The following is a 72089-nucleotide window of genomic DNA, read 5'->3' as shown; positions in this document are numbered from 1 at the left end:
AGTGCCAGAGACCTGGCTGCTAGGACCTTCCCCCGGTAGGTCATCCCCCCCCAACAGCATCTAAAACGGTACATTTGTTTTGAAGGAGAATGGCCACGAAGGATCCCTGCACTGTCTGCCCGTTTGTTTTCCTTCCCTGACCGTAACCCAGCTTCTCTTGTCCTGTACCTTGGGTGTGGCTACCTCCCTGTAACTCTTCGGTATTACCCCCTCTGCCTCCCGGATGACCAGAAGTTCATCCAGCTCCAGCTCCAGTTCCCTAACACGATCTCTGAGGAGCTTGAGCTGGATGCACTTTCCGCAGGTATAGTCAGAGGAAACGCCGGTGGTATCCCTCACCACCCACATTCTACAGGAGGAGCATGCAACTGCCCTAGCCTCCATAACCTCCTTACCTTACAGAATATAGCTGCCCTGTGGACCAACTGGAACTCCGCCCTCCGACTCTGCTCCCAGTCAGCTGCACTCTCTGTAAACTCCCGGCTCCCTTCACGCTCTTTGAGGAAATGTAGGAAATGAAATGAAAGGAGCACCTTACTCCCTCCTCACCTAACTCCCTCAGTCACCAAACTCTCACTGTAGCACTCAAATGCACCCAAATTCAGCGCTCTCTCAATCATCAAACTCTCACTATAGCACTCAAATGCACCCAAATCCAGCACTCCCTCAGTCACCAAACTCTCACTACAGCACTCAAATGCACCCAAATTCAGCGCTCTCTCAATCATCAAACTCTCACTATAGCACTCAAATGCACCCAAATCCAGCACTCCCTCAGTCACCATACCCTCACTATAGCACTCAAATGCTCCCAAATTCAGCACTCAGTGCAAACAAAGTCTACACTGTAGCTGGCTCACCTTTATACTGTGATTCTAGCCTCTGAAAACAGGCCTAATCCAATTAACTAATTAACAAGCTCCAGCTGCATATTTGTACTGCAAAAGCTTACAATATATTCAACATCCTGGGGGTTACCATTGACCAGAAACTGAACTGGACTCACCTTAGAAACACTGTGGCTAGAGTAGATCAAAGGCTCGGAACCTTGCGGTGAGTAACTCACCTCCTGACTCCCCAAAGCCTGTCCACTATCAAGGCACAAGTGAGGAATGTGATGAAACATTCCCCATTTAACTGGATGAGTGCGGCTCCAACAACACTCAAGACGCTATCCAGGACAAAGCAGCCCCTTCCACAAACATGCAATCCCTCCACCACCGACACACAGTGGCAGCCGTGTGTACCATCTACCAGATGCACTGCAGGAATTCACCAAGGTTCCTTAGGCAGCACCTTCCAAACCCACAACCACTACCATCTAGAAGGACAAGAGCAGCAGATACCTGGGAACCCCACCGTCTGGAGGTTCCCCTCCAAGTCACTCACCACCCCGACTTGGAAATATACCAGCTTTAATTCACTATCGCTGGTGCAACATCCTCCCTAACAGCAATGTTGGTGTACCTACACCTCAGGGACTGCAGCGGTTCAAGGCAGCGAGTCACCACCACCTTCTGAAGGGCAATTAGGGATGGGCAATACATGCTGGTGTAGCCAGTATAGCCCAGAAATGAATTATTAAAAATGATATAAATAATGGTGACAGTAACTAATAAGAAAAATAGATAATAACGAAGATAATTATTGATGGGCATTGGTGTTGTTGATGATCAGTGCTGGAATTTGAAGTTGATTTATAATGATTCATCACTTTTATAATAATAATCTTTATTACTGTCACAAGTAGGCTTACATTAACACTGCAATGAAGTTACTGTGAAAATCCCCCAGTCGCCATGTTCCGGCGCCTGTTCGGGTACACAGAGGGAGAATTCAGAATGTCCAATTCACCTCACAGCACGTCTTTCGGGACTTGTGGGAGGAAACCCACACAGGCACGGGGAGAACGTGCAGACTCCGCACAGACAGTGACCCAATCTGGGAATCGAACCTAGGACCCTGGTGCTGTGAAGCAACAGTGCTAACCACTGTGCTACCGTGTCACCCATGGTATAAAAAGAATAAATAGACATTATTTATTACTATACTTTGGGCAAGATCCGACGGCCACGACCGCCCGGTGGCCTGAAATTCCCGCCCAAGCTCAATGGACCTTTACATGGTCTGTGCCAACCTGTGGCAGGATTGCCGTGGGCAGGGTGAAAGAATCCAGCCTCTCACACTAGTAGTTAGGCATTCTGATAATCTTCAGCAATCCAGAATAATTCCCGAATCTAGAAATGCCTTGATCCCAAGCCTCCCAGATTTGAAGAGGTTACAGTCTATTGTGTTCTTGGCTAAATTGAAAAATGGTTCTTCTTATTATTAAGGTTGCTGAACCCCCGGCATAGTGAGTTATTGCCAAAAGGGGCAAGATCACGATGGAAGCTAATTTTTCTCTGCTTTTTAAAATGTCTGTATAAATTGATTCATTGTCACGAATAGACGTGTTACTCACTGCCTGTGCCACATATATTGCAGAGTAAATGAATTGCGTATCATGTGCACCCTCTAGTGTCCAGTCAATATTATAAATGATCGAATTTTACAGAAAATTGTTGAAAAATTGATCATGGACAGGAATTAATATGTATAAATGTCCTTACACAAGAGCCCTGTGTGTGTGTCAGCCAGTGCATAACATATTTGGAGAACTTTTTTTAAAATAAATGTTTTTATTCTCCATTTTCGCATTTTCCTCCAAAATTCACACCCCACCCACAAACAGTAAACGATAACAAATACAAAATCAATCCCCTTAACAATAACAACAATCCCATCCTCCCACCACCCCAAACAACGGCCCACCTGTCAATATATGCATCCAATAAAACAAACCCTCCCACGGTGGAAACAAAAAACAAAGAAGAAAAAGAAAAAAGGAGTCCGGGACCGGCCATGGTCCCCATAGAGTCCATTCCCCCCCCCCCCCCCCCCACACTCAACGCCGTCCAACCTCTGAAAGAGTACCGTACACGATACCCAAGAGTTGTAAACCCCCCCCCCCCCTCCTTCCCAACTCCTCCCGTCCACTCCCTCTTGTAAAACTCCTTCCTCCAACCTCGGTTCCTTCCCTTCCAACTTTCCACCCCGGCTAGACCACTCGGACCCTGTTCTGCCAGGCTCCGATGGCCGCAGCCCCTCCCCCCACCTCACTCCCGTTCACTAGCCGGCATAGACCGGCCAGCGTGGAGGCCCCCGCCCGGGTCCCTTTCCCCCTTGCCCGACACTAGGAAAGCCCAAAAATCCCCCTTTTAGCACACAAACCCCGCATATCCACCTACACCCCAAAGAGCCCTCACTTCGAGTGAAAGTCCCATCACTTCCCTTGTCCAGATATATACAACACCGGCTCCTTTAGCCCATACACCCGCACGCAGTGAAACAAACAAACAAAAAAAAAGAAAATAAAGTCATGAGGTTACATCGGCACATGGTCATTTCTCAATTTCTCAGTTCTGCCACAGTCCTTCTGCCTTCGCAAACTCCTCTGCTGCCTCCGCTGTTCCAAAATAAAAGTCCTTGAGCTTGTAAGTCACCCTCAGCTTCGCTGGATATACAATGCCGCACTGCATCTTGCTAATGTACAGTGCCCTCTTCACCCGATTGAAAGCAGCCCGCCTCCTCGCCAGCTCCGCCGTAAAGTCCTGGTGTACACGTATACCAGCTCCAGCCCACTGCATCACCCGCTTCTGCTTGGCCCAGCACAGGACCTTCTCCTTCACACTGTACCTACAGAAGCACAGAGTCACTACCCTTGGCGGCTCACTTGCCTTTGGTACAGGCCTCCACGACCGATGAGCCCAATCCAGTTCATATCGGGAGGGATCCTCCCCCTCCCCCCCGCCAGCATCGCAGAAAAATACCCAATCGGCCTCGGCCCTTCAACTCCTTCAGATAGCCCCACAATCCTCACAATCTGTGGCCTGGACCTGTTTTCCAGGTCTTCCATTTTTCCACGCAGATCCTTATAATCTCCAGCACCTTCCGCATCTCCTTCCCCATTGAGGTAAGTTGATCACCGTGCTGCAATAATGTCTCCTCCACTTCCTTCAGTGCCTCCCCTTGCTCCCGCACCTCCGCCACTGCGCTTGCCACCGCCGTCGTCACCGGGGAAATCGCCTCCTCCACCAGCACACTCAAAACCTCCCTCATCTCCTTCCTCATTGTCTCCATGTATTTTGTAAGCTGCCTTTTGAATTCCTCAGCCATTACCTTAGTTATTTCTTCAACCGTAAGCAATGCGGCCGCCCCTGATGCTCCAGCCTCCATTTTCCTTGGTGACCCCGCGGTGACCTTTCTACTCCCCAACGAAATTTCAGCTGTTTTCACAGCCGTTTTCTTACTGGACCTCGACATATCCCTTCCCTGTGCTTTCTCCTGGCCTTCACCACCTTCGCTGCCCCTAGGACCGGGTGTCAATGCCCGACAATGCCGTTCCCGAACGGGAGCCCTCCGACGCGCGGCTGCCTCCCGCCCGCCGTCACCGGAATTCAGCCGTCACCGCTTCTTCAATGGCCTTGGTGAGATCTTTTCACAGTTGTTCCCTCTGCTGCTAGAATTCAGCTTTCATAAAGGCCCTCAGGTCAGCTTGAGGCCTTTAAGCTCGCCCTTCCCCCACCTGCATGCTGGAAGAGGCTTTTGTCTCTGCTGTAGCTTCAGCCAAATCTTTCACTGTTTCTGCGGGTCTGGTAACCAAGAAACATACCATTCCTGGGGGAAAGAACTCCTCCAACATTCACCTATGCCTTTTCATCAAAATTCCACCCCGTATTGCTTAAAAAAGAGCACTTTTCTGTAACCTTGGGCAGGAGCTGCCTTTTGTGTGACCACTTACTCCATGGTGCACACCGGACGCCATATTTGGAGAACTTGTTCTTCAGAGGGAGACATTACAGATGGAAGAGGAGTTCCGTATTCGTAACTGATGCCACAAGCTGTTGTCTCTGGGCTTATAGGGAGATGGGTTGGGCCCAGAGATGCACCCTCTGATGTGTTATGTACCCTGGGATAACACAGGCTGCAACTCGATGCCGCTTTGACCAAAAGATTCTCCAGACTTTGAAGTAAGTTCAATGTGATTTATTGAACCATCAGCACAGTTCTCTGTGAGTTTGACTCTCCTGCTAATCTTGCTATAGTAACTCAGTCTAACTAACCAGTCTGCTCTAAGCCACGTGGTGGGTGTGATGCTTCTGATCTGCCCCTGTCCTCCTCTCTAAGTGTCGCCTGTGGAAAGAGAAAGAGCATGTGTGCCCTATCCTTTTATATGGGTTGTGTAATGCCCCCTTGTGGTAGTGTCACCTCTGGTGTCTTGACTGCCCATTGGTCGTGTCCTATTCTATGTGTTCATTAGCTGTATGTCTGCATGTCATAATGTCTCTGGTGCTCCCTCTAGTGTTCACTTAGTCTTAGTGTATTTACATTAACCCCTTGTGTATTTACAGTGATGCATATCACCACACCCTCCACACACACACACACGCACGGCATTTTCCAGAGTGCGTCATTTTAGGTGGGGGAGTCGAATCTCATTTGGAAACAAGAGAGAAATAATGATGCATTTCCCCCCCCCCCCCCCCCGTCCACAAAATAAAATTGCAATTGCGAGATCGTTTGGTGTGAAAGCTGTAACATATTTTGCCTTTATTAGCCGAGGCAGAGCGTTTAAGAGCAGGGAGGCCATGCTGGAATTGTATAAAATGTTGGTTAGGCCACAGCTAGATTATTGTGCGCAGTTCTGGAATCCACATTATAGGAGGGATGTGATAGCCACTGGAAAGGGAGCAGAGGAGATTTACCAGGATGTTGCCTGGGCTGGAGAGTTTTAGATATGAAGAGAGATTGGATAGACTGGGGTTGTTTTCCAGAGGAGACTGAGGAGGGGAGACATGATTGAGATGTATAAAATTATGAGGAGCATAGATAGAGTCGACAGGAAGAAACGGTTCCCCTTGGTGGAGGGGTCAGTAACCAGGGGGAAGAGATTTAAGGTCAGGGGCAAGAGGTTTAGAGGGGATGTGAGGAAAGCCTTTTTCACCCAGAGGGTGGTGGGAGTCTGGAACTCGCTGCCTGAAAGGGTGGGAGAGGCAGAGACCCTCATAACATTTAAGAAGTATTTAGATGTGCACTTGTGATGTCAAGGCAGTGCGGAGAAATGGGAATAGAATAGTTAGGTGGTTGTTTTTGACTGGCACAGACACAATGGGCCGTAGGACCTTTTCTGTGCTGTAGACCTCTATGACTCTATACTTCTCTCTTTTATAAGTTTAATAATGCCTTGAGATACCTGTGTAGTGGTATCCTTGAAGTGTTTTAGTTTCATGTTTTCATGCAAATCACATAGCCAAGCCCACAGCAGAGATTACAGCAGCGGTGAAATATTATTATTTGTCCCTTGTCATTAAATAAAATGTTTGTCATTATAATTACTCAGTGAAACTAGGTCATGGACAGCCTGATCAGTGAACTGTGATTTCAGAACCGACTGAAGACTGAAGGATCTTTTCTCATCTTTCAAAACACTCCCTTAAATCATTTACATCTGCTTAAATTATGCTGCTTTGTTTAGAAAAGCCAAAGGTTAAACAAATGCAACGGGAAAGTTATGGAGGAACTTTCATTTATATTATTCATTCAAAAGATGTGGGCGTCGTTGGCTCCGCCAGTATTTGTTACCCATCGCTAATTGCCCTTTTGAAGGTGTTGTGACGAATGCAGGATTTTAGATATATTGGATTATTAGCATTTGGAAATTTAAGGGTTAAAAGCCTGGGTTACAGTGTGTAGAGTGTTGTGTCATGTTTTTAAAAAAATCTTGTTTTGCAAGACCAGGAGCCAGAGGTTAAATTGACCATCTTAAAAGACTGGGCTAATGTACTTGTGTTTGACTAGGGGGAGTCCCTGGAGAGTTACTTTGTTTTCAGCTTGAGACAATGATAGCATTGCTGGGTGGAGCTAAAGGTATTCAGACCTTTATGAGTTGAGTTCTGATCTGGTTAATGCTTAGCTCCCAAGTATGGGTCGGGATTCTCCCACCCCGCAGCAGAGTATCCAAGCCGTCGTAAACACCGTGACTGGAGCGGTTCACGCCGCTCCAGCTGCCGATCCCGGCGGAAACCGGGCGCCGCGAGATCCGGGTATGTGCAGTGGCACCGGCGCCAACGCGCACATGTGCTGTGGCCTCCTTCAACGCACTGGCCCCGACGCAACATGCCGCAGGGATACAGGGGTCGGCGCGGAAGAAAAGAGGCCGGCGGGCCCTGATCGCAGGCCAGGCCACATCGGCCCCCCCCCCCCCCCCCCCCCGGGGTCAGAGCTCCCTCCCCCCCTCCCCCAAACGCCGCCACCCGACCCTTCCACACAGAGTTCCCGCCGGCTGCGGGCAGGTGTGGATGTTGCCAGCGGGACTCAGCGTTTTCACAACGGCCGCTCGGCCCGTCTTGGGCAGGGAATCGGCGGTTGGCCGCGTTGAGTGACCTGTGAACGGCGCTGCGCCAAACACACCTCATCGGGCCGGCATGGCCCGGTCGCGGGGATTCTCCGGCCCAACCCCGGGCTGAGAGAATCCCGCCCAAGGTCTTTCGCTTTCACAGTAGGACAGTTATAAAAATATTAATAGTATTTTTAAAGTGCAGACTTGTCGGAGGACAAGGAAAAAGCTGAAACAAACCATCTGTTCTGGAAAGGAAGTATTAATCTGTGTCATTGGGATGGGGGATAGACTGAGAGCTGTATGCTTTTCAATTCTTGTCATTTAATGGGGAATAGAGATAGTAATTAAGGGTATTTCATTTACTGTATTTAGTAGTATTGTTTAAGAGGGGTGTCATGGTGGTACAGTGGTTATTACTGCTGGTTCGATCCTGGCCACGGGTCTCTGTCCGTGTGGAGTGTGGGACATTAGCAATAAACCGCTTCCCCCACCCCCAACTTCTCAGAGTATGTCCATTAGGGTAAGTTCTCCCTTAACTATAATAGTTGTCACAGGGTACACCAACAACAGGGTTGTTGATTAAGCGATCAATGTCTATCAATTGTTGAACAACAGATTCTGACATGGTGGAGGGAGGCCAACTACAGTGGGAAGAGCTTTGAAAACCAGAAGTCCAAAGTTGCCTATTCCTCTCAAGTATGTTACTCTTTTGCACATAGTCTCCTCCAAATTACATAACATTATTATGCTACGATCCTAGACCCAGACCACAACAGTTGCTAGGGGACCGGACAGAAACCCCAATATTTTATTGTAATTTAGCCAGACTGTGAGTAAAGGATCCCCCGCTGCAGGAGTGATTTCACACAGAATAAGGGTGGTTTATTGCCACAAACTTTATTACTAAAACAGTATTACTAACTGTAACATCATCAAGACAATGGCCAACGTTCTCGGTTCCTGAGACGGTGTTGATGCCGGTGCAGGATTTGTGGACTTTCACGACAGCAAAACTGGTGCCGCACGTGGACTGATTCAGTGACTGTGGAGGGGTTAGCACCGGTTATAAATATGGCAGTCAATATGGTCGCCTTCCTTGATCCTAATTATGTTTGCTCTAGAGTCGCCAGGTATCTCTCGATACCGCCACAAGGTTCAAACCCGAATACTGATCAAAGAGCCAATGCACCAGTTAGTTAGTTCAAAGTCAATACTATTTATTTACACACACAGTAATATCTACTCATGCACAAAATACTACAAACTAAACTATCTCTAACGCTAACGCCTATACTTAACTTCGGGTGCCCACTCAGTCAGAGGAACAATGGCCATTGTTCGGATCTGAGGTTGTTGGCTTCGAAGAGGTGACAGGAGAACAGCTAAGGTCGTCCGTCTGATGGCGAGCGTTTGCCTTGGACTTACTGCTTCTGGTGCAGCTGGTGGACGGGTCTCTCCGCTTCGAGAGCCGAGTCCAAGAGAGCGATTCTCTCTGGGGGCCTTCTTCTTATACCCAAAGGGGCTTCGCGTGCTTTTGGGCGGGCCTTGAACTTGGCCCCAATTCATTGGGCCGTATCTTGATCACTTGTATTGATCTTGACCAATAAAGCGGCAGGTGCCCTGATGGCTGGGTGTGTTTTAGGTGGCCGTTGGCCTGGCTTTGTTTGTGTCTTTCTGGCGCCGGGATGTCTGCTGTAGTATCTGTTACTTGAACGTCATTCCTTTGTTCCCGGAGATGGGCCATCAATATGTTAATTGACCTACAGTTTCAGTCTCGTCTGGGACTTGCCTTCTCAATACGCATACAGGCTCTGTGCCTGTTTGCTTTCCTAACATTGTCCATATTTCCCTACAGTCATTGCGATCATCCATTTTGTATTCTGGAAGTGGCCATCCCAGCTGGCTACACCACGTGGAACACAATCCATTCCAATGGGAAACAGTGCGGGATTCGCCGCGTTCATGATTGACACTCGGGGGGGCTTGACAAGCTGCAGCCGCACATACACATTACACTCCCCATACATAATAATAATAATAATAACTTAGTGTAACGAGTAGGCTTCAATTAAGTTACTGTGAAAAGCCCCTAGTCGCCACATTCTGGCGCCTGTTCGGGGAGGCCGGTGGAATTGAACCCACGCTGCTGGCATTGTTCTGCATTACAAGCCACTCGTTTAGCCCACTGTGCTAAACCAGCCCCTAAATATACATTAATCCCAGCTAACAAGACGGCACTGGTTGTGCTGGACCGCGCCCATAGAGCTGTTTTGTGTCTGTCCACCCCCAACCCCACAGCCCACCTCCTGGCCACACCCCGCTACGCCCCCTGGCCCTGGCAGAAGCCCCCCCCCCCGGCCAGCGGCACAACTGTCAGCAAACTATATTAATGTTGGACACTTTCCGTACAAGTGAACCACGCTATCAAGAACTCGGCCCCTCGGAGGCAGAGCATCATGGAGGGCCCGGAGAACACTGAGTCAGGCCCAGTAATGATATGCAAATGGTGTTTACTCTATGTGCCAGACTGCATTGACGCCGCTGTTGAGGTGGCATCAAATCGCGCCACTGCGATTTTAGCATCAGAACCCATTCTCCGCAGAATCGCGTTTGCCAGAGAATGCGGCCCAACAGCTTTCAATTTTGTGGGCAGCACGGTAGCATGGTGGTTAGCATAAATGCTTCACAGCTCCAGGGTCCCAGGTTCGATTCCCGGCTGGGTCACTGTCTGTGCGGAGTCTGCACGTCCTCCCCGTGTGTGCGTGGGTTTCCTCCGGGTGCTCCAGTTTCCTCCCACAGTCCAAAGATGTGCGGGTTAGGTGGATTGGCCATGCTAAATTGCCCGTAGTGTCCTAAAAAGTAAGGTTAAGGGGGGGTTGTTGAGTTACGGGTATAGGGTGGATACGTGGGTTTGAGTAGGGTGATCATGGCTCGGCACAACATCGAGGGCCGAAGGGCCTGTTCTGTGCTGTACTGTTCTATGTTCTATGTTCTAATTACTATTAGCAAAATAATTTGTGTGTTTGGCTCCTTGGCATTTGGGTAGAGCAATAATAATGAGCTCAGATGCATTCAGGTACTGGGATTAATAAATGGATGCAAAGTATTTGCTTCCTGTCTGTTTTTCAGTGTCTCTGTGCACAAAGAAACAAGGAATTGCACTCCACGATGATCAATTGCTTCACAGAGTACAATGGCAGAATTTCAGGGTGAATTTGAAGGTCATCGATGATCCTAAGGTTCTGGTTTGACTTATGAAGATTATCAACAGCTAGCCCTGAGTAACCGTCACTCAGTGAATGACCTGTATCGTGCCAGTTATAAACCCAATCGGGTGTTTATTAAGTCCCCTCTCGGTTAGAAATATCCAGTATGAGAAGCAATTCCTATCCAATAATTGAAATGGATGTATGTATGTAATGGAATCTGTACGGGTCGTGGTAAAAAACACCAAGGGGCAAAAAACATTCCTCAGGGTGGTATAGAGACCACCAAACTGCAGTGGGATTTTTGGGAATAGCATTAGGCAGAAAATCAGAGATGTATGTGAGAAAGGAACACCTGTGATTATGTATTACTTTAATCTGCACATAGGGGCGGCACTGTTGCCTCACGCTGCTGAGGTCCCAGGTTCGATTCCGGCCCTGGTCACTGCCCCTGTGGAGTTTGCACATTCTCCCTGTGTCTGCGTGGATTTCACCCCCACAACCCAAAGATGTGCAGGGTAGGTGGATTGGCCACGCTAAATTGCCCCTTAATTGGAAAAAAATAATTGGGCACTCTATAAATTTACTTTTAAAACTTTTAAAAAAAAACTTTAATCTGCATATAGATTGGGTGAGTCAAATTTGCCACGGTACAAGTGAGAAGGAATTTTTGGAGTGTATACAGGATGGTTTTCTGGACCAATATGTTGAGGAACCAACAAGTGAACAGGCCATCGTAGACTGGGTGCTGTGCAATGAGAAAGGATTAGTTGGCAATCGAGTTGTGAGAGACCCTTTGGGGATGAGTGACCATAATATGATAGAATTCTTTATCAAGGCGGATGGTGAGGTAGTTAATTCTGAGACCAGGGTCCTGAACCTCAACACAGGCAACTATGATGGTATGAGGCATGGGTTGGCTATGATGGACTGGGAAACATAACTAAAAGGAAGGACAGGCAATGGCAAACATTCAAGGAACTAATAGGTGAACTCCAAAAGTTGTTTATTCCTATTTGGCGCAAGAGTAGAAAGGGAACTGTGGCCAAAACATGGTTTACAAAGGAAATTAGAGAGAGTATTAGATTCAAAGAACAAACATAGAAATTAGCAAGAACAAGCAATAGACCTGAGGATTGGTAACAGTTTAAAATTCAGTAAAGGCAAATCAAAGTCAGATTAAGACAGGAAAAATGCAATATGAAAATGAGCTGAGAAACATAAAAACTGACTGAAAAGTTTCTATAGGTATGTTAAGAGAAAAAGATGGATAACAACTAATCTTACAGTCTGTGGTAGTATGACTAGGGGTATTACGGTACCTGGGAGTGTGAGCTGCCATTGGTGCAGAGGACTCGCTGCCCATTGGCCCAGGTATCGTGTGCCTCTTATCCCTGTTGGCTAAGAGGAAGGTAGCTCCGCCTACAAGGCGGGGTATAAGAACCCGTGTTCCCCGGCAGCCAGCCATTTTCCTATACGTCTGCTGCCGGGCTCACTTCTTGCTAATTAAAGCCTTTTGTTCGGACTTCACCTACGTTTCATGTCCATTGATTGTGTATCACAGTCAGAAACTGTGGATTTCATAACGGGAAACAAAGAAATGGTTGAGGAACTAAATTCGTATTCACCAAGGAGGACATGAATAATGTGTTGGATGTTCCGAGAAACACAAGTTTTAGCAAGGAGCTGAGGGAAATTAGCATTAGTAAAGAAATGGTTTTGGGGAAATTAATGGGATTGAAGGTGGATAAATCTCCAGGACCTGATAATCTTCATCCCAGAGTACTTAAGGAAGTGGCCCTGGAAATTGTAGATCCATTGGTGGTTATTTTCCAAAATTCCTTAGACTCTGGAATGGTTCCTATAGATTGGAGGGTAGCTAATATAATCCCACTATTCAAAAAGGGAGGTAGAGAAAAAACAGGGAACTATAGACCAGTGAACCTAATGTTGGTAGTAGGAAAGTGCTGGAGTCCATTATCAAGGATTACATTGCACACCATTTGGTAAGCGGTGGTGTAATCAGACAGAGTAAGCATGGATTTGCGAAAAGGAAATCATGCTTGACAAATCTACTGGAATTCTTTGAATGTAACTAGTGGAGACCTGGTGGATGTGTTTTATTTAGACTTTTCAAAGGCTTTCGACATGGTCTCACATAGCAGATTACTATGTAAAGTTAAAGTACATGGGATTGCGGGTAGTGTATTGACATGGATAGAAAGCTGGTTAGCAGACAGAAAGCAAAATGTTGGAATAAATTGATCTTTTTTCCAATTGGCAGGCAGTGACTACTGGGGTACCACAGGGATCTGTGCTAAGACCCCAACTGTTCACATTATATATTAATGATCTGGACAAGGGAACTAAATGTATTATCTCCAAATATGCACAAGCTGCAAAGTCGGATGGGTGAGCTGTGAGGAGGATGCAGAGATGCTTCAGTGTGATTTGATCAGGCTGAGTGAGTGGGCAGATGCAGAATAATTTGTATAAATGTGAGATTATCCACTTCGGTAGCAAAAATAGGAAGACAGATTATTATTTGAATGGGTGTAAATTGAGAGAGGTATTACTCAGCGAGACCTTGGTGTCGTTGTGCATCAGTCACTGAAAGTAAGTGCGTAGGTACAGCAGGCAGTAAAGAAGGCAAAAAGTAAAGTTGGCCTTCATAGCGAGAGGATTTGAGTATAAGAATAGGGATGTTTTATCACAATTGTATAGGGTGCTGGTGAGGCCACACCTGGGGAACTGTGTGCAGTTTGTGTTGCCTTTCCTGAGGAAGGATGTTCCTGCTATTTAGGGAGTGCAGCGAAGGTTTACCAGGCTGATTCCTGGGATGGTGGGACTGTCATATGAGGAGAGACTAAGTCGGTTTGGATCATATTCATTGGGGTTTAGAAGAGTGAGAGGGGATCTCACAGAAACTTATAAAATTCTAACAGGATTAGACAGGGTAGATTCAGAAAGAATGTTCCCGATGGTGGGGGGAGTCCAGAACTGGGGGTCATAGTTTGGGGATAAGGAGCAAATCTTTGAGGCAGCACGGTGGTGCAGTGGTTAGCACTGCAGCTTCACAGCGGCAAGGTCCCAGGTTCGATCCTGGCTCTGGGTCACTGTCCATGTGGTGTTTGCACATTCTCTCTGTGTTTGCGTGGGTTTCACCCCCCCCCCCCCCCCAACCCAAAGATGTGCGGGTTAGGTGGTTTGACCATGCTACATGACCCCATAATTGGAAAAAATGAATTGGGCATTCTAATTTTTTTTTAAAAAGGTATACCTTTTAGGATTGTGGTGAGGAGAAATGTCTTCACGCAGATAGTGCTGAATCTGTAGAATTCACTACCACAGGAAGGAATTAAGGCCAAAATGATGTGTAATTTCAAGAAGGAATTAGATATAGCTCTTAGGGCTAAAGGGAGCGTGTGGGGGGGGGGGGGGGGGGGGGGGGGAGGGGGGGAGGGGGGGAGGCGGGATCAGGGTATTGAACTTGATGATCAGCCAAGATTGTAATGAATGGTGGAGCAGGCTCGAAGGGCCATAGGGTCTCCTCCTGCTTCAATTCTCTATGTATGTTTCTCAGGGGCACAGTAGCACAGTGGTTAGCGCAGTTGCTTCACAGCCCCATGTTCCCGGGTTCGATTCCTGGCTCGGGTCACTGTCTGTGCGGAGTCTGCACGTTCGCCCCGTGTCTGCGTGGGTTTCCTCTGGGTGCTCCCGGTTTCCTCCCACAAGTCCCGAAAAACGTGCTGTTAGATGAATTGGACATTCTGAATTCTCCCTCAGTGTACCCGAACAGGCGCCAGAATGTGGCAACTCGAGGCTTTTCACAGTAACCTCATTGCAGTGTTAATGTAAGCCTACTTGCGACATTACTGAAGAGTATTATTATTATTATTATGTGTGTGTTGTGCTGCTGACACGCCATCGGGCCCATTGAGGAGAATCTCGTCACACGGTGAACCCATGGCTCCAGACAGTCACAAAAACGGATTAGGGTATTTACAGAAGTTGATAGCTGCTCCTAATCAAGGACAAAGTGCGTCTGCCAAGTTGCAGAAAGAAGCAACCATGCTGCCAGCTGGATTAACAGCTTCTGGTATGTCCGTGCACAGGCTGGAATAGCTTGATTAATATCACTCACATGAGAACTGCTGCTTGGACCAGAGAGCTACGGCAATCCTGAAACACTAAACCATGAAAGCCTCTGGCCCCTGTCCCTTAACCACGCACCTTTGGACAGGTTTCCTCAGCATCTGATAGCTTTGGTATTACTCATAAGAAAAGAGTACCTAGAATCAAAATTGAAGTCACCATCGCTTCAGCCCTGAGAATTGTATTCTACACGTAAGGAGTTGTGGTTTAACCTGCACAAATCTAGACAGCTTTGTGTGGCTTGTCATATGAAGGTAGTAAGAGAAATTGCATGGTAGCACAGTGGTTAGCACTGTTGCTTCACAGCTTCAGGGTCCAAGGTTCGATTCCCAACTTGGGTCGCTGCCTGTGCGGAGTCTGCACATTCTCCCTGTGTCTGCGTGGGTTTCCTCCGGGTGCTCCGGTTTCCTCCCAAAAGACGTGCTTGTTAGGTGAATTGGACCTTCTGAATTCCCCCTCTGTGTACCCGAACAGGCGCCGGAATGTGGCGACTGTGGGCTTTTCACAGTAACTTCATTGCAGTGTTAATGTAAGCCTACTTGTGATAATAAGGATTATTATTATTATAAACTGGCTGTCTGTGATGAGGTATTTCCATTTGATAGCATCTGATCAACCTTGAAACATTTGAATACTTAGCGAAGTCAGGAAGGTTTTGTGGGAATGTAGAGAATTTACAGTGCAGAAGGAGGCCATTCGACCTACTGAGTCTGCACCGACCCTTGTAAAGAGCACCCTACTTAGCCCACGCCTCCACCGTATTCCCGTAACCCCACCTAACCTTTGGACACTAAGGGGTAATTCACCATGGCCAATCCATCTAACCTGCACATCTTTGGACTGTGGGAGGAAAACGGAGCACCCGGAGGGAACCCACGCAGACACGAGGAGAACGAGCAGACTCCGCACAGACAGTCACCCGAGGCTGGAATTCAACTTGGACCCTGGAGCTGTGAGGCAGCAGTGCTAACCACTGTGCCACCTCGCCGCCCATGTTTGAGACATATATGCATCTACTGTATACTTCATAACATTGTGATCTCTTCTTTTCAAAGTTTAGAATCTTACTGATCTTAGGAGTAAATTATAAATACTAATCTCTCACCTGTAATAGGGAAAAAAGGGGAGGGGGACAAAAGAAAGATCTGCAGGCAGGTATTTGACATTTTTGGTAGTCCTGTGCTAAAGATGCAATCATGATGTGGAGATGCCGGCGTTGGACTGGGGTGAGCACAGTAAGAAGTCTTACAACACCAGTTTAAAGTCCAACAGGTTTGTTTCAAACACGAGCTTTCGGAGCGCAGCTCCTTCCTCAGGTGAATGGCCCTGAGAGAGTACGCCCCATCGCGTATCCTCTACCTGCGGCCACTGCCAGAGACCCAATCAGAGAACCAAGATGCAATCATCAGCTGATACAAACCAGCCTCTGGTGCATCCACTCCAGTCAGCTTTAAATTCTACAACGCACACATTATGTGCCGTGTTACATCATGATCTTGTCAACAACTACCAAATTACAAATCCATTTGGCATTGTTAAAAATACCAACAATACGTGGAAGTCCTCTGGGTTTGGCATGAGCTGGCTACACTCTGGACCACTGCAGTGAAGGTTTTCACAGTGAGGATTTTGGGTATAGTTAAGGGGATCTTGCTAGATTGAAATGTGGACTGGTTTGTGTCCTTGGTGACTCCGTAAGGACTGTGGCTGATGGTAAGACTTTGGGAGAAATTTGTGTTTCAAGTTCCAATAAAGAGTGGATCGAATTCAACGTTATGTTTGACAGATTGAGTTTCAGGAGTAGACAGGGTATATTTAAATGCTATGTTATATTGGTGTGTGATTAGTCATTCAGCAATGTAATAATATAAACGGGCGCCACTTTGTCCAAGCAGAAAACCGTTGAAGGAAATTTGCTTTAAAGTTAAAGGAGCCAAACTCCTTTATTCCTCACCTGAAGGAGTCGAGAACTTCTATCCTGTTGGACTCTGAGCTTATCAAAGAACAGTTCAAAGAGGTTTCAGTGAGTGAGCTGCTTACTGGCTGCTGAATGAGACAAAGAGACTCTATCCATACCTAAAACAGACTTTTACCTTGTGCAGCAGAATATAGGGGACAGAAGATGTAACGTAGAACAGCATGGTGTGAATTGTTCTCACTTCCTTCCCACTAAGGAGTGACCTCCTTATCTCAAGTATGCAAGTTTTTTCTTAAACAGGACAGAAAATGTGCAAGTGAGTTATTTGTGTCTTTATGGGTTATCTGGGGCTGGATTCTCCGTTTCAGGGACTATGTCCCCACGTCGTCGTAAAAACTTTGGCCTTTCACGCCAGAAAAACTGGCGCCAAAAGGCCCCATATTCATAACCCTGCAGGGGGCTCACAGCTTTAGCTGCAGATACAGGCCCCCGCTCTACCCGGTCAGAGGCCGTGCAGGCGCACGGCGGTGGCCTCCAGCGACCGTGCTGTGCTCCATGGAGGACTCGGACTGCGGAGCTGGATTCCAAAATAGTGCCTCCGATCGGCCGCGTGCCCGACCCGTCCGCCCACCCAAAAATAACCCGGTCCCGTATGAGGGCCCCCCCCCCCCGCCCTCCGATCAGCTCGGCCCCGACCACGTGACTGAATCCGCAGCCGCCACGCGAGTATCCTAAACGACAGGACCATGTTAGACCCACGCCAGTTGGGGGGCGGGTCTCTGGCAGTGGCTGCAGGTAGAGGATACGCGGTGGGGGGTACTCTCTGAGTACGCCGCTTTTCAGGAGCTGGAGAATAGCAGAACCGGCGCCAGTCCTGATTCCAATAACGGAAATGGATTCTCCGCCCTGGCGTCGGACGCGGTTTTGGCGTCGGGGTGCGGAGAATCCAGCTCCTGAAATTCCAACGTCAGGTAGTCACCTGAAACTCACAATTTACCTTTTTTTGTTTACAACTACTTACTCACCTGCTTCATATTTCATACGCCACTGAGTGGCTGCTTCCAGTTCGACACTGGGCTGACGTCGAGGTGCAACTTGTTTTGTTGAAATGTCAGAAGATGAGCAATGACACTAAATGAAATTGGCTTTGAACAGATTCTGCTCCACCCTCCATGATGGGATCGGAGGCACCTTTGCCTTTCAAGGATGCAGAGTGAGGGCGCCATGTTAGCCTTTCCATGCCATTCTTGCATGCAATACAAGGCTTTGGGATAAAAATACTGTAAGTGCTCGCCATGGCAGCATCTTGCTAAATAGCTACGGCCAAAATTATATCCAAAGGAAGTTGCTCTGATGACCATCAGTGCAATGTTTGTGATGCGGTTATTTTTTTAAAATTTAGAGTCCCCAATTATATTTTCCAATTAAGGGGGAACTTGGTGTGGCCAACCCACCTACCCAGCACATCTTTGGGTTGTGGGGGTGAAACCCACGCAGACACCGGGAGAATGTGCAAACTCCACACGGACAGCGACCCAGGGCCGGGATCGAACCTGGGACCTCGGCGCCATAGGCAGCAGTGCTAAACAGTGCACCACTGTGCCACCCTATGGGATGCGGGTTATAACAAGCACTGTGCCTTGTAGTCCTGATGGATCACAATCCACGTAAAGAGATGGCCCTCATTCTGTGAAAAAAACTATGGAAGACATTTGCAAGGCCAAATTTGGAGATGCGCTGCCAACACTCTGCAACCATCTTCCCAACACGCCCTGCTTGACCCTCCTGTTTGACAACTCATACTAAGTAGCCGTGTCGTGCACAGAGTGTCTTATTTTCTTACTTATCTTTGAAGATATTGGGCACAATTCTCCAAAATAATTTCTAAGCGTGGTCTCCGGTGGGAAACGAGGCGCGATCAGCACGATCCAGATTGTGATCCACCCGCACTTAGAATTTTTTTTTGAAGCCGGAGTGATTCGCTCCAAGGGACCTGATGACGCCAGCAAGTCTGAATGAATCCTCAGAAATCGGGATGCTAAACTCAGAATAAAACTTTAGCACCTCAACCCCTATCGCTGGCCTCGGTGGCTCATTGATGAGATCTCGAGGCTTGTGTGCTTAAACATAAATACTTTTATTGCTAGGCTTTAACTATTTACTGTTCCAAGTATGGCCATTGTGGTAAACCACTGTTGCACCTATATTAGGTGATGTATGGTAGGACCTGTACTACAGGTAAGACGGTAGACCCTGCCTGCTGGCTCCGCCCAGTAGGCGGAGTACAAATATGTGTGTCCTCACTGCAGCAGCCATTTCGCCAGCTGCTGTGGGAGGCCACACATCTTAGAGCAATAAAGCCTCAGTTGTATCCAACTCTCGTCTTTGTGCAATTGATCGTGCATCAATTTATTGTTCTAAGATTTTCAGAAGATGGACCGGATCGCCTGCAGCTGGATCCACAATCAAGCGACGCCAGAAAGGACTTTCAGCACTGGCTAGCTTGTTTCGCGGCGTACATCAACTCGGCGCCAAGCCCTGTTCCGGAGGCTCAGAAAATACTGTACTCGAGGTTGAGCTCCAACGTCTTTCCGCTGATCCAGGACGCGCCAAACTACGCCAAAGTCATGATGCTACTTAAAGAAAATTACGCCCAGAAGACGAACACGCTCTTCGCCAGGCACGTGCTCGCCACTCGCTCTCTACTCCCCGGTGAGTCCATAGAAGACTTCTGGTGGGCCCTAATCCCACTAGTCCGGGACTGTGACTGTCAGGCCGTTACGGCCACTGAACTTTCTAACCTCCTTATGAGGGACGCTTATGTTACGGGGATTGGGTCAGACCTCATACTCCAGAGACTTTTAGAAAGGGCCACGCTCGATCTCACAGAGACAAAGAAGCTAGCGCTCTCTATGATGGTCGCCTCACGCAATGTTCAGGCCTACACCCCCAGCCGCGCGGCCCACCCCTCCTACGCATCGTGGACCCCACAGACGGCCAACCCAGCGGGGGCCTTACCCAGCCAATATGCCTGCGCCACGCGCCAGCCAGCGAACCCCGGGGGTCCCCAATGTTACTTTTGCGGCCCGCAGTAACACCCCCGCCAACGCTGCCTGGCCCGCTGCCCATTGTAAGGCTTGCGGTAAGAAGGGGCACTTCGCCGCAATGTGCCAGGCCCGCGCAGTCGCCGCTATCACCCCTCACCCCTCGTTTACAGACAATGGGCACCGCCATCTTCACCTCCCCCTCAGACCACGCGCGGCCAGTGGGCGCCACCATCTTCTCCCCCTCCGACTAAGCACGGCCAGTGGGCGCCGCCATCTTCTCCCCCTCAGACCAAGCGTGGTCAGTGGGCGTCACCATCTTCCCCTCCGCGCGACACGTGCGGCCCATGGGCGCCGCCATCTTTTTCAACCCCCACCACGTGCGGCCCATGGGCGCCGCCATTTTGTCCTCCCCAAGACCTTCAGGTGCCGCCATCTTGTCTCCCCCATGGCACATGGGCACCACCAGCATTCCAGGACCTGTGCCCCCCGGGCACCCCATCATCCGACACCAGCGACGACCAACCACGACTCGCCTCAGTGGCCATCGACCAGTCTCGTCCGCACAACTTGGCCACCGCATCAACCAGTGTTAAGATCGACAGACACGTGACTTCTTGCCTGCTAGACTCCGCGAGCACCGAAAGCTTCATCCACAAGATATGGTAAGGTGCTGCTCCCTCGCGGTACACCCCGCCAACCAAAGAATCTCCCTGGCCTCCGGATCCCATTCCGTGGCGATTCGGGGGTACTGTACGGTCACACTCACGGTCCAGGGCGTAGAATTCAGCGGCTTCCGCCTCTACGTCCTCCCTAATCTCTGTGCTGCTCTACTACTTGGCCTGGACTTCCAGTGTAACTTCCAGAGCCTAACCCTGAAATTCGGCGGGCCCTACCACCCCTCACTGTGTGCGGCTTCGCGACCCTAAAGGTCGATCCACCTTCCCTCTTCGCAAACCTAACCCCGGATTGCAAACCCGTCGCCACCAGGAGCAGACGGTACAGCACCCAGGACAGGACCTTCATCAGGTCCGAGGTCCAGCAGCTGCTTCAGGAAGGCATCACCGAGGCCAGAAACAGTCCCTGGAGAGCCCAAGTGGTAGTAGTTAAAACTGGGGAGAAACACAGAATGGTCGTGGACTACAGCCAGACCATCAATCGGTACATGCAGCTCGATGTGTACCCCGTCCCTCGCATGTCTGATATGGTCAATCAGATTGCACAGTACCAGGTCTTCTCAACGGTAGACCTCAATTCTGCCTACCACCAGCTCCCCATCCGTAAAGCGGACCGTCCATACATGGCCTTTGAGGCAGACGGCCGCCTCTATCACTTCCTCAGGGTTCCCTTCGGCGTCACCAACGTGGTCTTGGTCTTCCAAAGGGAGATGGACTGAATGGTCGACCGGTACGGTTTGCGGGCCACCTTTCCGTACCTAGACAATGTCACCATCTGCGGCCACGATCAGCAGGACCGATGCCAACCTTGTCAAATTTCTCCACACCGCCACTCTCCTCAACCTCACCTACAACAAGGAGAAGTGCGTGCTTAGTACGAACCGCTTAGCCATCTTCGGCTACGTGGTCCAGAACAGAGTTCAGGGGCCCGATCCCGACTGCATGTGCCCCCTCATGGAGCTCCCCCTTCCCCACTGCCCCACGGCCCTCAAACGCTGCCTGGCGTTCTTTTCATACTACGCCCAGTTGGTCCTAAACTATGCGGACAAGGCCCACCCACTCATACAGTCCACCCATTTTCCCCTGACGGCCGAGGCTCAACAGGCCTTCGCCCGTACCAGAGCCGATATCGCCAAGGCCGGGATGCACGCATGTAGACGAGACTCTGCCCTTTCAAGTGGAATGCGACGCATCAGGCGTCGCCCTAGCCGCCATCCTCAATCAGGCAGGCAGACCCGTGGCATTCTTATTCTGCTCCCTTCATGCCTCAGAAATTCGGCACTCATCTGTCGAAAAGGAGGCCCAAGCTATCGTTGAAGCTGTGCGGCACTGGAGACATTACCTGGCCGGCAGGAGATTCACTCTCCTCACTGACCAACGGTCGATAGCCTTCATGTTCAATAACACACAGCGGGGCAAGATCAAGAATGATAAGATCTTGAGGTGGAGGATCGAGCTCTCCACCTACAATTACGAGATTTTGTATCGCCCCGGCAAGCTCAACAAGCCCCCAGATTCCCTATCTCGAGGTACATGTGCCAGCGCACAAGTAGACCGACTCCAGGCCCTGCACGACAGCCTTTGTCACCCAGGAGTCACACGGTTGTACCATTTCATAAAGGCCCGCAATCTGCCCTACTCCGTCGAGGAAGTACGGACAATCACCAGGGACTGCCAGGTCTGTGCGGAGTGCAAGCCGCACTTCTACCAGCCGGACCACACGCGCCTGGTGAAGACCTCCCGCCCCTTTGAACGCCACAGCGTGGATTTCAAAGGGCCCCTCCCCTCCACCGACCGTAACACGTATTTTCTCAGTGTAGTCAATGAGTACTCCAGATTCCCCTTCGCCATCCCATGCCCCGACATGACGTCTGCCACCGTCATCAAAGCCTCAACACAATCTTCGCTCTGTTCGGTTTACCCGCCTCATCCACAGTGACAGGGGATCCTCATCCATGAGCGATGAGCTGCGTCAAGGGTATCGCCTCCAGCAGAACGACAAGCTACAACCCCTGGGGAAACGGGCAGGTAGAGAGGGAGAACGGGACGGTTTGGAGGGCCGTCCAGCTGGCCCTACGGTCCAGAAACCTCCCAGCCTCCCGCTGGCAGGAGGCCCTCCCTGATGCACTACACTCCATTCGGTCTCCACTGTGCACTGCCACTAACAACACACCCCATGAACGTCTCTTTGCCTTCCCCAGGAAGTCCACATCCGGGGTGTCGCTCCCGACTTGGCTCGCAGCTCCAGGACCAGTCCTGCTCCGTAGGCAAGTCCAACTCCACAAGGCGGACCTGTTGGTGGAGAGGGTGCAGTTGCTCTATGTAAACTCCCAGTATGCCTAGTGGCGTACCCCGACGGCCATCAGGATACTGTCTCCCTCAGGGACCTGGCACCAGCAGGTGCCCCACACGCACACCCCTCCGGCCCGGCGCCACCCTCCCATCCCCCGGTGCTCCCAGCAGAAACACCCACAGGACCATCCGTCCTCCCCCTGCCCATGCCCGAGGATGAAGAGGATTTCGGCACGCTCCTGGAGTCACCGAAGACCAGACCAGCATCGGCATCGCCGCCACCACTGCGTCGCTCCCAGCGGCACATCAAGGCCCTGGACCGGTTAAATCTCTAACTGGTCCACTGGACTTCAAAAGACATTTTCTTTCTCACAAAAACTGGATATGTAAAATTCAATTGTTGTGTATAATTCTCGACCACCCCCGCCGGACTCAATTTTAACAGGGGGTGAATGTGGTCAACCACTGTTGCACCTATATTAGGTGATGTACGGTTGTCCCTGCCTGCTGGCTCCGCCCAGTAGGCGGAGTATAAATATGTGTGTCCTCCGTGCAGCAGCCATTTCGCCAGCTGCTGTGGGAGGCCACACATCTTAGAGCAATGAAGCCTCAGTTGTATCCAACTCTCGTCTTTGTGCAATTGATCGTGCATCAGCCATGCATGCTGTTGCTTCCATCATCAGGGCTAGCCGCTTTCTGAGTGTTGTTCTGGACTGCTCTCTGACCATGTGACTACATACATCATACTGTGGGTGGTGCCACTCTCCAGTCCCAAGTCAACCCTTGCTCTTACGAACATCATGCATTATCATGCACGCAGACATCACAAACTGCAGTAGAGTTTGCAAATAAAAATAAATTATTAGGAATGGTTAGCGTGCTAATTTTCCTTCCCCATTTGTAATTTAATTCATGACTGGGTGTGGAATATAGAGAAGAATATTGAAGGAGAACATTGCAGGACTGCCCAGTTAACGGAAGGATCGCCAGACAGCTTTGATGATGGGCTTGCGTTCCTCACCACCAGGATGGAAGGGTCAAGATAGCTACTGGAGCCACAGCTGAATATATTTATTCCAGCAAAATGACAGCTGAAAGACAAACCCTGCAAGAATATTATTGAAGGGCAAGTTCCACATGAGGTCACATGGTGAAAAGGAAACCGATAGTCATGGGAGAGGACACTTGAGGAGAAATTCAGATGTGTGTAACGAGACTGTGATGTTTCGTTTTTGGTATTGCAATACCCAAAGGGTCCACCTGGTGTAAGTAAGGTAATGTCGCCATAGTCCCAGATGATCATAGGCTGTGTTTCCCTTTGAGGGGGACAGCTGACTGGTGGTGATTAAACCTGAGGATCACCATACCTCCAGCAAGGTTCAGAAGGCGAGGCCTTCATAAATAACCTCAGCCGGTACAGGATTTGAACCAGCGCTGTTGGCCTCGTTCTGCATCACGAAGCAGCCGTCCAGCCAACTGAGTTAAACCAGTCACCTGGTGTAACACCTGGAGGGTATCCAAATCTGAGTGGGCAGCGAATCGAAGGCACTCTTTTTGTGTGACTTCTCTTCACTCCAAGATTAATATGGGCAGCACGGTAGCACAGTGGTTAGCACCGTTGCTTCACAGCGCCAGGGACCCAGGTTCGATTCCCAGCTTGGGTCACTGTGTGTGCGGAGTCTGCACGTTCTCCCTGTATCTGTGTGGGTTTCCTCCGGGTGCTCCGGTTTCCTCCCACAAGCCCCGAAAGACGTGCTGTTAGATCATTTGGACATTCTGAATTCTCCCTCTGTGTACCCGAACAGTGTGGTGACTAGGGGCTTTTCACAGTAACTTCATTGCAGTGTTAATGTAAGCCTACTTGTAACAATAAAGACTATTAAAGGCGAACCAGAAAACTCGCACTTAATTCAACTTCACTATTAACAAATAACTTCTCTCTTTTCAATTAGCTATATTCCTGCAGAGCGCTGTGACCTTCATTGCGAACCTTGTCAGCTTCCAGTTTAAGTCCGGCTCGCCCCCACCTCTGAGAAATAGAAACATGGAAATCTCTCCTTTGTGTCGCATCCTCCTCGGCTTACGATGCAGCTATTAAATTGCACGGGATCGCTGGCTGTTTCGAAGGGAAAGCCAATCAGAGTGAAGGAGAAAAGAACAGAAACAAAGGGGACTGAGTGGAACAGGAAGCAAAACATTGTCGGCAATTCTGGCTTGTTATCCGAGACTAAGGAGACGGTAACGTTATCCCTGTACACAAAGGACAAGGCAGTGACCAGCAGATACTCACAGCATGTTTAGGTTCGGAGGCTTTGCTGTAGAAATGCTTAACAGGGGTTCGGGGGAGGAATGGATGTCATATCTTAAACTTGCTCTGCATAATTAGTCCTTTGATTATCGGCAACCGGAGATACTTGATTTAGAAAAATATGATATCTGTGCATTACTGTATAACTCAATATTACTTTGTATGAGCGACGAGGCACTTGCTCGTAATTTAATTCAATGAACAATACTTACTTCATTCAATGTGGAAGTAGGATTTTAATTTTGATAGAATGTCAACACAATGGTACCAATATAGAAAACAACAGCTTTACAAACCATTTATAAAGGGGAAATTTTAAGCGGAAATTGGAAAACATAGTTACTGTAATTACATCAGCGTTGATGCTAACATCTGTCCTGTGCTCTGGACATGATCCTCTGACTGCTGCACAGGGAACATCAATGGAGACATCTCACCAACCACGACAAAACTCAACTGTAGCCACTCCACCGAAGCTAATTTGCAATAACAAAATTCTAGTCAAGGGCAGGATGTTTGTGCATTTCATGTTCTAAGTGATCATTGGTGTGCACCGCTGCCTGACGGGACTGCAACCCCAGAGCCCTGACACCAGCGGCTGTGTGAACAGTTTGCTTGTCCATTCCCAGGACTGTAGAAATGTTAAATACGGATCGGCTGTCCGGTAAGCGTTTGAGAGGCACAAATGAGCCAGTCCCAATAGTCAGTGGACACAAGTACAAAACTGACCTTGTACATGTCGAAAAGGATAGGGAGAATATGGAAAATGCAAATGGTGGGCCCAGTTCTAACTCTGTGTGAGCGAATGAGTTTTCAGTGAGTTATAATTGGGCTCCATGGGTCGGAGAATCCCCGGTGGGAGGCGCAAATCCCACCTCGCTGCCCCGATGCCGGCTGCTGTATTCTCTGGCGGGGGTGGGATCGACGTCACGCCGGTTGGGGGCCATTGACAGCGGCCCCCCCCCAGTGATTCTCCGGGCCCCGATGGGCCGAGCAGCCATCCATTTTTGGCCAGTCCCGCCGGCGTGAATCACTCAACTCACGCACCGGCGGGACCTGGCAGGTGAGTATGCGTGGGCGGTCCTCGGTGGGGGAACCAACCCCGGGGGGGCCCCCACGGTGGCCTGGCCCGCGTTCAGAGCCCACCAATCTGCGGACGGGCTTGTGCCGCGGAGGCACTTCTTCCTTCCACGCCTGGCCCCTGTAGGGCTCCGCCATATTGCCTGGGGGCCAGCGCAGAGAAGAGATCCCTCCGCGCATGCGTGAGAATACACCGGCCGGCCCGTGCATGCATGGATTCATGCGGGCCGTTCCCCGCGGGCTGGAGAGGCACCAACCCCTCCGCCATCCACCTGGCCCCCTAGAAAGGTGAGAATTCTTCACCTTGGGGGGCCGTTGACACCGGAGTCGTTGCCGCTGGGTTTCCCGCTGGCGTGGGGACTTTGTCCCCAGAAGGGAGATCCCAGCCCCATGTGTTTGGTGGCATAAGAAATGATCCTGAGATTGGAACTGAATTATAATTCCACCTCATCGTGGTGATTTAACCTGAGGGTCACCACACCTCAGACGAGGGGCAAGGTTGGGAAGGCGGGGCCTTTGTGGATAACCTCAGCCGGTACAGGAATTGAACCTGTGCTGCTGGCTTTGCTCTGCATCACGAACCAGCTGTCCAGCCAACTGAGCTAAACCAGCCCCCGCGTCATGTACAGCAGTGGAAGATGGTGTAGTTAAGTTGGACCATCGATTGATGAACAAGGCAAGTCGGTTAGGATTATATTCGCTGGAGATCAGAAGAATGAGAAGGGGTCTCATAGAAACCTATAAAATTCCATCAGGACTAGACAAGATACGGCGCTGAAGATCCGGGTTCGATCCTGGCCCCGGGTCACTGTCCGTGTTGAGTTTGCACATGAGGGCACTAGGTGTAGCTCAGTCCCTCTGAGTCAGAAAGTTGTTGATTCAAGACCAGGTTCAGAGACTTAATCACAAAACCAAGCCTGACAGTGGGTCTCACACCCACAGCCCAAAGATGTGTAGGGTAGGTGGATTGGCCATGCTAAATTGCCCCTTAATTGGGGAAAAAAATAATTGGGTACTCTAAATTTATTTTTAAAAAATGAACACCCCCTTATTCTGCGATTATGCCCTCTGGTCCTACACTCTCTCATGAGAGGAAACATCCTCCCCACATCTACCCTGTCTAGCCTCCCAAGAATCTTGGGCAGGATTCCTCGTCCCTCAAACCCTTTTCCTGGTGCAGCGCGCCCCTATCGGCAGCGGGATCCTCCATCCCGGAAGCCAGCCAATGGGGTTTCAAGTTGTGGTCACCCCCACGCCGTCGGGGAATCATGGGGGGGGGGGGGTGGTGAGTGCGCTGCCGGAGAAGCGGCGGATCCCACCGACAGAGAATCCCACCCATTATGTTTCAATCATACCACCTCTCATTCTTAGGTTAGGTGGATTGGCCATGCTAAATTGCCCCTAGTGTCCAAAGGGGTTAAAGGGTTGGGTGGGGTTGCTGGGTTATGGGTATGGGGCAAAGGTGTGGGGCTTAACTGGGGTGCTGTTTCCATGGGCCGGCGCAGACTCGATGGGCCGAGTGGCCTCCTTCTGCACTGTAAATTCTATATCTATGTCTTCTGAACTCCAAGGAGTACAGACCCAACGTGTTTAATCTTTCCGCATATAGCAGTCCATCCATACCCGGGATCATCTTCGTAAACCTCCTCTGTACTGCCTCCAGTGGTAACATATCTTCCCTTTAATAAGGGGCCCAAAACCTTGCACAGTATTCTAAATGTTACTGGAGAGAACTCTCCTGCTCTTCTTCAAAATAGCACCATGAACATAATAACACACAAGCAAGTGCAGTCAGTTCTCATTCACTGGAGAGGCTAGGCAGGCTCTGCTGCAGTACTGCAATCTCTTAGTACTGTGCTTGACTGCCAGTCTTGATTTTGTGATTAAGTCTCTGAACCTGGTCTTGAATGAACAACATTATGACTCAGAGGGCCTGAGCTACACATGGCGCCCTCATCCAGTGACAACCCACAGGTGTACAAGGAGAAAACACAACAGGACCGCTAGTCCGTCAGCAGATTCTGCAGCAAGCGCACACTGGCTAACACATCCGCCTCCTTTCCTGTTGAAAAACTATCAAACGAAGAGAAATATAATTCTAAGAAATCTGAAGTGGAGTCCTACAAAAATGTACGAGCCTGGGATTGAAGACACAATTGGGGCGCTCCCACCTCCTGTGAGCTTCCTGAAATGAGGCACTGAAGGTTAATTACTCGACAGACCTGTTTCTCGTTGGACACGGGGCTGAGAACGTGTTGACGTTAGGAAATCTCAGCGGCTGCCTGACAGGCTACTCTTCCTAAATTGATTGGAGCTCTGATGCGATGTAACCTGAGGAAGGAGCAGTGCTCCGAAAGCTAGTGATTCGAAACAAACCTGTTGGACTTTAACCTGGTGCTGTAAGACTTCTTACTGATTGGAGCTCTGTTATTGAATTATGGATAAGGAGGGGCCTTGCTTAGATCTGGGTGTATGGTTAAAAAGGACCCTCTGTGCAGATGCATGTCGGTTGGAATTTCATGCATGGACTTTCTGAAGATTTGAGTGGATCTAAAAGGAACTTGTGCAAAGTTGTTTATGGCGGTTTCTTTATTCTCAGAAGTTTTCAGTATATATATATATCGTCCTGTTGCTGTAGTCACGAAGCACACTTTGCAGTACTTTGGGGCTGGTCCACCACAGTAATATGAGGTGATGCAGGACATTGTCTGCATTGCGAGCCTCTACATCATGGGGCTAAAATAAATAGACGTCAAATTTAAAAAAAAGCCACTATACTTTCCAGAAATGCGCATTCTATTTTTTATTTTAATCTCGAGAGTCAGCTTCTAAATGTCAAAAGCCAACATGCATGACATCACTGGATGCATTAAAAGCTAAACCTATTGGCCACCAAGTTTATGCACCAATATAATGACTGCGTTAAAGGTGTTTTATTGAATATTCTCTTTGGATTTTGTGTGTGTCAGCACTACTTTACCCAGGCTCCAAAAATAAAGGGAGCACTGACAGACTTGAGGCTGAAAATCTAGAAGCTCGGTTATTTTTAGTGCATCAATTGCTCACCCACGTGTTGGTTTAAGTTGATTAGAATGTTCCACCAGGCGACTATCGACTGGACGTGGTCAGTTGTTCTCCTCGGCCTGCTGACTGGGATAGCCTCCCCGGCTCCAATATCAACCAAAGCCAGGGGGAGCTTGGAAGGGAGATGGGACACTCTCCTCTCCAGGTCCCTGTATCCGATCTCCGGGAGGAGCTTAGACCGCGGCTGGGACAGGGAATATGTCACTGGAATCAAGAGAGTGAGGAGGCTTTATTGCAATGTTGGCATCGGCTTTCACCTCCAAATCACGGCTGATGGGCACATTAATGGAGCACACACTGAGAACCAGTACAGTAGGTAGTTCTGCTGCTATTTTTGCACTCTCGTCCAATTGCTGCTAACCAAACTGAATTCTTTGCAACTTTGTTTGACCAGCATCGATAGGCAAGTGATTGCACGGGAGTTGATAAATTGTACCGTCTGCAGGATTAAAATGAACATGATCTCCTTTTTGTTTCCCCTACCTGGAAAGCGATAGAAAGTTACCCCCAAACCATGCAAGAATCCTATCTCGATTGAGTCTTTCAACAAGCAGTCAATTCTTGGAATATGCTACTTAAAGAGTTTAACAACCTGTTTAAGTGGGCATTACTGCAACACAGTTGCCTCGTTGCTCGATCATGCCACCTGAATGCCCCAGATCCTTGGGCAGTGTATGCAAACCTTTTTGCTTTTGAGATGTTGGAAGGTTAAATGTATTCCAGTACCTGCTGGAGGTCTGTGCAAACATATATTAGAAATTGAACAAGAGTAGTCGTAGACACATTTGTAATGTTGAACATTATAAAGAGTGTAACCTGCAGAATCAGAATGCTTGTTAACTTGTAACTGTGGAGCATGCGACCCAATTGATACACAGGCCTTAACTGGTTAAATGCATGTTGTGGATACTGTAAAAATAGAGAGCGGGTGGCGTTCCCCTTCTCGTTTCCGGGTAGAACTGTTATTCTTGCATTCCGGGAGAATAATTCCACATCCGTGATTTTTAAAAAATCATTCGTGCATCTTGCAAAGGAAGGCAATTAATGAATGGAAATTGAAGAACTTTGGACAGCGAGGGGGCTGAGTTTCCAATATTGTGCCTTGGCTGAAGTACAAGATCACGTCAGCTGATGAAAGGAATCAGGAACAGTTTATTTGTGCTGCATTGCAGGCACTTTTTTATTTAGACCACCTCCTTCTCCTAACCCCCCAGCTCCCCATGCCCCAAGATGCTTCGGTAAAATTAGATTACATGTGCCACATCATGACAGTAAATCAGGTTACAATTTGCTTGTGTTTGTACGGAGGGGGTGCTGTTTTATAAATACCTGTACCTCTCTTTTCTCTAGACAGTGAGGGAGAATAGTTCGACTTCTGTTAGGAATTGTGCATTTTATTTTCATGTTTCACCAGCAATGGGTTAATGCAGGTTCCTTTTATTGAAGCATTGAGATCTTCTGAAGTAATGTTGGAATCTGGTATCTGTAGCATTTCAACAATTTTTAAGCTGGGTTGTTTTCTTAAAATACACCAGGAATTAATTCTGCTCTCTCCCGCTTTGTATTTTTTTGGTGTGGATGAAATGTTGACAGTCTCACAGAATGCAAGAATACAGACACCGTAAAAGGTTTAAACAAATTGCTGCTGGTGATGATTTAATTTAACTTTTGACATCTTGCCTGCTAAATACTGAACATGAAAGCTGGACACTTGCTTATTTATGATCTCTGCGTGAATATATTTGTGCTCAATCCTAGGAATACAAAATCAGATGTTGCTTTAAAGTAGCATCAATCCTTTTGCATGTGTTCTGTAACACTGTGGTCATGCTACTGGACATGTGTTCTGTAACATGGTGGTCATGCTACTGGACATGTGTTCTGTAACATGGTGGTCATGCTACTGGACATGTGTTCTGTAACATGGTGGTCATGCTACTGGACATGTATTCTGTAACATGGTGGTCATGCTACTGGACATGTGTTCTGTAACACTGGTCATGCTACTGGACATGTGTTCTGTAACATGGTGGTCATGCTACTGGACATGTATTCTGTAACATGGTGGTCATGCTACTGGACATGTGTTCTGTAACACTGGTCATGCTACTGGACATGTGTTCTGTAACACTGGTCATGCTACTGGACATGTGTTCTGTAACACTGGTCATGCTACTGGACATGTGTTCTGTAACACTGGTCATGCTACTGGACATGTGTTCTGTAACACTGGTCATGCTACTGGACATGTGTTCTGTAACACTGGTCATGCTACTGGACATGTGTTCTGTAACACTGGTCATGCTACTGGACATGTGTTCTGTAACACTGGTCATGCTACTGGACATGTGTTCTGTAACACTGTGGTCATGCTACTGGACATGTGTTCTGTAACACTGTGGTCATGCTACTGGACATGTGTTCTGTAACACTGTGGTCATGCTACTGGACATGTGTTCTGTAACACTGTGGTCATGCTACTGGACATGTGTTCTGTAACACTGGTCATGCTACTGGACATGTGTTCTGTAACACTGGTCATGCTACTGGACATGTGTTCTGTAACACTGTGGTCATGCTACTGGACATGTGTTCTGTAACACTGGTCATGCTACTGGATATGTGTTCTGTAACACTGGTCATGCTACTGGACATGTGTTCTGTAACACTGTGGTCATGCTACTGGACATGTGTTCTGTGACACTGTGGTCATGCTACTGGACATGTGTTCTGTGACACTGTAGTCATGCTACTGGACATGTGTTCTGTGACACTGTGGTCATGCTACTGGACATGTGTTCTGTGACACTGTGGTCCTGCTACTGGACATGTGTTGGTCCACCCACCCACATTGACACCACCACCAAGAAAGCACAACAGCGCCTATACAGTACTTCCTCCGGAAACTAAGGAAATGTGGCATGTCCACATTAACCCTTGCCAACTTTTACAAATGCACCATAGAAAACATCCTATCGGGCTGCATCACAGCCTGGTATGGCAACTGCTCGGCCCAGGACCGCAAGAAACTTCAGAGTCGTGAACACCGCCTAGTCCATCACAGGAACCTGCCTCCCATCCATTTACTCCATCTACACCTCCCCACTGCCTGGGGAAAGTGGGCAGCATAATCAAAGACCCCCTCCAACCCAGCTTACTCACTCTTCCAACTTCTTCCATCGGGCAGGAGATACAGAAGTCTGAGAACACGCACGAACAGACTCAAAAACAGTTTCTTCCCCGCTGTTACCAGACTCCTAAATGACCCTCTTATGGACTGACCTCATTAACACTACACCCTGTATGCTTCATTCGATGCCAGTGCTTATGTAGTTAAATTGCATACCTTGTGTTGCCCTATTATGTAATTTCTTTTATTCCCTTTTCTTTCCATGTACTGAATGATCTGTTGAGCTGCTCGCAGAAAAATACTTTTCACTGTACCTCAATACACGTGACAATAAACAAATCCAATCCAAATAATTACAGGTGTGGGGTTATGAATTCTGCGGTGAGGAACTCAATTCTTTACTCTCCAAAGCTTGTTAACCATCTACAGGACAAAGTCAGGAGTGTGGTGGAATACTCCAAGAACACTCCAGAAGCTTCACAATATCATGGTCCAAGAAGCTTGCTTTCACCCCAGTCACTTCCTCCACCACTGCCACACGGTGGCAGCTGTGCATATCATCTACAAGATGCCCTGCAGCAACTCACCAAGGCAGGAGATGCATCTGTGGCCTCCACCACCTGGAACAACTAGGGTGGCTGATGCATGGGAACACCAACCAACACATACACATTCCCGTCAGAGTCGCACATCATCCTGACTTGAAACTATATCACTGTTCCTTCACTGTTGTGGGGTCAAAATCCTGAAACTCCCTCAAGAGCACTGTGGATGTACCTACACCCCTTGGACTGTAGATTCTCTGGTCAATATCCTAAACAGTGATTGTTTCCCCAATGGGGCAAGTTTGGGGACTGGAAACCTTCCAGACTCCTGTTTGCCACCCCAAAGCAGCCCCAGGTATCTCAGCCTTGATCGTTATCCAGTTGGTGATTGCAGGCCTGGGTATGATGTCAAATAGCTCACCAAACTCACGATTAAAGCTCACTCGTGAAAAAGCTTTTTTTTGGTTCAAGGGATGTGGGCGTCGCTGCCGAATATTTACCGTCACCAGGTTTATAAGTTGAAAAACAATTGTTGTTTATAAAAAGGATAATTATGCAGTAAATACAACTGAATAAGAACAGGCAAACCTATTACTCCCTTTAACTGTCCAACCATTTACCCACGCACACACTACGGTGGGGGGGGGGGGGGGGGAAGCGGTGAAAATAATAAGGGCGAAGGTCCAAAGATGATAAGTCTTTGCTTCAAATGGTTGTTCACAGCATGCTTTATTCAGCGTGCTTGTGGATTAAAGTCTCTGGTTTACAGCCTGCAAATAATCTTCCTTGCAGTTTAGCAATATTACACGCAGCTTCTCCTGGAGAGGCTCTTTGCTGCACATCCAACCTTTGGTGAGAATTAGCTGGATGTTTCCATGGATGGTTATCAGATTATGAACCTTTTCCTGCGGAACCTTTTCCTGCGGATCCTTTAATGATTCTTTTGTAAACCGATTCGTCCAGGCTTTCTGCCAGGTCGGAAACACAGTCTTTCTGGAGAAAAACAGAGTGGAAAGATTGTGGGTTTTCCCTCTTAAGCTGCCAAAATGAAACTGAAAGCTCCCTTGGGTCTCTGAACCATTCCAGTGGGATCAAATCCAGTCACCACCTGTTGCCAGGCAGAGCACAGCCTTTTGGGCCAATTCATTGGCCAGCAGCCACATCAATCAAACAGAGTCATCACTTGAGGCCAGTCAATCACCAGTCTAAAACAGCCACAGCCTTCTGGATCCTTGCTGTTTGAATTAAAGTTACAGGCTGCCTTGCCTTAAAGTCACAGGTCCATTAAACATCCATGGATCAAAATGGCAAAACGGCAAAAATAAAAGGTGAGGTAATAAGGGCATGAACAAGAACAAGCAGGAAGGACCCTTACACTGCCATAATTCTTGTTTCCCTCCTCTACACCCTTTCAAAAATCCATATCAAATATATACTGAGCAAAGGCATTCACAGGCCAGTGCTTTCAATTCTTTGATTTGAACACATCAAGAGAATAGTAGCCAGGCAGACATCTCATCGAGGCATTCGGACTGCACCATGGATTACATGCATGAGATTACACAATCTTGTGACCCATTATGTAATGCCCAATGTTGGCTGCAATGGGTTTTACGATGGCCACTGAACACCAAGAAGTTCAATTCAGATTACAGAGAGGTGGAATTAGCAATAATAATGTAATCAATGAATATCTAGAGCAGGCTAATCCAGAGTTGATTATTGGGTAGTAACAGTCACTGGAATGTGGTGTGTAGCGAGCACTGGGGGCCTCCACATTCTGAAGCAAGAGGACAATGTCTGTCTGGAATAACCAGAGAATGCCTGGATTATGTGACCTCGTGCCAATTGCTTGACCTTGCACTCATTCCCAATGGAGGTACCTTTGACTTTGTACCAGAATCAATATTGTCCAGAATTACTATTGTCCAGAATTACTCCCAATGTGTTGGGTGACACATCTTCGTATTGGAGACTCTTGAGATATTATACGGACCGGATGTTTGCACAGATGAAAGTAGAATGTAAAGATTCATCCATCCAAAAGCACATGCCGACATTAGTGTTTTTATTTTGCTTAGCAACACCTATAGAAAATAAAAGCAGGTGCGAAGGACCCGGGTTCAATCCCACCCCAGGTCACTGTCCGTGTGGAGTTTGCACATTCTCCCCCTGTTTGCGTGGGTCTCACCCCCACAACCCAAAGATGTGCAGGGTAGATGGAGTGCCCATGCTAAATTGCCCCTTAATTGGGAAAAAAAGAAGAATTGTGTACTTTAAATTAAAAAAACGAAAACAGGAGTAGGCCATTTACACTTTTGAGTCTGTTCCGCCATTCATTATGATCATGGCTGATCATCCAGTTCAATACCCTAATGCTGCCTACCCCCTGCCCCCCAACATCCCTTTAGCCACGAGAACTATATCTAATTCCTTCTTGAAATCACACAACATTTTGGCCTCGGCTACTTCCTATGGTAGCGAATTCCACAGATTCACCGCTCTGTGGGTGAATCAGTCCTAAAAGGTTTACCCCTTATCCTCAAACAATGACCCCCCCCCCCCCCCCCCCCCCCCCCACACTCCTGGACCGTTGTAGAACCCATCCGACCTTTATTGGAATCAAAGGAATGAAAATCTGGCGTGTTTATTAAAAGACCTGCTGTGCCGGATTGCCACCTAAGTTAAAAATCTTTGTCACACTCTCTCTCTTTCCCTACTGCGCACACATCGCAAATTCTCTGGATTATTTGTTTCCCGCGGAGATATTTGCTCTTGCTCGAAATCTTTATCTGTTCCCTTCACATTCCTTTTCTGCTGGGTTGATTGTGCCTTTTCTCCATTTTTGCTGATATGTCGGGCTGAGGGTCTTTTTTTTTCTACAGAGCTGAAGGCTGGGAAATGTCCACCTTTAAAGTTCTGAGGGCTTGGCAGCCATTAGCTGAGCAGCCAGGCGATAGGCAGCTCTCGCCTGTTGACTTCTTTTTGGACCTTTTTGACCCAAGGAATGGACACTGAACTTGCTTGGATGTGTTTTATGCCTCGCTCTTCTGTATCCTTTGGGTCGTTTCTATCTCGGTGATGGTCTGCCCGGGTTGGGGGGGAGGCCACGTTTCGCTCTGCTATTGTTGACTGGGAAAGCACCGTAGGTGTGGTCACTGCAAACTAGTGCACGGAGCTGGTGGAACACTGGGGAGTAAAGCCATGTGGCAGGGCCCCGCATGCAATGGGATCAGGCTAGCGGCACAAGGAGGGGGCACTTCCTTGGGCGCCAGGACCGGCCCCCATCACAAGCTCCAGACAGGGATATGGGAGGGCAAAGGGCCAAAGCAGGGTAATCAGACGGATCCAGATGAAAGGGTCTCCTTTTCTTGGGGAGGGTGCACACACTCGCGAACATGCTGGTGAACGGGAGTAACATGGGGGGGGGGGGGAGGGGGAGCGGGGGTGCTGCAGTGCGTGAACTGGGAGAGAGCGTCTAGCATCTAGACCGTGGGGGCAGCACGGTAGCATGGTGGTTAGCATAAATGCTTCACAGCTCCAGGGTCCCAGGTTCGATTCCCGGCTGGGTCACTGTCTGTGTGGAGTCTGCACGTCCTCCCCGTGTATGCGTGGGTTTCCTCCCAGGTGCTCCGGTTTCCTCCCACAGTCCAAAGATGTGCGGGTTAGGTGGATTGGCCATGCTAAATTGCCCGTAGTGTAAGGTTAATGGGGGATTGTTGGGTTACGGGTATAGGGTGGATACGTGGGTTTGAGTAGGGTGATCATTGCACGGCACAACATCGAGGGCCGAAGGGCCTGTTCTGTGCTGTACTGTTCTATGTTCTAGATGTGGGAGAGGGGACCCAGAATCAAAGGCGAACCCAGGCATGCAGGGGCAAATATGGCTGAGCCCACAGGGGTGTTCTGTCCACCACTCCTATCAGGGTGTTCACCTGGAATGTGAGGGGACTCAACGGTCCAGTCAGGAGATCTTTGCCCATCTAAAAAGCCTGAGGGTCAATGTAATCTTTCTCCAGGAGATGCGCCTAAGAGCTAAAGACCAGATGAGAGCAGAAGTGCTTCAACACGAGAGCAAGGGGGAGTGTCAATACTGTTCAACAAGAGGGTAGCCTTCATAGCAATCAGCACAGTGGCTGATCCGGGGATGGTACATTATGGTAAGTGGGGACCGGGAAGGGGCTCCGGTGGTATTAGTGAATGTGTATGCCCCAAACTGGGACACTGCCGAACTTATTAAAGAAAAACAATGGCAGAGATCCCTGACCTTGACTCCACCAACTTATTACGGGCGGAGACTTTAATTGTGTATTGGACCCGAAGGCAAATAGGTTTACCCTCAAATCGGAGGTTTGATCAGGAATGGCAAAAGGAACTAACCACCTTCATGGAGGAGGGGGAGGAGAGGGAGGGAGGGGGGATGGGGGATGGGGGGAGGGGGACCAGTACCAGTTGAGGCTCAGCCACCCGAGAGAGGAGTTCTCCTTCTCCCACGGCCATAAAGCCTATTCCTGGATAGACATCTTTGTGGTAGGAAAGTCGGTGCTTCCAGGGGTAGTAGGGGCGGAATACTCCACAATAGTTATCTCGGACCACGTACCCCACTACGTGAGTGTGGGGTTAGAGGCAGGCCGGGCCCAGCAATGCCCCCCCCCCTCATGGAGTTGAAAAGGTGTGGTGTGAAAGGATGACACTAGCCATCGACAGGTACTTAAGCTGCAACCAGGATGGGCAGGCCTTTCCCTCCGCCTTGTGGGAGGCACTGAAGGTGGTGATCGGGGGGGGGGGGGGGGGGGGGGGGGGCAATAATAGCTCACAGGGATTATAGAGACTGGGGGGAGGAGCAGGCCAAGCAGCGGCTGATCGACTCCACTCTGGAAGTGGATCGCCGATACAGATTGAGCATCGGTTATTCGACCGTGTCTGGGATTCACAAATTGTTTGAATTTGGAAATTTGTATAGTTGTGAAACGTCACATACTTGGTGGATCTCGGGTGAACACCATGTTATTTGTTCACTTGGAAACATGATTTTGGCACTGGTACAAAAAGTGGCAATTTCACAACTTCAAATTTCCTATCGGCACTCTGCAGCCCCAACCGTGGAGATGCTGGCGGAGAGGAAACATTGCCAATGGAATGTGACCTCTCAAAGCAGTGAGCTAGCTCCTCCAGACACGGGGACGTTTTTATGAACCCGGGAACAAGGCCATCACCAGCTGAGGAAACGGACAGCCTCACGAGAAACACCGCAGATCAGGGACGGGTGGTCACGGCCCCAGAGGAGATCAACAAAGCCGTCACAACCTTGAAGGTGAAGCAGTTCCTGGATGGGCTGGACATCCCAGCTGTGAGTGAAGCAAAGGGACAGGAATTGGAAGCACAGTTGGGTCTGGAAGACGTCATGGAATGCATCAACTCCATGCAATCCGGGTAGACACCGGGACCTGATGGATTCCCGGTGGACAAAATGTTGGCAGTAACACTGGCCCCCGCGCCTGCGAGAAATATTCAACGATTCACTGTTGAGAGGGGTGGGGGCCCTGCCGCCCACGTTGACACAGGCCTCAATCTCACTGATCCCAAAGAAAGACAATGAGCCAGCGGAGTGTGGGTCGTACAGACCCATCTCACACCTAAACACTGCCGCCAAGGTCCTGGTGAAGTTCTGGCGAGACGACTGGAGGGTTTCTTGCCAGAAGAGCCCACGGAAGATCAGACCGGGTTCGTCAAGGACAGACCGCTGACGGCGAACAGCAGACGCCCGCTGAACGTGGTCATGTCCCCACCCGGGGAGGCGACACTATCTCCGTGGAGGCAGAGGACACCTTTGACCAGGTGAAGTGGAAGAGCATCATTGAGGTACTGGAACGGTTTGGGGGTTTGAGCCAATGTTCACCTCGTGGGTGAACCGCTGTACAGCACTCCCAGGGCAAGCGTACGGACAAACGGCCTCCGCTCGAGCTGCACAAGGACACGAGACCGGGGATGCCGATGGTCCCCACTGCTGTTCACTCTGTCGATTGAGCCACTGGCAATCGCGGTCAGATCGGCAGAGGTATAGAGAGACATTCCGAGAGGAGACGGGGAGCACAGAGTCAGCATGGGTAAGATAATGGAATTCCTGAAGGAGTTCGGAGCCTTCCCGGGATAGAAACTTAACCTGAACAAGAAAGAAATCTTCAGGGGGAGAAGCAGAACCGGGAATTCTGCCGTTCAAAGTGGCTGGATGGGAAAGAACACCAGGGTCCGCAAGACCGTCCTACAGAGAGGGCGATGCTCGGGGGCTTAGCACTGCCAAACCTCCTGTTCTAATACTGGGCAGCGAATGTAGAAAGGGCGTGGGGTTGGTTGGCTGGGGGCAGAATGAGTACAGATGGAAGAGACTCCTGTATCGGGGCGTCCTGGCCACCGCCCCACTCCCAATCCCCCAGCCAAGTACTCGACAAGCTCGGTGGTCGTAGCCACACTCCGAGCCTGGAACCAACTCAGACAGCACTTTAAACTTAAAGACATGTCCGTCTCCACCCCTCTCAGCCCCTATCTGCAGAAACCACAGGGTCATCCCGGCCAAAATGGATGCCACGTATTAAACCTGGAGAAGGGAGGAAGGGGTGTTGAGGGTCAGAAACTTGTATGTTGATGACAAAGTGGCAACACTGGGGCAACTAACGGAGAAGCTCCAGCTCCTGAAAGGAAATGGGCCCCAGTATCTTCAAATACGGCACTTCCTCTGCAAGGAGGCCCCATCGCTGCACCAGCTGCCTGGACAGACACCCTGCTGGACAAACTGTTAGCACAGAACAGATTAGGAGAAGAAAAGTGTGCGGATATATCCGGACAACTCCTGGAGAGGTGAGGGCATCACTGGGCGAAACGCAAGAGATGGGAGGACTAACTGGGCATCAAGATAGGGGAGGACTCTGGAGCAAGATGCTTCACAGGGTTAACTCCCACCTCGTGCAGGTGGCTGAGCCTGACACAGCTGAAGGTGGTACACAGGGCCACACCTGACCAGGACGCGCATGACCGGGTTCTTCCCGGAGGTGAACAGGGTCAAAGGGGCCCAGCAAACCGCCATGTTCTGGTCCTGCCCAAGATTGATCGGTTTCCGGCCTGCCTTCTTCGAGGCCATGTCCGAAGTCATGGGGGTCAGGGAGCAGCCATGCCCAAACGTGGAGGTCTTCAGGGTGTCAGAACAGGCAGAACTCTTCAAGGGGTGGGGTATCGTCCTCCTACTTCACTGCTAGCCCAGCGACAACTCCTGCTCGGATGGAGATCGGCAGCGCCACCCAAGGCCTCAGACTGGCTGGCCGACCTGGCAGAATTCCGGAGGCTCGAGAAAATCAAATTTTCCATCGGAGGTGAGATGGGAGTGTTCCAGTCCAGGAGGAAGCAGACCACCAGCATCTTCAGAGACCTGTCTGTGACCAGCGGCTAGAGGGGACAGGGAGAGCTAGGGGTATGGGGAGGTGGGGGTGGGTGTATGGGAGGAGAGAGAGACTATGAGGGGGTATAGCATCCACACTACTACAATAAAACAAATTGTTTGCACTACATGCAAATCTATACTATAGGCAAATCTGCAGATGACACTAAAGAGGTGGGATAGTAGGTTGCAATGAGGAATTAAGAAAGTTACAAATGTATATTGTGATGATTGAATTTCAGATGGTGGTAAAAGGGTTAAAAACTCGGATTAGTGTGTGTTTGACTGCTGAAATCATGTTTTAAAAGATTCTTAGATTGAAAGAAAAGATTTTGGGAGCCAGAGGTGCAGTTGCCCATCATAAAAAGTTTGGGCTCAAGACAATTTTGTTTTGATTAAGGGGATTCCTTGAGGAGTTGATTCGTTTTCAGCTGGGTGTGGTTATGTCATTGCTGGGTGGAGCTAAGACATCAGGCTTTTTGAGAAAGCATTTTCAGTTCTGTTCTGGGTGAAGCTGGGACTACAAGTTGGGTTATTCTCTCTGCGGTTCAGTTAAAAAGGGATTAACAGTCTTTAAAGTAATGCAGACTTTTCTGAGGACGAAAGAGCTGAAACAAGCCCGTTGAAACCACTTTTTAAAGACACATCCAGAATTTCTGCTTGGGTCTGATAGGAGTGAGATCTTTTCTGTACAGCAAAATCAAGAGATCTCTGTTTCTCAAAGAATATCTCTGGAAAGCAAGTATTCCTCTGTGCCATTGGCATTTAAGAGAGCTGAGATTTATTTTCTTGTTGTTTTAGTGGGAATTAAGCTATTGTATTCACTGTATTGAGGAGTATTGTTTAATGGGTAATTGTCAGCTATTTTCTGGGGTGATGAGAAAGATTTTAATACTGTGTTAGTAATAAAGTTTGTTTTAATACCATATCCCTATTTCCTTGTGCAATCACTCCTTCAGCAAGTGTTTCCTCACCACATTACAAAATTAAAATAAAATATTGGGGCTTCTGTTAAGTATCCTCGCCACTGTTGGGGTCTGGTCTGGGATTGTAATAATAGGTTAGGTGAGTGGGCCAAAATTTGGCAGATGGAGTTTAACATGGATAGGTGTGAGGTTATCCATTTTAGTCGCTAAAATGAAAAGGCAACTTATTATCTGAATGGAGGGAAGCTTCAGAGAGCTTTGATGCAGAGGGACCTGGGTGTCCTTGTGCATGAATCACAGTAAACTAGCATGCAGGTACAGCAGGTAATAAAGAAGGCAAATGGAATTTTGGCCTTTTCTAGCTCAAGGGGAAGAGTATAAAAGTAGGGAAGTGTTACTGCAACATTGGCGAGACTGCACCTGGTGTACTGTACAGTTTTGGTCCCATTAGTTGAGGAGGGATGTAGTTGCAATATAGGCAGTTCAAAGGATGTTCATTAGATTGATTCCTGAGATGAGGGATTTGTCTTCTGAAGAGAGACTGAGCAGTTGAGGCCGATACTCTCTCTCGAGTTTAGAAGAGTGAGAGAAGATGTAATTGAGGTATCTGGGTAGTAACAGACAGACTTCCGGTGGCGTTCGTGAGCGGAGGGGTCGCAGCAAAAAGGCTCCCGCAGGTCCACAAAGTCGGGGCTTTTTCAGGGGGTCCCCATAAAAAAAATTAAAGTCCTGCGAAATTGGGCCCTCGGAAGCGGAGTGATCCAGCGCGCCCCCCCCCCCCCCCCCCCCCCCCCCCAACCCCACGCACAGCAGCAGAGCTCAGGGCAGGACAAGCGGCAGCCCGGACCGAAGTGGAGGCCGAACCTACAGAGCGGAAGGAACGGAGGAGCGACCGATGACCTCCAGCCCCAGCAGGAGAGCGCAGGGTGCAACAAGCAGCGGCCCAGACCAAGCAGCGGGGACTGACCGACCGACCGACCCATCCCCAGTGGTGACCACCATGAGGCAGGAACAAAGGGACTCCTGACAAGGATCTCTCTCACTCTCACTCTCACTCTCACTCTCACACTCTCACTCTCACTCTCACTCTCACTCTCACTCTCACTCTCTCTCTCAAAACTTTTAAAGAGACGCGGGGGGAAAAAAAAGACTCGCCCAAAACAGGAAAAATAAAGTGGTAAAGGAGAGAAGGGAGGGGGAAAGAAAAAGGGAAGAAACAAACAAAAAAAAAAGGGGGGGGAAAGGAAAGAAAAGGAATGGGGGGGAAAAATGCCAGAAGGGAGCCAAAGCAGAGGGAGAAGAGACACCAAAGGCAGACAGGACAATGGGCGAGCCAGTTCAGATGAGCTAATCAGCGCACGAAGCGGCGGAATGGAAGTATCGCCGCATCAAAAAGTGCTGGGCAGACAGGTGCACTCTCCCCCGGGGCCAGGGGGAGCTGGAACTGGAAGGCAGCCTTTACCGAGGCGCTGAGGGAACATCAGCAGGTAAACAAGGCAGAGGCGAAGGCAGACATAGAGGCCGCAGTGCAGGCAGCAATGGCCAAGGCCCTGACTGAGGTGCAGCAGGCCCTGGGCAGAGCAGAGGAGAAACTGGAAGCCCAAGGGGAGAAACTGGAAGCCCAGGAGGCGACCATTAAGGAGCTGGAGAAAGCAGCGACCGACATGAGCAACCGGGTCACGGCCCTGGAGAGGGAGGTGGCGAGACTGGGCGCAACAGGGGAGCCTGAAGGGCAGAGTGGACGACCAGGAAAACCGCTCGAGAAGGCAAAATGTCAGGATAGTGGGCCTGCCAGAGGGGATCGAGGGTAGAAACCCCACGGCTTACGTGGCCGAGATGCTGGGCAACTTCGTGGGGAGGAAACCCTTTCCCAAACCACCAGAAATGGACAGACCACATCGGTCGCTGCGCCCGAAGCCCAAGGCAGGGGAACAACCGAGAGCAGTCATAGCCAAACTGCACCGGTACCGGGATAGGGAAACAATCCTGCGCTGGGCCAGGAAAAATAGAGCCTGCAAATGGGAAGGACACTCCATTAGAATCTACGAGGACATTGGGACAAATCTAGCCAGGAGACGGGCAGAGTTCAATAGAGCGAAAGCAGCTCTTCACAAGAGCAACGTGCGTTTTGGTGTGCTGTACCCAGCGAAACTCTGGGTCACATACCAAGAAAGAGAATACTTCTTTACAGCCCCCGCCGAAGCAAACCAGTTTGTTGAGGGACACGGGCTGGAAAACCAGCGGAGGGTAGAGATGAGGGGCCCCTGGCAAGGGGCAACAACACGCCAACAGGGGGGAGGGGAGGGATGAGGCAACGCCAGGCCCCCCCGCCACGGCGAGCGTACCCTGAACAAAGAACAAACCACTGCCCGAGGGACCGCTTCAGGTGGGAGACCAGGCCCCGGCGCGAGGGAACGAGAGTAGCGGAGAAAGGAGAACAAGCAGGAGGAGTGCAGGGTGGGATAGGGGAAGAGCGGGCAGAAAACCGCAGAGGCCGGGCAGGGGAGAAGCGAGACAGAAACTCCCGAGAGGGGGGCCACCGCACCAACAGGAAAGCTGGCGCCGGGGGCACGCAACAAAGCAGGGCCGCAGCGCGCCCCCAACAGGGGGGGGGGGGACCACTCAACAGAGGCGGGAGAGCAAACGGGGATAGGAACAGGGGAAAGAGGGACAAAGAAGGGGGGGGGAAGGGAGAAAAAAAAAGTAATTGAGGTATCTCTGACTTCTGGTGGTGGCCATGGTGCGAGTGGTCACACACAGGGCAGCTCCTGCTTGAAGGCACAAAAAAGAGCTCTTTTTACCCGAAACTGGGTGGCATTTTGATGGAAAGGCATAGGTGAATGTTGGAGGAGTAGTTTCCCCCGGGAGTGGTATGTTTGCTGGTTGTCAAACCTGGCGGAAAACAGTGAGAGATTTGGGTGAAGAGTTGGAGCTGGCCTGAGCAGCAGCCACTGTTAACATGCAGGAGGGGGAAAGACTGATGCACGCTGAAAGACCCCAGTTGGAATTGATGGCTTTTATCCAGGCGGGTGTCTGGCAGCAGAGGAAAGAAATGCAGGAGGATCACTCAAAGTTAATCGAAGGAGCGGTGGCTCTCCTGAAGAGTTCGATGGAACGGGTGGAGAGTGTTTGGAGGTGCAGGGGTCACAGATTCTGGACCACCGGGATTGTGTGGTGACTGGAGGTGGAGGTGGGGCTCCTGGGGGACCTGTGTAAAATGTTGAAGGCAAATGTGGAGGAGAATACCTCGAAGGCAGAACCTGCGAATAGTGGACCTGCCTGATGGAGTGGAAGGTGTGAGTGCCACGAGGTACGTCTCGAGGATGCTGGCAGGACTGGTGGCGGATAGGGTGCTAGATAAGGTCCCTGAAGTGGACCGAGCGCATCGGTCCCTGAGGTAGAAGCCTAGAGCTGGGGAGCCGCCACGGGCGGTAATCGTGAGACTCCACAAATCTGTGGAGAAGGTTTTGCGATGGGCCAGGAGAAGCGTAGCTGTGAATGGAAGGGAAATAAGGTCCAAATTTATCAGGACATTAGAGCCGAGTTGGCAAAACGGTGGAGGCCAGGATTCAACAAGGCCAAGGGGGTGCTGTACCGGCGACAGATCAGGTTTGGGGTGCTTTACTCGGCAAAATTATGGGTGACGTACGGAGGCCAGGAATATTATTTCAAGACCCCAGAAGCGGCCGAAGACTTCTTCATTAAGGAGAATAAACTGGGGGAGATCTGAGCGGACAATGCTTGGGAAATGGGGATGCTGGCACTATGTAATGGTCAGGATCATGTTTGAAGTGGGGGTAGGGATTGGGAGATTTTCGTCTTTTTTTGGGGGGGGGGGTGTTGCTGTTCAATGTTGGGATTGTAAGGAGTTGTATGGGTGAAAATGTTCGTGGGAATAGATGTTCCAGACCCCCCCTTCTGTTTTGATTTGAAATCGAATGGAGTGGTCATTTTAATGAGCAAAAAAATGGGATTCGTGAGCGCGAAGGAGGTGAGAGATCCAGGTGGGAGATATGTGATTGTGAGTGGGGTATTGGAAGGGGCACCGGTAGAGTTGATAAATGTGTATGCCCCAAATTGGGATGATGTGGGTTTTATGAGGGGTTGCTGGAAGCGACTCCAGATTTGGCCACGTACCAGTTGATCATGGGAGGAGATTTTAACTGTGTCCTGGAGCCGAGGGTGGATAGGTCGAGCCCCAGGTCGATGGGTAGGGTACGAATGGCAAGGAAGGGGGGGGGGGGGTTTAATGGAGAGGATGGGTATGGTGGATCCATGGCGCTTTCAGAACCCAGGGGGAAGGGAGTATTCCTTCTTTTCACACGTCTAAGTTGTCTTCGATGATTGATTACTTTGTAGTGAGTAAGGAGATTTTGGTCAGGGTGGAAGGGGACAGAGTATGCGGGGCTCGAGGGGCTGAATGGACGAATCCTGCTCCGAGTTCTTATGACAAGGAAATCCGAAAAAGGGTTGGTGCAAAATCCAACCTTTGTTTTAAACAGTCATTTGGAAAACCTGAACTGGATTTCGGAATGCAAACGCGAAGGGAAAACATTAATTATTGAACGGCATGGTGACGCAGTGGTTAGCATTGCTGCCTCACAGCACCAAGGGACCCGGGTTTGGTCATGGGCCCAGGTCACTGTGTGTGGAGTTTGCACATTCTCCCCGTGCCTGCGTGGGTCTCGCCCCCATGATCCAAAGGTGGATTGGCCACGCTAAATCGGTCCTTAATTGGAAAACAAAAGAAGTGGGTACTCTGAATCTGTTTTTTTTAAAAAGGAAAACATAATTATTATGAGAGAAGATTTTGAAGCTTGTTTTCAGGAGTGGAGTTTGGAAACTCTCATGTGACAATCATCTAGGGGGATTATGAGGCGAAAACCACAGACATTAACTAAGATTGAATTTGTTTATTGTCACGTGAACTAAGGTACAGTGAAAAGTATTGTTCTGCGTACAGTCCACAGATCATTCTGTACATGAAATGAAAATACGTAGGGCAAACATAAAATAAACAATGTAAATACACAGACACAGGCATCAGGTGAAGCATACAGAGTGTAGTACTACTCAGTAGAGAAGATGTGTGAAGAGATCAGATCAGTCCATAAGAGGGCCATTCAGGAGTCTGGTAACAGCGGGGAAGAAGCTGTTTTTCAATCCGTTAGTGCGTGTTTTCAGACTTTCGTATCGCCTGCCGATGGAAGAGGTTGGAAGAGAGAATAACCCGGGTGGGAAAGGTCTTTGATTATGTTACCCGAGTTCCCAAGGCAGCAGGAGATGCAGACAGAGTCAATGGATGGGAGGCAGTTTTGCGTGATGGACTGGACTGTGTTCAGAACTCTCCTGTAAGTCTTACGGCCTTGGGCCGAGCAGTTGCCCTACCAGGCTGTGATGCAGCCAGATAGGATGCTTTTTATGGTGCATCTGTAAAAGTTGGTAAGAGTCAATGTGGACATGCCAAATGTCCTTAGTTTCCTGAGGAAGTATAGGCACACTTGTGCTTTCTTGGTCGTAGCGTCGATATGGGTTGGCCAGGACAGATTGTTGATGATGTGCACCCCTAGGAATTTGAAGCAGTCACCCATCTCCACCTCGGCCCTGTTGATGCAGACTGGGGTGTGTATGATACTTTGCCTGAAGTCAATGACCAGCTCTTTAGTTTTTCTGACATTGAGGGAGAGATTGTTGTTGTTATAATACTCCATTAGGTTCTCTATCTCCCTTCTGGATTCTGACTCATCGTTGTTCGAGATCCGACCCACTAGGGTCGTGTCATCAGCAAACTTGTAGACGGAATTGGAGCCAAATTTTGCCCCACAATTGTGTGTGTATACGGAGTACAGGAGGGGGCTAGGTACGCAGCCTTGCAAGGCCCCGGTATTAAGGACTATCATGGAGGAGGTGTTGCTGATTATTGTTACTGATTGTGGTCTGTGGGTCAGAAAGTCGAGGATCCAGTTGCAGAGCGAACAGCCAAGTCCTAGGTTTTGGAGCTTTGATATGAACTTGGCTGGGATTATGGTGTTGAAGGCGGATCCGTAGTCAATAAATAGGAGTCTGACGTAGGAGTCCTTGTTGTCGTGATTGCCCAGGGTTGTGTGCAGAACTCTGAATTTGGGTTTAGAGTGGAGCGTGTGTATTTCACCACAGCCAACGGGGACCATTGTAGATTAAAATATAGTTTGCAGCTCGTGTCTTAATATCTGTGTGTTTTTGTTAAGATGAGGGGGAGATTTAATCAACGTGATTTCCTTGTTGTTAAAACTAATTAACAGTCCTGTGACTCTTCCTCCACGTTTTATTTTTAAAAAAGTAATAATTGCGGTCTTTTGAGTCAAGGTTCCATTCTGGAATCTTCCAGTGCATTATAACGTCAAATGGGATTGTAGCCAGACATGTGCGCGCACACATACATGCGCACTCCTCTCTCTCATACACACTCTCACCCTCTTTCTTTCTCTCTCTCTCTCTCTCTCTCTCTCTCCCTCTCTCTCTCTCTCTCTCTCTCTCTCTCTCTCTCTCACATACACGCACTCCACTCTCTCTCTCACACGCATACACTCGCCTCTCAGACACGCCTCTCTCTCTCACACACACTCACCTCTCTCTCATACACGTACATCTAGCATACTGGGCTAAATCGCTGGCTTTGAAAGCAGACCAAGGCAGGCCAGCAGCACGGTTCGATTCCTGTACCAGCCTCCCCGAACAGGCGCCGGAATGTGGCGACTAGGGGCTTTTCACAGTAACTTCATTGAAGCCTTCTCATGACAATAAGCGATTTTCATTTCATACTCGCCACCTCTCTCTCTCTCTCTCTCACACTCACCTCTGTCATACAGCCGCCTCTCTCTCTCGCTCTCGCACACTCGCCTCTCTCGCACACTCGCCTCTCTCTCGCACACTCGCCTCTCTCTCGCACACTCGCCTCTCTCTCTCTCTCTCTCACACCCACTCACCTCTCTCTCCCTCACCCACACTCTCCTCTCTGTCACGTGCACAGACACTCACTCACTCTCTCTCCCTCTCTCTCTCTCTCTCTCTCTCTCTCCTCCCTCCCTCCCTCCCTCCCTCTCTCTCTCCTCTCTCTCTCTCTCTCTCTCTCTCTCTCTCTCTCTCCCTCACACCTACACTCGCCTCTCTGCACAGACACTCCCTCTCCCTCTCCCTCTCTCTCTCACACCTCTCTCTCTCTCTCTCTCTCTCTCTCTCTCTCTCTCTCTCTCTCTCACACCCACACTCGCCTCTCTCTCCCTCACACCTACACTCGCCTCTCTGCACAGACACTCCCTCTCCCTCTCCCTCTCTCTCTCACACCTCCCTCTCTCTCTCTCTCTCTCACACCTCCCTCTCTCTCTCACACCTCCCTCTCTCTCTCACACCTCCCTGTTCATTTCTCCATGGCCACTTCCTCTCCCGTTCCGTGGCTGAGGCCTAACCAGCTCCACCGCCTGCTCCACTGTTCCAAGGCTTCAATGCAGACTTTGCCGCTATTTCAAGCTTGTCCAATCAGGGGCAGGCTTCCATGCATTGGCTGTTGATAGGCTGACTATCAGAACACAACGCAGCGTAAAAAACTGCTTTTGATTGGACAAACCGGAAAGGACAGCATGTTTGAAATTGGAGATGGCTGGGCCTACCACAGGAGCCCTGGATGTCTCCCACGCCAATCCCCGGGGTCTGCAGAAGCCCTGGATGTCTCCCACGCCAATCCCAGGGGTCTGCAGAAACCCTGGATGTCTCCAACGCCAATCCCCGGGGTCTGCAGAAGCCCGAGATGTGCCCAATGCCAACCACCGGATCCCGCAGAAACCCTGGATGTATCCAAAGCAAATCCCTAGGTCCCGGGGAACCCACTTTGGGAGTGCTGCAATAAGGAATTTGGGAGAAACTTATTTTTTTGAGTAGAACTTTTAACATTCTTTCATGGAACGTGGCCATCTTTAGGAAAGTCAGCATTTGTTACCCATCCCTAATTGCCCTTGAACTGAGCAGCTCGCTGGGTTATTTCAGTGGTCAGGAAGTGGGTCTGGACTCACATGTAGGTCTGGCCATGTCGGTATGGCAGATTTCCTCCCTGAGAGGGGCATTAGGGACCAGACGGGGTTTTTTTTTAAGCAATTGATAGTTTACGGCCATCATCACCAGACTAGCTTTATAATCCTGACTTATTTATTGAATTTAAATTCCACCAGCTGCCGTGATGGGATTTGAACCCATATCCTCCGAGCATTAACCTGGGCCTCACTAGTCCAGTGACATCACCACTACACCACCATCTCTTCATGTCCCACAACCTGCCACCACATGGGATGAATGAGGCAAATAGCATTGATGCAAGTACGAAAAAGAATGAGTACATGAGGGAGAGGATGACTTGAAGTAACGTGAGAGGAGGCTGGGGTGGAGCCTGTTTCTGTGCAAATAAATACTCAGTAATTCTTCCCTTCTAGGGGCAGCACGGTAGCATAGTGGTTAGCACTGCTGCCTCACAGCGCCAGGGACCCGGGTTCAATTCCAGCTTCGGGTGACTGCCCGTGCGGAGTCTGCACGTTCTCCCCGTGTGTGCGTGGGTTTCCTCCGGGTGCTCCGGTTTCCTCCCACAGTCCAAAGATGTCCGGGTTGGGTTGGGTTCCCAAGAGAGGGCCGGGATGTGGGCCTAAGTGGGGTGCTCTTTCAGAGAGTCAGTGCAGACTCGATGGGCCAAATGGTCTCCTTCTGCACTGTAGGGATTCTATGTCATCTACGATGAAGGAATAATCACAACCATTATGGAGAGCAGAAGAACTCGCTCATTCAGTTATGGAGCAACACTGATCGAACACCAAACGGTGAAACCTGTTTCTTCCTTTGGGCAGAGATAGGGAAGGTGTTGTTATAAATGGAAAGTGTTCAGTCGCAGATGAGGGATTTCAGCAATGGTGGGAAACACGCAGCCCTTGAGTGCATCCCATGAGACATTTTGTTGACCATTGCCCACACACACACAGTCACCACATTCCGTCTGCGTATTCCTTTGCTGCCGGTGTGACTGAAGTGATCCACAAGTAAAGTGAGCTCTCCAGGAACTGAACGATGGGTCCAAGCTCGGGGGCACAACGAGATGGTTCTCGCAAATTGGGGCCAGCGAGGACAGTGAGAGAAGGTTGACATACTACCCAAACTGTTTCCCAATCCTGAGGGAGGGGATCAGCACGGGGCTTGAGGAAAGACCGACCGAGGAGAAGGGCAGCTGCAAATGTGGCGTGTAGGGTGGAGGCTGCGGCGCAAGACCATGTGATGGACAATCAATGGACACGAAACGTAGGTGAAGTCCGAACGAAAGGCTTTAATTAGCAAGAAGTGAACCCGGCAGCAGACGTACAGGAAAATGGCTGGCTGTCGGGGAACACGGGTTCTTATACCCCGCCTTGTAGGCGGAGCTACCTTCCTCTTAGCCAATCGGGCCAAGAGGCACACGATACCTGGGCCAATGGGCAGTGAGTCCTCTGCACCAATGGCAGCTCACACTCCCAGATACCGTAATACCCCTAGTCATACTACCACACCATGCCTCCATTTTACTCCAGCTCCACCCAGGGTCACTGATCCATTGCAGGATTATCTGTACATTGGCAACCCAGTAATAAAACAGGAGATTCGGGAGATTAATCCTCCCGATTCCCTGTCTCTCTGAAAGAGAGCGTTCCGGACTCCGGGACACTTACCTGTCCAGATAAAAGTTGATATTAATTTGTTAACTGTAATAAGAAATACTTTGGACAAGAAAATGGAGATACATTGAAATAAGAATCGAAACCTAACCTTGGGAGGCAAATGAAGTGAGGAGCTTGCTGATTGCTCACATTGAGTGTGAGAGCCGTGCGCTCCCTCTGTGTCCAAAGTGCAAATATTTCTCTTGTTTTTACCATTTGAAGTTGTTGATCGTTAAATTGAAATATGAATGATTAAGCATTTTCTATCACTTGTTCTGAAATATTCAGCGTGTGTTAAATGTATTTAATCTTATTCATGGGGTCATGGTTAATGAACAAGACCGATTTCAATCTTGCTGCCCATTAAGATAAAGGAGGGACGCTCCTGCGGTTCACTCCCCAGCCTCGGTTGCCCATCACCTGGATTACCAAGATCATTTCATGAGTCCGAAGGACACGGAGAGTTTGATTTTTCTCCATTGTCCAATGGCAAAGTGGAATTTCCAGCCACCTGATTTGCCTCGTGTTTGACTGGCTTCAGCTGATGTCTGTGTGTTTGCCCGACGAGTAGCAGGTGGCAACACTGCTTTAGACTTGGCATTCACTCCAAATAGGGTCAGGAAATTGTGTCTCTCTAAAGTACTAGTGACATGCCATTCAAGCTGAACTTTACCCTAGTTGGCCTATTGTCAAAAGCATTAATCAAATCATCTCCACCAAGAGATTGCAGACACAGACATAGCTAAACACAGTGAAAGTTGTTTGCTGCCTTTTTACAGGTCTCCAATCCAAGAGTGTAGCCTCACAATTCCTGATGCCAGCTTGCTGTGCACAATCTTCAACAACAATGTCTATCCAATGTTAGAGAAGCATAAAGGATGCCTTTTTAAAAACATTATTTTACGAGATGTGGGTGTTGCCGACTCGGCCAACATTTATTCCCCATTCCTAGTTGCCCTTGAGAAGGTGGGGGTGAGCTGCCTTCTTGAACTGCTGCAGTTCCTGAGGTGTAGGTACACCCACTGTGCTGTTAGGGAGGGTTTTCCAGGATTTTGACCCAGCGACAGTGAAGGAACTGTGATATATTTCCAAGTTCGGATGGTGAGTGACTTGGAGGGGAACTTCCAGGTGGTTGAGTTCCCAGGTATCAGTTGCTCTTGTCCTTCTAGGGTCATGGGTTTGGAAGGTGCTGTCGAAGAAGCCTCGGCGAGTGCATCTTGTAGATGGTACACACTGATGTTATAGTTTATCAGTAGTGGAAGGAATGAATGTTTGCGGAAGGAGGAGCTATCAAGTTGGCTGCTTTGTCCTGGTTGATGCTAAGCCTTTTGAGTGTTGTTGTAGTTGCACTGACATGTGAACTGTATTCCAAAGCACCTGACATACTTCACCTTGTCCTCCCCAACTTGCCTGCCACAGATACATGACAGTATCAGTAGGAGTGGCCAAGTCCTTATGGAGACAAAGGCCACTCTTCACATTGAGGATACCCTCCATCGTATTGTGTGGTGTTACCACCGTGCTAAATGGGATAGAGTTCGAACAGACTTAGCTGCTCAACACTGGGCCTCCCTGAGGCTCTGTGTGCCATAAGCAGCAGCAGAATTGTATTCATCCACAATCCGTAACCTCGTGGCCTGGCAGATACTCCACTCTACCACCAAAGGTGCAGGAGCAACACCAGGCATACCTGAAAATGAGGTGCCAACCTGGTGAAGCTACAAAACAAGACTACTTGTGTGCCAAACAGCATAAGCAGCAAGTAATAGACAGAGTTAAGCGATCCCACATCCAACTGTGCAGTCCTGCCATCCAGCCATGAATGGTGGACAATTAAACAATTCACTGGAGGAGGCTGCACATCATTGCAAAAGGCAAGGCTGAAGCATTCGCAACAATCTTAAGCCAGAAGTGCCAAGTGGATGATCCACCTTGGTCTCCTCCGGAGGTCCCCAGCATCACAGACGTTAGTGTCACTGGGACTCACTTAGTGCTCGGGGCTTGGACGGGGCAGAGTTTGTAAGGAGCATCCAGGAGGGCTTCTTAAAACAATATGTAGATAGTCCAACTAGGGAAGGGGCTGTACTGGGCCTGGGTATTGGGGAATGAGCCCAGCCAGGTGGTAGAAGATTCAGTAGGGGAACAGTGACCACAATTCAGTAAGTTTTAAAGTGCTGGTGGACAAGGATAAGAGTGGGTCCTCGGGTGAATGTGCTAAATTGGGGGAAGGCTAATTATAACAATATTCGGCAGGAACTGAAGAACCCAGATTGGGGGCGGATGTTTGAGGGTAAATCAACATCTGTCATGTGGGAGGCTTTCAAATGTCAGTTGAAAGGAATTCAGGACCGGCATGTTTAGCTCACTGGGCTAATCACTGGCTTTGAAGGCAGACTAAGGCAAGCTGGCAGCACGGTTCGATTCCCGTAACAGCCTCCCCGAACAGGCGCCGGAATGTGGCGAATAGGGACTTTTCACAGTAACTTCATTTGAAGCCTACTCGTGACAATAAGCGATTTTCATTTTCATTTCATTTCATTTCCTGTGCGGAAGAAGGATAAATACGGCAAATTTTGGGAACCTTGCATAACGAGAGATATTGTAGGCCTCGTCAAAAAGAAAAAGGAGGCATTTGTCAGGGCTAGAAGGCTGAGAACAGACTAAGCCTGTGTGGAACATAAGGAAAGTAGGAGGGAACTTAAGCAAGGAGTCAGGAGGGCTAAAAGAGGTCACGAAAAGTCATTGGTAAATAGGGTTAAGGAAAATCCCAAGGCTTTTTATACGTACATAAAAAGCAAGAGGGTAGCCAGGGAAAGGGTTGGCCCACTGAAAGACAGGCAAGGGGAATCTATGTGTGGAGTCAGAGGAAAGGGTGAGGTACTAAATGAATACTTTGCATCAGTATTTACCAAAGAGAAGGAATTGGTAGATGCTGAGTCTGGAGAAGGGTGTGTAGATAGCCTGGGTCACATTGACATCCAAAAAGGCGAGGTGTTGGGCGTCTTGAAAAATATTAAGGTAGATAAGTCCCCAGGACTGATGGAATCTATCCCAGAATACTGAAGGAGGCTAGAGCAGAAATTGCTGAGGCCTTGACAGAAATCTTTGGGTCTTCACTGTCTTCAGGTGATGTCCCGGAGGACTGGAGAATAGCCAATGTTGTTCCTTTATTTAAGAAGGGTAGCAAGGATAATCCAGGGAACTACAGGTCGGTGAGCCTTGCGCCAGTGGTAGGGAAATTACTGGAGAGAATTCTTTGAGACAGGATCTATTCCCATTTGGATGCAAATGGATGTATTAACGAGAGGCAGCATGGTTTTGTGAAGGGGAGGTCGTGTCTCACTAACTTGATAGAGTTTTTCGAGGAGGTCACATAGATGATTAATGCAGGTAGGGCAGTGGATGTTGTCTATATGGACTTCAGTCAGGCCTTTGAAAAGGTCCCTCATGGAAGACTGGTACAAAAGGTGAAGTCACACAGGATCAGGGGTGAGTTGGCAAGATGGATACAGAACTGGCTAGGTCATAGAAGGCAGAGAGTAGCAATGGAAGGCTGCTTTTCTAATTGGAGGGCTGTGACCAGTGGTGTTCCGCAGGGATCATTGCTGGGACCTTTGCTGTTCGTAGTATATATAAATGATTTGGAGGAAAATGTAACTGGTCTGATTAGTAAGTTTGCAGACGAGACAAAGGTTGGTGGAATTGCAGATAGCGATGAGGACTGTCAGAGGATAGAGTAGGATTTAGATCGTTTGGAGACTTGGGCGGAGAGATGGCAGATGGGTTTAATCCAGACAAATGTGAGGTAATGCATTTTGGAAGGTCTAATGCAGGTGGGGAATATACAGTGAATGGTAGAACTCTCGAGTATTGACAGTCAAGAGAGATCTAGGTGTACAGGTCCACAGGTCACTGAAAGGGGCAGCACGTGGAGAAGATAGTCAAGAAGGCATACGGCATGCTTGCCTTCATTGGGTATAAAAATTGGCAAGTCATGTTGCAGCTATATAGAACCTTAGTTAGGCCACGCTTGAAGTATGGTGTTCAATTCTGGTCGCCACACTACCAGAAGGATGTGGAGGCTTTAGAGAGTGTGCAGAAGAGATTTACCAGGATGTTGCCTGGTATGGAGGGCATTAGCTATGAGGAGAGGTTGAATAAACTCGGTTTTTTCTCACTGGAACGACGGAGGTTGAGGGGCGACCTGATAGAGGTCTACAAAATTATGAGAGGCATAGACTGAGTGGATAGTCAGAGACTTTTTTTCAGGGTAGAGGGGTCAATTACTAGGGGGCATAGGTTTAAGGGGCAAGGTTTAGGGATGTACGAGGCAAGTCTTTTACACAGAGGGTAGTGGGTGCCTGGAACTTGCTGCCGGAGGAGGTGGTGGACGATAGTGGTGTTTAAGGGACATCTTGACAAATACATGACTAGGATGGGAATAGAGGGATAAGGACCCCTGAAGTGCAGAAGATTTTAGTTTAGACAGGCAGCACGGGCTTGGAGGGCCGAAGGGCCTCTTCCTGTGCTGTACTCTTCTTTGTTCTTTGTTCAGTCTTCAGCCAATTCAATTCACTCCACATTATATCAGGAAGTGGCTGAAAGCACTGGATACTACAAAGGCTCTGGGTCCTGATAATATTCCGCAATAGTACTGAAGACTTGTGCTCCAGAACTTGCTGCACCCCTAGCCAAGCTGTCCCAGTACAGCTACAACACTGACATCTACCTGGCAATGTGGAAAATTGCCCAGGTGTATCCAGTACACAAGAAACAGGACAAATCCAACCCAGGCAATTACTGCCCCATCAGTCTACTTTGGATCATCAGTGAAGCAATGGAGGAGGTCATCAACCATGCTATCAAGTGCTACTTACTCAGCAACAACCTGCTCACGAAAGCTCAGTTTGGGTTCCGCCAGGGTCACTCAGCTCCTGATCTCATTACAGCCTTGGTTTAGATATGGACAAAAGAGCTGAATGCCAGAGGTGAGGTAACAGTGACTGCCCTTGACATCAAGGCAGCATATGACCATGTATGGCGTCAAGGAGCCCCAGCTAAACTGGAGTCGATGGGAATAAGGGGGGGAACTCTCCGCTGGTTGGCAGCATTGCTGGCACAAAGGATGATGTTTGAGATGATTGGAGGTCAATCACCTCAGCTCCAGGACATCATGGCAGGAGTTCCTCCGGGTAATGTCCTGGGCCCAACCATCATCCGGTAATTCATCAATGACATAAATACTGTGGCTACCAGGGCAGGTCGAGGTTAGGGATCCTGCGCAAGTAACTCTCCTTCAGACTCTCTAAAGCCTGTCCACCACCTGCAAGACACAAATCAGGAGTGTGATGGAATACTCTGCACTTTCCTGGACGAATGCAGCTCCAACAACACTCAAGAATTTCAACACCATCCAGGACAAAGCAGCCACTTGATTGCTACCCGTTCCACAAACATTCACTCCCTCCACCACTGATGAACAGTGGTATCTAAAAGATACACTTCTTGGGCAGCACCTTCTAAACCCACGATCACTATCATCTCGTAGGACAAGAGCAGCAGATACCTGGGAACCCCACCACCTGGAGGTTCCCCTCCAAGTCACTTGCCACCCCGACGTGGAAATGTCTCGCCGTTCCTTCACTGTCGCTGGGTCAAAATCCTGGAACTCCCTCCCTAACAGCACAGTGGGTTAACCTACACCTCGGATTGCAGCGATTCGAGAAGGCAGCTCACCACCACCTTCAGGACAATTGGGAATGGCCAATAAATGTTGGTCTGGCCAGCGACCCTCACAGTCCATAAATTAACTTTTAAAAACTCCTGTCTTGTGCCAGGTAGATTATGACAGGCTTTGGGGAGTCGGGAGGTGAGTTACTCACCACGGGATTCCTAGCCTTGACCTGCTCAGGTAGCCACAGTATTTAAATGGCATGTCCATTTCAATTTCTGGTCAATGGTAACTCCCAGAATGTTGACTGTGTGGGGGGATTCAGCGACTGAATGTCAACCTGGCAATAGTTGGATTATCTCCTGTAGGAGATGGTCATTGTCTGGGACTTGTGTGGCTTGAATGTCACGTGTCACTTGTCAGCCCAAGTCTGGATTTTGTCCAGGTCTTGCTGCATTTGAACATGGACTGCTTCATTATCTACGGAGTCACGGATGGTGCTGAAAAGGGGCTGGTTTCGCATTGTGGGTGAACAGCTGGCTTGTAAAGCAGAACAAGGCCAGCAGCGCGGGTTCAATTCCCGTACCAGCCTCCCCAAACAGGCGCCGGAATGTGGCCACTAGGGACTTTTCACAGTAACTTCATTGAAGCCTACTTGTGACAATAAGTGATTTTCATTGCACATTTGCACAATGTGAAATGAAATGAAATCATCAGCGAACGATCCTTGTGATGGAAGGGAGCTGAAGGTGGTTAGGCCTCGGACACTATCTATCCTGAGGAACTTTACAAGAGGAAAAGCCTGCTCTTATAAACGAGCAGAAGAATTGGCATCGGGTATTACTTCAAAACCAGTCGAAGGCCTGAAATGAATGTGGGAATGAAGTATTGAAATAATCACTGTTGCTGTATGATCACCAACAGAAGGAGTTGGAGAAAATCTGCAATCCTATTATCACAAAGCTATATCGAGGCGCTGGTGACTTTTCCTGGTGCTGGCAGTGCTCCTTCTAGTGCAGGTGCATCATACGGTCCAACAATTGAGGAGGTTAATTAAACGTAAACAGCTTCCTGTTGCCGAAATTGTCCCATGGGGTGAAACTGTCCTTTTTAAAGAGCCAAAACCTTGGTTGATGGAGTTGATAAACAACTCCGATATCTGTATGTAATTCGTCATTACAGGAATGTCAAGTATTAAATACACACACACACACACACACACACACACACACAAAACACCCACAAAAGGAGGCCTTTTGGCCCTTCGAGCCTGCTGGCTGATCATCCAGCTCAATAGCCTAATCCTGCTTTCTCTCCATAGCCTTTGATCCCATTCTCCCCAAGTGCCTATATCCAGCCGCCCCTTGAATATATTCAAAGTTTTCGCATCAACTACGTCCTGTGATAATGAATTCCACAGGCTCACCACTCTCCAGGTGAAGAAGTGTCTCCTTGTCTCTGTCCGAAATGGTTTACCCTAAATCCTCAGGCTGTGACTCATGGTTCTGGACACACCCATCATTGGTAACATCTTCCCTGTATCTACCCTGTCTAGTCCTGTTGGAATTTTATAAGTCTCTGAGATCCCCCCCCTCATTCTTCTGAACTCCAGCGAGAACAATCCCAACCTAGTCAATCTCTCCTCATATGACAGTCCCGCCATCCCTGGAATCAGTCTGGTAAACCTTCGCTGCACTCCCTCAAGAGGAAGAACATCCTTCCTCCGAGAAGGAGACCAAAACTGCACACAGTACTCCCAAGTGTGGCCTCACCAAGACCCTGTACAATTGCAGCAACACATCCCTGCTTCTATATTCAACCTCTTGCAAGGAAGGCCAACATACCATTAACCCTCTTTACCGCCTGCTGCACCTGCATGCTTATCTTCAGCGAATGGTGCGCAAGGACACCCAGGTCCTGCTGCACACTCCCCTCTCCCAATTTATAACCATTCGGGTAGTAATCTGCCTTCCTAATTTTGCTTCCAAAATGAATAACCTCACACTTATCCAAATTATACTGCATCTGCCATTGGTTTGCCCACTCGCCCAACCTGCCCAGATCTTGCTGTAGGATCTCTGCATCCTCGTCACAATTCACCCTCCCATCTAATTTGGTATCATCTGCAAACTTTGAGATGTTACATTTTGTTCCCTCATCCAAATCATTAATATATATTGTGAATAGCTGGGGTCCCAGCACCGATCCCTGTGGAACCCCACTGGTTACTGCCTGCCAATTTGAAAAGGGCCCATTAGTCCCTACTCTTTTTTTTCCCCTCTGCCAACCAGTTTTCTATCCACCTCCATACATTTCCCCCAATCCCATGCACTTTAATTTTGCACAATAATCTCTTATGCGGGACTTTGTGAAACGCCTTCTGAAAGTCCAAATATACCACATCGACTGGCTCCCCCTTGTCGACTGTACTGGTTACCTCTTCAAAGAATTCCAACAGATTTGTCAAGCATGATTTTCCCTTCATAAATCCATGCTGTCTCTGACTGATCCTGCCACTGCTTTCTAAATGTCCCGCTATAAAGTCCTTGATAATGGATTCAAGCATTTTCCCCACTATCGATGTTAGGCTTACTGGTCTATAATTCCCTGCTTTCTCTCTACCTCCCTTTTTGAATATCGGAGTGACGTGAGCTACCCTCCAATCTGCAGGGACAGTTCCAGAGTCTATAGAATCCCAGAAGATGACCACCAATGCATCCACTAATTCCAGAGCCACCTCCTTGAGCACTCTGGGATGCAGATTCTCAGGCCCTGGGGATTTATCCGCCTTCAATCCCATCAGTTTTCCCAACACCATTTCTCTACTAATGTTGATTCCCTTTCACTAAACCTATTAACAATAAACATATTAATCTTTTTTCAAAGAATGACACCAGCATTGTGAATTATATTACTTGTTGCCATGTTAGGCAGTTTCTGATTTTAAAATGATCGCCATTCTTGAAATCACTCTTAACGTCTGTTTTTGAATAATACTTGCATCAGGTATCTCCTGTTGCCTAACTGATACAATGAGGGTGCCATCTTTTCTAGAGCTGCCCTTTGCATCATCTTTTATCTTAACGATTTAGGGTGGGAGGGGTAGGGGTGGAAATGCGGTATCAGACAACAGGGTCTGAACTCAGAATGCCATGAAATGGTAGATGCCAGAACATAGACGCAATCCTTCCCACGCTAAGGGCCAGGTTTTCGCTCCCAAGTTGGGATTGCAGGGTCTAGAAAACTTCCAACTCCACAAACCAGGACTTGCATCCCAAGAGTGCTGGCAGGAATCTGGCTCTCCAATCCTGGAAAGAGCTTGGAGGCAGCTATGAGATCTGCCCAATGCAGGGGCGGGCTGTTGAAAAGGCCCATCTCTTTGCTCTGGGAATCTATCCCAGTTGCAATGGAACAAAAAGCAGCCCTCGATCCCTCGCCTTATCTCATACTCGCTCATCTCCAACACTCCCCATCCCTGCCAACTCATGCAACCTCATGCTCCACCAATCCCTCCCCAGAGCCCCTCATGCCCTCCATAGGAGCCGATTGTTATAGTCCCAATTGATGTTATAACTGGACGGGAAGATTCCAGGATGGAACCCTGGCTCCAAAGGCTGTAACTTTCTTTTTATAAAACATGGAGGAACAGTCACTGAAGCACTAATTAGTTTTAAGATGAAAAATGGATAAACATGAAAAAATGGAGTATGTTACAATACTCCCCCTTTTTACATTAACAATTACACACCGAGTTTAGGATGCATGGATTACAAGGTGCATGTTAATCTACAATGGTATCATGACCACACAAAGTCCCTTTTAAGCACTCAGGATAGCTGTGGACAAATACTCCCTCCACTCTGAACCCAAGTTATTATCTATGGATTTCTCCTCACAAACGCCCCAGATGATGTCACATGAGAGTTTCCAAACTCCACTCCCAAAAACACGCTTTAAAATCTTCTCTCATAATATGCTTTCCCTTCGCGGTTTGCATTCCAAAATCCAGACCAGGTTTTCCAAATGACACCTTTAAACAAAGCTTCCATTCCACTTTTAACATGAAATCCAGTCCAAGATTTCACACCAACCCCTTTTAGGTTTCCTTTGTCTTAACTGCTTTTATACAAACTCCAAGATCCGGCATCCGATTTCCGTATGTATTTCAACTCTCGTACCGCAGGCTCTAGTAAAATCTCACATCCTGAAAATCACTTCCGATATCTTTCTGGCATCTCCGCCTTCTTCTCAGCTCGGTTTGTCTTTACTGAACAGTGCTCTGTTTATTGTACCTTTTAACCTCAGATTTCTTTGAAGCTTCTCTTTATTTCTCTAGTTTCCTTAACTAGCTACTCTTCAGATTTCTGCCCTTCATTATCTTAATCATTACTCGAGGGCATGGTCTTCTAGCAAAGCTGAGAGAGATGTTCCCTCTCTAGCCTTCGAAAACAAGTGCTTCTAGTAGAGCTACCCAAAACTTTAAAGCTTCTCTACTTTACAAGGCTCAAGTTGCTAAGCAACATCAACATGCATATGCCTTTTATTTATTCTTCACGCCATAGTCCTCTCGAAGCACAATAGAAATACAGTTGAAACTTAAGCAATCCCCACACATAAAAAGACCTTTGTCCAACATCAATCTAACTATGGGTTTTGCCTTTCCAGGCACAGAAATATTAACTCAAACACACTTGCTTTATTTCTAATGTTTACCATTTCAAATCTAATTCCCTCAAAGCTACCTTTTGTTTTCCTCTACCTACCCTCATGGCCGCACATCCTCTATGTACCAAACTATGCCCCCCTACGCACCATGATCACTCACCACACTTTCCAAACCCCACCCCCAATCATCACTATGGCCCTTTATTTAAATTCCGTCAAGTTGTTAATCCTAGATAAAAACAAATATTTCAGGGAAGTAGTCAACCCCTGATAAAAACTAACACTTCCTTCAAGTATTCATTTGCTTATGAAAATATACATTTCTATTCATAGCTCCACATCAACGATAGTTTATTTCTTTATAAACACTTGGAGCTGTCAATCAAACTGTAGATTTACAGGTTCCCTACTGTGATATTAATGTGGAGGTGCCGGCATTGGACTGGGGTGGGCTCAGTAACAGCACCAGGTTTAAAGTCCAACAAGTTTATTTGGAATCATGAGCTTTTGGAGCGGGGCTCCTTCAGGTGAGTGAAGAGGTAGGTTACACAAACACAGCATATATCGACCAAGCCAATGATGCAAGATGATACTTTGAACGTGAGTCTTGGCAGGTAATTAAGTCTTTATAGGTCCAGATGGTGTGACTGGAGAGAGGGATAATTACAGGTTGAAAGGTGTGAATTGTCTCGAGCCAAGCCAGGTGGTGGAGGTTAAATGTTGTGAGATATGAATCCAAAATCCCAGTTGAGGCCGTACATGTGTATGGCCAAAGATATCCAGGTTGGTTACTGGATTACAGGGATAGGGTGGGGATGTGGGCCTAGGTAGGGTGCTCTTTCAGAGGGTCGGTTCAGACTCGATGGGCTGAATGACCTCCTTCTGCACTGGAGGGATGTTATGATTCTATGAAATAGTTTTCAAAGATTGTCTGTGGCAAAGTCAATTTAAATACAATTTAATACTCCTTAAACTCAAAAAGTTACCAATAAAACAAACTGCTTGGATTTGAATGAAAGAGCTTGGCTCCTCCCAGAGTCACCTGTCAAGCTAATCCATTCTGGCTGTGTATCAAAACAAGTGGGATATTTTCTGAGTGCCCCTAGTTTTTTTTAGGAGACAGGGCAGAAACAGTACAGTACATCAGAGACGAAAATAATTATTTTTTGTGACCGAAATAAACCTTTATTGTAAGTGTAACAGTACAGGGGCTGGTTTAGCACAGGGCTAAAGAGCTGGCTTTTAAAGCAGATCAAGGCAGGGCAGCAGCACGTTTCAATTCTCGTATCAGCCTCCCTGAACAGGTGCCGGAATGTGGCGACTAGGGGCTTTTCACAGTAACTTCATTTGAAGCCTACTTGTGACACTAAGCGATTTTCATTTCATTTTGCATTTCACATTAGCAACTTAACCATACAATTGTGAAGACGCAACTTTCCAATGAATGATATGAAAATGGTTAGAAAAAATAACAGTCAGTCAATAACAGAATAAATAATGTCAAACGACCATAAATATCACGTAAGTTATTTCAGCACACCAGAATTTCATTTCATTCATTTCTACACCTCACTTGAACAGGCTAAGCCTGAATAATTAAACACATTTGCTCTGATATTAGGGTTGAAAGTGTTTAGTTGTGATTTTTAAGCTCAATTAGATTCTGATCCAGAGAAAAAACACTTAACTACACCTGGCAAATAACAAAAACTTTGATTTCTTATTTCATTCTCTTTCAATTCCAATAACCCAAATTAAATTAAAATTGATTAACTGGTCACTCATTTGTTTACTGCTTGTTAGAAGTTGCTATGAGCAATGTGGCAATGAACATAACAACATAAGAACTAGGAGCAGGAGTAGGCCATCTGGCCCCTCGAGCCTGCTCCGCCATTCAATGAGATCATGGCTGATCTTTTGTGGACTCAGCTCCACTTTCCGGCCCGAACACCATAACCCTTAATCCCTTTTATTCTTTAAAAAACTATCTATCTTTACCTTAAAAACATTTAATGAAGGAGCCTCAACTGATTGGATTGGATTTGTTTATTGTCACGTGTACCGAGGTACAGTGAAAAGTATTTTTCTGCAAGCAGCTCAACAGATCATTCAGTACATGGAAGAAAAGGGAATTAAACAAAATTCAAGAAAATACATGAAAATACATAATAGGGCAACACAAGATATACAATGTAACTGCATAAGCATTGGCATCAGATGAAGCATACAGGGTGTAGTGTTGATGAGGTCAGTCAATAAGAGGGTCATTTAGGAGTCTGGTGACAGTGGGGAAGAAGCTGTTTTTGAGTCTGTTCGTGCGTGTCCTCAGACTTCTGTATCTCCTGCCCGATGGAAGAAGTTGGAAAAGTGAGTAAGCCAGGTGGGAGGGATCCTTGATTATGCTGCCCGCTTTCCCCCGGCAGCGGGAGGTGTAGATGGAGTCCATGGATGGGAGGCAGGTTTGTGTGATGGACTGGGCGGTATTCACGACTCTCTGAAGTTCCCTGTGGTCCTGGGCTGAGCAGTTGCCATACCAGGCAGCCCGATAGGGTGCTTCCTATAGTGCATCTGTAACTGGGCAAGGAATTCCATAGATTTACAACCCTTTGGGTGAAGAAGTTCCTCCTAAACTCAGTCCTAAATCTACTTCCCCTTATTTTGAGGCTATGCCCCCTAGTTCTGCTTTCACCCTCCAGTGGAAACAACCTGCCCGCATCTATCCTATCTATTCCCTTCATAATTTTATATGTTTCTATAAGATCCCCCCCTCATCCTTCTAAGAGTGACTGCAATTAACAGAAATTGACTGGTTGTATTTTTGTGGGTAATACACAGTATAATAAATGCAAGTTTATGCTTTCATATCGAAATCATAAATTACCAAAATTCTGCCAGTTCTGGCGAAATTACCAGTTTGACATTTTTTTAAGTGATCAATTTCAAGGCTCGGATGTAGAACTGGAGGAATAAGGACCACTATGTGAGCGAGAAGGGTTTAACGCCAAGGCTGAGATGAAATGTGCTTCAGTCTGCACACCATGAAGGAGAAGCCTCACTCCTACAGTACTGAATGTGGGAATGTTCAGCACCTTCTCTATTGAAATGAATTAGTTAATTCTATTGCCTTTCACATCATAAAAAATTTTAAAAAGTGAAAATGATACATTGTGTTACTGAGAGTAATGTCTATCAGTGATTTTTTTAAAATTTTTTATTTAGGTCTTTTAATGATTTCTACAGTAGAGCTGGGAGTTGTCAGTCTTTATGGAGTGAAATCGCATGTCTTCATTGCAATGAATAGCAAAGGCCGACTGTATGCAGCGGTGAGTGAATCAAAATCATCCTGTTTAATAAAAAAAACTTTCATTCGTATTATCAATCTGTTTCTACTCTTAATTGCACGTTTTGATAGTTACTCCCTAGTGAACGAAGGAGTGATTGTTTCAGAGGTCCCAGGGTAAATATTCAGTTTGGGACCTTTTAAATTTTATTAGATGATCATATCAGACAGACAGGGGCTGTCTAGCACACTGGGCTAAATCACTGGCTTTGAAAGAAGACCAAGGCAGGCCAGCAGCACGGTTTGATTCCCGTACCAGCCTCCCCGAACAGGCGCCGGAATGTGGCGACTAGGGGCTTTTCACAGTAACTTCATTTGAAGCCTACTTGTGACACTAAGCGATTTTCATTTCATTTTTCATTTCACATTAGCAACTTAACCATACAATTGTGAAGACGCAACTTTCCAATGAATGATATGAAAATGGTTAGAAAAAATAACAGTCGGTCAATAACAGAATAAATAATGTCAAACGACCATAAATATCATGGAAGTTATTTCAGCACACCAGTTCTTTGATGACTCAGATCAACACAATGGCGCCTGCCTCTTCAATTCTGGAGTCTATATTACCACACTAGAAAGTGGTGAAATGGAGTAGGAAATGAGGAGAGGGGATACACAACATAGTGCATGGAACTCCTTGCTGACTTTCACAGGGGCAAGTACCTTGCCTCTCCTCTGCACCCCCATTGATAACTTGAGTAAGATTGGTAACTCAAGTGTTCCAAAATGTACATTGTGCATTGCTCTGCTATTCTTGCAATTTTTTTCTTAAATTGTGCACAGCAAAAACGGGCTGGTGTCAAAATCATTGTCAAGTTCAGCTCTGTAGATGAGGGGCAGTGAGGAAAGAGGACCACTACTTATCATCTCATACTAGAGCTTCTGTGCATTTGTTCTCCACTTTGCAGATTAAGGAAGGTTCTGTTTGTGGAGTTCGGGTCAGATGATCAGGGGTTACACGGTGGCGCAGCCGTTAGCACTGCTGCCTCACAGCGCCGAGGACCCGGGTTCGATCCCGGCCCCGAGTCACTGTCCGTGTGGAATTTGCACGTTCTGCCCGTGTCTGCGTGGGTCTCACCCCCACAACCCAAAAATGTGCAGGGTAGGTGGATTGGCCTCGCTAATTAGAAATCAGATAATTGGGTACTTTAGGTTCTACAGTGGTACAATGGTTAGCACTGCTGCCTCACAGCACCGAGGGCCCGGGTTCGATCCAGGCAGCAGGTCACTGTCTGTGTGGAGTTTGCACATTCTCCGCATGTCTGTATGGGTCTCACCCCCACAAACCATGTGCAGGTTAGGTAGACTGGCCATACTAAATTGCCCCTTAATTGGAAGAAAAGAATTGGGTCCTCTTGTTCTTTTAAAATAACACCGATGGATATTTTATATGACCACCGTTGCAGATACAACAAATAAAAATGACTATGAACTAACAAATTTATTCTGGAAACAAAATCTGTCTTTCAGGTGGCCTTCAATAATGAATGCGAATTCAGAGAAAGACTCTTGCCAAATCGCTACAACGTGTACGAATCAAAGACGTACCCAGGGATGTACATCGCACTAAGCAAGCACGGAAGAGCAAAGAGAGGAAGTAAAGTTTCACCCATCCTGAGAGTTACTCATTTTCTGCCCAGATTGTAAAGAAATGTGGGAGAATCGACACGTGAAGTATCACAAGACATAATATTCATAGAAGTAGGATTGCAGAAGAGTATATGCCATGTACAGGACATTCAAAGATTCATATTAACTTATTAACTTATATGGAAACAGCATTACATGTAAATATGTATTACTTTTTACGGTCATTTTGACACAAGTGAATTACTTCAGTAATGCTGCTTTTAAAAATAAAGGTATGATTACGGACATTCAAAAAGATCACTCGCCCCCATTAAGTCAGATTGTATTGTCAGCCCCAGATATTGAAGAGACCAGTTATTGGTTGCAAAAGGAAATGACGTAGTTTATCACCTCATTGAGGAGAGCCATGTGAGGGAAGCATTGACGAAACAAGTGCTAACCTCCTCGTCCACCTCTGACCTTTAAACCAGCTGTGCTAACCTCCTCGCACACCTCTGACCTTTAAACCAGCTGAGTGAAGAGAGGTGAAGCATATTGTTGGGTCTACTGGGGATATTGGGAGTTCGGTGCACTTCTTTTTCCCTCCTATTTATTTTGTCCTGCCTGCTCTTCGTCACTTGAAGATTTTGACATCTTTCTGGTCCATGGATCTATGGACTCCTCAGCCTCTCGATGGTTCCTGGCTTCAGCGGTTAGAAATTGGGATGGGCCCTGGGTTTAACCAGTGGTGTGCAGACGGTGTGCATTTTAAAGAGGAAGTGTAAGGTTCCTCAAATATTAAGCCTCACTGGAATGATTTGAGTGAATTGCCGCTGCCTATCATGCCTGCTGTTGAATCTTGCTCAGTGACTAAAGATCAATTCAGTTTCCCTGTCTCACCAGCATTGGCACTCCAGTAAATCCAAGGATGAGGGTTGAGAAAGGGTGATGAGGGGCAGCGCGGTGGCACAGTGGGTTAGCCCTTCTGCCTCATTGCGCTGAGGACCCGGGTTCGAATCCCGGCCCTGGGACAATGTCCATGTAGAGTTTGCATGTTCTCCCCGTGTCTGCGTGGGTTTCGCACCCACAACCCAAAGATGTGCAGGCTAGGTGGATTGGCCACGTTAAATTGCCCCTTCATTGGAAAAAATGAATTGGGTACTCTAAATTTTAGGAAAAAAAAGAGAAAGGTGATGGCAGACCACTGCCCCTGTCCCAGGGAATTGCAGAGACACTCACTGGTGATTCTAAGGCTCCCCGAGCTTCACATCAAAGTTCACAATAAATTAGCTTGCCTTTTGGGCAGGGCTGTCACTTGCTATGGCTGCAACTATACCTGAAAAGACAGAGCAGAGCCAGTCCGGTGCCTGTTCCATTCAGTACAATTTATCGGGGGAACCCTGAAACTGCCATCAGGTCCCACATTATATTGAAGGGGCCTTGTGTCTGTTCTGGGCAGGTGGCCTTGTGCCTGTAAATTTCCGAGGTCGATGTAGAGTTAGGCTTATTTGGGATACAGGGAATAGTTTGAGAAATTTTTGTCACTCCTTTCTGTCTGAAGAAACAGCACAGCAAGGATCAACATCTATCCCTTGGATGTCCAGCCAGCACTCTCGAGGAAAGGTGCATTAGGCAAGGATGAATTCCAGTTCAGCCCTGTTGCCCCACCCCCTTGCCCACTGAATGGCTGGTTAGCCTGCCAGCACACACTGCTGAGCCTAACTTGAAGACACTCTGGCCAGAAGGAACTAAACCCCAGCAAAAGTGTTGACATCTCTACGAGAAGAACCAAGCAGAACATTTTGGCAGGAGAAAAATGGGCCGTTTTCATGCAGGCACTGGCTCTTTTCAGAGCTACACATAAACTGACAGCAAAAATAAGCACATTTTGTAAATTGCCAACAGATTTAATGAGGTTTTTGAGGCCTGCATTCATATCCAAACAGTTGAGCAGGTTATGTCACGTGTTTTCCCTGAGCACCTGTTTTAATGCCAATTCTGCCTTTAAACAGCTGGGGCATTCCCAAACTGTAAATTATGGAGCTTTTCTTTCCTCTTCTGTTATTAACAGTTAGAAAATTGGATGGGCTAGTTCCAGCAGACAAGCCTCTGGAACTTACAAAGGGAAATATGTTTAAGGACTAGAGGGAAAAAATGGCTATAGGAGATTCTTGTTTTTTTTAACAATTAATTTGCAAGATAAACAAATTAAACAAAGTTTACACAATATGCATTATATATGTATATGATGCGTATATATATATTTTGAATTTGATGTTTCGGTGCTGATTGGACAGCTCCAGTTCTTATTTCCTGGGATTTGCAGCTCTGGGAAGGGGAATATCAAACAGACGTAATAAGCATTAAATCTGGACAATAGTACCCACAATAAGGAGGCTGGTGGCAAGAAACCCATTTGAGTATACTGGAAAGCTCATCTGAAGATAGCAGTACATTTGGCAATTTTAAGACACAGTGAGATATCATAGGTACCTAATCATATGAGAACAGCAAAGAATTTGCAGATTTGTCAGAAATTATGCATTCGTACTCTTAAAGTTATAGAATCCCTACACTGCAGAAGGAGGCCATTCAGCCCGTCGGGTCCTCACTGACCCCTGAAAGAGCACCCCACCCAGGCCCACTCCCCCGTAACCCGACCAAACCTCTAGACATAAAGGGGCGATTTAGCCTGGCCAATCCACCTCACCTGCACAACTTTGGACTGTAGGAGGCACCCGGAGGAAACCCACGCAGACACGGGGAGAAAGTGCACACTCCACATAGACAGTCGTCCAAGGTCAGAATCCAACCTGGGCCATTGGTGCTGTGAGGGCAGCTGTGCTAACCACTGTGCCACCAATTTGCCCCTCACCATTATTTTACAAATACAATGAGATTGTGCATTTTGGCCAATTGTGTAAGTGGGAGAATTTCCTCTTTTGAGTTCTTGTGATTTTGAGTTCTTGTGATTCTGAAGGTATCACCTGAAAATCTGGTGTGAACATATTCAACAGTAACTTTCAAAAAGGAATAGGTTAAATATTTGATAAGAAGGCATTTCCAAGTCTATGGAGAAAGAGAGTGCAGTGGGGTGAAATAGGTAGTTCTTAGTACATACATGATGGGCCAAATGACCTCTTTCTGGTCTGCTTGATTCTGTTATTTCCTCTGTTGTTTGTAGGGGTCATACATATGGGCATGAAAGATTACATAACAATTTTATAAAAGCAAGGATGGCACGGTGGCGCAGTGGTTAGCACTGCTACCTCACGCCTCCGAGAACCCGGGTTCGTTCCCGGCCCCGGGTCACTGTCCGTGTGGCGTTTTCACATTCTCCCCGTGTCTGCATAGGTCACGAGCCACAACTCAAAGATGTGCAGGGTAGGTGGATTGACCACAATAAGTTGGCCCTCAATTGGAAAAAAGAATTGTGTACTCTAAATTTATAAAAGATAAAAATATTTTTTTTATATAAAAGCAGAATATTGCAGATGCTGGAGGTCTGAAATCAAAAGAATTATTTAAATACTCAGGTCCAGCAGCACCTGTAGAGAGAGAAACCGAGCTAATGTTTTGAGTCAAATATGACCCTTTTTGGGAACCCAGTTCTGAAGATGGGTCATAGTCGGCTCAATGTTAATTATGTTTTTCTCTCCGCACATGAGCAATTTTACTGCAAACAGAGCAGAGGCCCCCACTAAAACTTTATTGAACAAATTTTAAAGCTAGATTATGTTTTAGAGATACCCTACTGACAAGCTCATTAGGACACTGGCGTTGGACAGTTAACATTGCTGCTCCACATTGTTTAGACATGGCGAGCACAGTGGCTTTTGCTGGAATGTCCTTCTGTGTCCGTGTGAGTGAATAAATGTTGGATGAGGAATGAAGTTAAGCTATGGTCACATATCTTGCTGCCATCCAGCCTGTGATTTACCTTCCATTGCCTTAAGGGTTAAGGAGAGCGTGATCTTGGTGAGTGCAGAAGAGAGCACCACAGAAACATTGTGTGTTTTCAAGAAGCAGTTAGATACAGAGTACGTGGGGAGAAGTAGATCAAAGGAAAAGGGAGGGGAAAAGATGGGATTAAGCTGTTGAATTGGACGATCGGCCATCATCATAATGAATGGCGGAGCAGGCTTGAAGGGCCGAATGGACTCCTCCTGCTACGATTTTCTGTTTTTATGTTAATACATAGGCCTAATGGTTTTAGGCTGAAACATGATGAATGGCGAAGTGGGTGAGGTGCTAGAGGAGAACTGGCGCTTGTGGGCATCCACCCAATAAAGAGTCGGAGGGGGGAAAATTGGGGAAACGAGGAAAGTTTGGACAGTCCTTTCAAATAAAGATTCAAAAAGTGCTCCATATATATTCGGGGTGCCCAGTGGAATATTTTTGGATATTGATTTCTAGTTTTTATCGCGCTGTGCAACTTGTCATTAGTCTTATTTTCGATTATAACTCTCAGCTGGTAACAAAAAACATAAGTAATGCATTGAATCCTGATATCAATCTCCCGACGGATTTGGGAGGGAACCCACTGTCGCAATTAATCAGAACTTCAAAAAAAAAAGAAGCGAACCCTGTGTAAATTAACATTGTTGTAACATATTTTCATGTGGATTTGGCATTCGGGTGGTTTTGAGAGTCACCCCTATGTAGGCTGATAAGTTGGGGCTGACATTTGCTAACTTAGTATTATCGCGTATTATCTAAATGTTCACCATGTTTGCAAATGTAATTACTGCTGTAATTTTGGGATTAAATGCAATTTATCAACAAAATTCTACCGAGCAGTATAAACTGCTGAAACCTACACTGCTTTGAAGTTGAAACATTGCAACACGTATAGTTGTAATTTTTGTAACTTTCTGTGAATTGTATTTCAAATCTATTACTTGTAAAAGTGTATCTTTTGAATGGTGCTTCTGTTTTTAAATGAAACTGTTTATCGTTTCACCTACTTGAGAGCTGCTTTGGGACAGAATGCTGGCACTGGGTTCCATAGCGAGCTAGGTGTTACAACGGTGGCAATGGGCACCAGTATTTTATTGTGCTTTCAGGATTGATTTGTCATTCATTATTCATGGACGATGGTTATAATGGGGGAGGATGTACACCCAGTGGAATTCTTTTGAGTATGATAGACATCTGAAAGTGAATGCAAGGCAATACTCTGAATCAATCAAAAAGATTCAGTTGCAAAAGGAAAAAAAAACCCAAAACGATACAATCAATGGGTGATCCCTTCACTTAATTCCTGCCTTGCGTTCGCTCCAAACGTCTGTATTATGGTAAAAGCATATACTGTTAAATTCAGAGAGCTGTTCTGTTCAGTTTGGAGGCTATGTTTGAGATGCCAGTACAGGCTGTCTCTGTGAGAAACAGCTAATTATCTAAAATCCCTGGATTTATGTAGTGCCTTTTAATGTGATAGCACCTCAAGCTGCTTCACCCAGGGTAACAAGTCTGGAGTACAAATAGAACAGACATTCTTCATCAAGAGCACCCCATAAGCAATAATGAGAGAAATGGCTAGTCTGTTTCCTTAATGGCATTTGGCTGCTGGATAAGTGGGGGAAACCCTTGCTCTCCTTCAGTGTAACGCTGTGGGATCATTAAAGTGGACCTGTACAACCATAGTAGGATCTCAGTTTACTGCATTGTATCAAAGGATGGAAGAAGCTGGAAAATTTAGCGGGGAGATGTAATATATGGAGGATATACATGGATTAGAGTGGTTTATGAAACTTGAAACCTTGTGTAGAACTCTCTTATCCAGCTCACAAAGGTTACAATTTCAAGTGAATGACCTGAATCACGAGTGGTTGATTTCCATATCTATCTCCATATGTGATTTATTTGTACGCCTCCTCGTATCTCTTACTTAAAGATTAAGGTT

General features: G+C 47.9%; 1 protein-coding gene across 2 annotated transcripts; it reads left to right on the top strand.

Annotated features, from left to right (window-relative positions):
• The first annotated feature begins 29094 nt into the window (after nt 1–29094).
• LOC119979042 (fibroblast growth factor 6-like) lies at nt 29095–66817 on the top strand. 2 transcript variants are annotated; one of them, XM_038821019.1, is made up of 3 exons: nt 29095–29514; nt 64489–64592; nt 66086–66817. In XM_038821019.1, exons 1-3 carry the CDS (start codon nt 29211–29213, stop codon nt 66260–66262), a joined length of 585 nt encoding a protein of 194 aa, XP_038676947.1. In that variant the 5' UTR covers nt 29095–29210; the 3' UTR covers nt 66263–66817. The 2 variants fall into 2 exon arrangements, with proteins under 2 accessions (XP_038676947.1, XP_038676948.1); XM_038821020.1 differs by having other exon boundaries at nt 29304–29518.
• The last annotated feature ends 5272 nt before the right edge of the window (nt 66818–72089 follow it).

Source organism: Scyliorhinus canicula, chromosome 15 (genome assembly GCF_902713615.1).
Source record: "Scyliorhinus canicula chromosome 15, sScyCan1.1, whole genome shotgun sequence".
Lineage (NCBI taxonomy): Eukaryota > Metazoa > Chordata > Chondrichthyes > Carcharhiniformes > Scyliorhinidae > Scyliorhinus > Scyliorhinus canicula.
The sequence above is the reverse complement of the archived record's forward strand: the minus strand, read 5'-3'. Positions and strand labels throughout refer to the sequence as shown.

What these genes read in the sequence shown, in the direction of transcription:
- LOC119979042 (XM_038821019.1), top strand. Translation starts at nt 29,211, where the DNA reads ATGTTCCACCAGGCGACTATCGACTGGACGTGGTCAGTTGTTCTCCTC. An exon ending in ACACACTGAGAACCAGTACA is followed by an intron (nt 29,515 to 64,488) that starts GTAGGTAGTTCT and finishes TTTTTTATTTAG; the next exon opens with GTCTTTTAATGATTTCTACA. An exon ending in AAGGCCGACTGTATGCAGCG is followed by an intron (nt 64,593 to 66,085) that starts GTGAGTGAATCA and finishes TCTGTCTTTCAG; the next exon opens with GTGGCCTTCAATAATGAATG.